Below are 53,320 nucleotides of genomic sequence, written 5' to 3' on the forward strand. Positions count from 1 at the left end.
AAAACGCAGTCTTTTTTTTCATATCTTAGTGGGGACATCTAATTGACACAATGCTGAAGACTTCTGAAGATTTTCTTAAAAAGATTAAAACATTTTTTGTTGTTTTTTTGTGCTTGTTGCATTCAAATTCTTAACATGTCCCAGCTCTGACCATCTGTATCGCCTTTGAAAATCTGAATATTGTGCTTAATCTGTGTCTGTCAGTCTGTTTGCTTTCCCCAACAACCCTTAATCAGATCATTTTTAAACTTGCTGTATCTGCAGCCCAATAAATGTAGTGCTGAGCTTGAAGTTGCTTGGGTAAGTTCTGTAACAGTCAGTGTTGGTTTATTTACATACAATATTACAAGGAGATCATCATGAGGTCACAGATGATACTAATAACAATGATTAATAATATCTGAACTGTGGCATTATCATAATTTTCCTATAATGAAGATATTTAGCAGCAAAGGTGAGTGGCTCCATCTACTGAATGAATATGAGAAAAAGACCCCAAAAAGTATGACCACAAACTGAGCACTGCACTTACTCTGGTAGTCACATATAGATGAATGAGTTATTTGTAGGAACTTGCTTTTATGTTCTAACAAAGTGAAACAGGTATACACAGATGTTTATTTCTACACAGACAAATGCTGTACACATTTCTGCCGCACTTGATCTTTGCTCCTCCGTCTTTACACATTATCAGAAGCAGACAGAATTGTAACCCTGTCTGAGCGGCTAGAGTTTCAAACGGTGCTCCGTCTTTTCTTTTTCTCACGTCAGTCAGACGAAAACAAAAGGAAAATCAGTGTGAGCCTCTTAGACTGAAGTATCATGTTCAAGGTCAATAGTCATGTTGTGACTGTGTGTCAGCGGAGTGAGAAAGCTCACTCTGCTGCTAACTTTTTCCACTCCAGCATGGGTGGCCCTTGAACTGATATTTGAGCCCCAAAGGGTATAATGGCCAATTTGTTTTAATCTCTCACTCCCTCCCTCACACGCTCCCCTTTCTCTTTTTATTCCTCTGTTGTAAGTTTGAGCTAAATTTGAAAGATTTTTGCTCCTCAGATCTGGCCAGAATCTTTGCAGCTTGTTTGCCCTGCAGTTCTTTTGTGCTTCAGAAGATTAAAATATCAAATGACTGAACCGCTATATTATTGATGAGTTTTGGATTTTTTTTTTCATCAGACCATTTTAAAGTTGGACTGACTTGGAAAAAGTTTGTATCCTCTCAAAGCTGCTATGAGGCCATCAGGTTATGTGATTTTTTCATTTAAAGTGCTGGTGATAGCATAAGTGAAGTGGGGTGATGCTATTAGACTACTGACTTTGTGTTTCCCTTTGAAGTCTGTGTGAGATTGGATTTCCTTTGCTGTATCCCCCTCCTTCCTTTATGACCATTTTTTAAAACCCTTAAAACAACAAACACATTAAGATTAAACCCCCAGGCCTCGGTAGTCGAGGCTTTTTCCTCTTATTAATTCAATATTTTTGCACCCAGTGAAATTATGCAGACTTTAATTATGGGCTCAACAACGGCTGAGAAAACAAAAACAACACCAAACACAGTCAAGAAGAGAACACACACACACACACACGCACGAGCCGAGACAAACAAGCCCCAACATTTTTGTAAACACACGGATGCTGACAATGTGCTCTCTCCTCACTTTGCGTCTTCACCATCTCACTTTCTCACTCTCACACACATACATCAACTAACACATACATATGCAAGCACGTTGCACAGCTGCCCACAGTCATCTGGGAAGAGACCAGCAGGTTTCAAGCCCGTGAGAATTTATGTTTCTGAATGATTAGAGGCGAGGCGGATGGGTCGATCTCGGAGGCAGCAGCTGCCCGCCCCACAGCTCCAAGTGGAGCAGAAAATCAGGATAATTTCATTGTGATAATCAGCCTCCCGTTATCCCAGCCACTTCAACCCAGGAGAAGCAGGAAAGGAAACACAAGGGAGCGGGAGTGTGAGATAAACACATATATAAGTATATGTGTGTGTGTGTGTGTGTGTGCATATGTATACTAGAAAGAGAGGAGGGAGGTGAAAAGGAGGAGGAAATAAAAATACTGAGAGTTCCTGTCTGCTTAGAGTATACCTGGATGAGTTGTGGAGACTTCTTTATATCTATGGAGCTTGTACCATTGATAACACCCTTTCGATGGCCTGACAACATTCAAAGCAAGTATCCAAATCCCTGAATTTTAGCATACAAATAATAGCTTTATATACCGGTATGCTGATATTTTAAGATGATTGTTGCCTGGTTTCTGCCTGAGTTAACAGCGATTTTAAAACTTTAAAGCATCTGTGTGTTTGTACATAACTAAGCAATACTAATTTGTTTGTATCAGATGCTGATTTCACACCTCAACTAAGCATTTCTACAAGCTCCCAGATGTCAGCTGGTATAGGGCAGTACTGATTTCGCATCACACATTTCTTTTCATCTAAAGTGTTGTTGTTCTCAGCTATGAGTTGTAAAGCATGTCTGCCATCTCACCACCAGCCTTGTCTTTGACTGCAGGGATGATAATAAGTTTATGTTGCTCTTGGCTCTCCTTTTCTCACTCCTATTCTATTGTTTTTGCTTCTAAGTGTCTTTCTTTGTGTGTGAGTTATGCCTTATGTTCAGCTGTTTTTGTCCTGTATGCCATGAGTTTGGGTTTCCTTTCCTTTTCATGACCACCATCAGTGTTTTTGTTCAGTTGCATGTAAGGGCATGCCTCATAACATGAAAATAGTGTTTCTGTGTCTGTGTCTTACATGTATGCAATCATGTGTTTGAATTACGTAGCTGTGACCCAGCCTGTACCCCCCCCAAAATTTTCTGTCTTTGGCACTTAAGCAGCTGATGACTTCATCGTGATTAAATATTCACACTGATGTTTGCAAACACACTTGAACTCTGTAAAATACACATCACAATCAACTTTAACTACATATTTTTGTATATCTGTGTATAGTTGGTATTAGGTAGAGGAAACTAACAGACAAACTCATGCCAGGGTGAGTCTCAGCAAGCTTGAAACTAGCCAAACTAATCCCATTGGGCAGTGGCGGTCCTAGCCTGTTTGGCGCCCTGGGCGAACACTCCCTCTGCTCTCCTCCCCCCCCACACACACACACACACACACATATGAAGAGAGAGAGAGCATCCATAGTATGCAAACGGCTACTAAACAGACATCATAATTCGTCATACAATGAGAACAGGACAAAACAACAATTGACACTGACAAATTAATATTATATTAATGTATATATTGTTTGGAGTTTAGTCTCTTACTGTTACTATTTTTACCATTTCTTCTTGGAGCAACTGTAATTTCCTTAGGGATTAAGAAAGTATTCTGATTCTTATACATGACCTGCCATTATCCAGTGACACATGTGCTTACCTGGATCTTTTGCTCGTTTCTCCTTGTAGGAGTCATAATTAAATGTATTGAGTTTTAATGATCACTGGGTTTTTGTTTGTTTGGTTGCTATGGTGATGTGTAACGGGAGTCACGTGGGTGCTAGCGGTGACATTAAGAGGGCGTTGTCAGTCTGTCTTTCACTAAAACTTTAAAAACGGGTTGTGTGTGAGACTTTAAATCAACAAAATATAAAATATACATTTAAATTGTTATTGATCCCTTTACCCCTAGTCCTAAAGTGTATATTTATTTTTTTACTCTTAAATATTTATTGTTCGTTTACTTGCACTGCTGTAAGTGGAGCCTCGTCGTCTCGTCTCTCTGGACTGTATGTAGCGGAGATGACAATAAAGTTTACTTTGACTTCAGCAGCGAACAGGCGTAGCGAGGGCTCTCGCGCTCACTTTTCCCGTATAGAATTTTGAAAAAACATCGGCGCACATTATAAGTCTGTATCATAATGTCTGGTGTTTTCGTGTTTGTTGGTTTGTTTTTATTTTGTTTTATTTTATTTCCCTTCTTAAATAAAAAAAAAAAAAAAAAAAAAAAAAATTCCACTTGACAAAGAATATTGGTTATTAGATGCTGCTCCAGCCAGCCAGAGAATCCCCCGCAGCCCCCTTCCTCTCCTCCCTTTGCCACAAGCAGCAGGAGGGCGCCCTTACTCCAAGCAAATGGGCGACAGAAAACCGATCGGTGCCTATGCCATTCCCAATATGCACTGGCATGATGTCGGGGCAGCATGACTACGAGCGTTTTTTTTTTTTGCCGATGCCCGTGATGCCGCCCCCCACCACGATGCCGCCCCGGGCAACCGCCCGTGTCGCCCGTATCTAAAACCGCTACTGCCATTGGGACATACTCAATAAGCTTTGACTGATTGCATAGTGATAATGTAATGATAAACCTGGAGCTCGGAGACAGAAAGGTTCCTGCCGCATTACAGATTTGCTTTGAAATGTCTCACAATCCGATTTGAATCTTTCAGCTTCCTGTTTATGTCAATAAAACTTTTTTTTTTTGTATAACTTTAATTTGATGTATGAGTTTATTTGTTGCAAAAATAAAACGTTTCAAAAAAACTTTCAAACAAGCCTGCCCTTCACATACACTATAGGAAGCACTTTTAAACAACTTTATTCAATAATTTAAAGTTAAATATAACAGTGTTTGTACCTCAGATTCTTGATCCTGGGGAGAATGGTGCAATAAAGTGTAATAGAGCTTTTCCAAAACATAACAACAGGTAAAACGGATGTTATTAATGAAGGTAGGCTAGTCTCCTGCTTAAGTACATAGTATTCATTCACGTGATGTTTTCATGCACACATATAGGGGCTTTCTGCATTAAATGACGGGCTTAATTGCTTTGTGCTTTGGACTAAAAGGTGACGCTGGAGGAGGGGCAACCATTCTCACTGCACTATATTCCCTATATTATATTTCTAAAAAGAAAACTATAGACAATAAAATAAACTGCAACAAAAGTCATTAGAGGCGGGTATTTGTTTGTCCCAAGTCTTTTGTAAAATGTGCAAACTCTACACACAATTTAAAGTGAAAGCTCAAGACTTACATTCCGAGCAGGACTTTTCTGACTCGCTGTACTTTTAAACATCGGCTAGTAATAACCCAGTCCATCCCGAGGAAGTCGATAGCAGCAGTGAGCTAAACACAGTGATTTAGAGCATCTTTAAAACTTCACCTATTTGTCCGACCTGGGAATCCCTCCACCACCTCCTTCATCCTCCCCGCTCCCTCCCTCCTCCTGCGAGCCACCCCGTCCACCGACAGCGGCGCTTCCCGTGACGCCTCGAACGGAATCAGATTCGGACACATGCGCTCTCACATCAGGTCCCTGCCCCCTGATACACGGCAGCAGCAGCGGGGTTACTTTCCGTATACCGTCGAGCTCCAGCGCTGATGGGAACCTCGGGGCATAGCCTACTTATCCAGCTGAGCAGCAGTTATTAACAGGAGGCTGTCAGAGCTCTTCCCGGACAATACCATGAAGTTAGAAGTCCTTCTTCTCCTCCTGTTGGGTTTTTGCAAGCTGTCCCCCGCCAAGATTGCCGGTGAGAAAACTCTTGACATATGTATATATAAATGTAATATTTCTTTAGAGTACATACTCTATGCGCAATAATGTCTCCACCGATTTGTTCCATTTTGTGCAACATCCGCTGATAGCTTTGATTAAACTCTGCATAAACTCCGATGACCTTGTCAAACGGAAAAGCACAAACTACCAACTGCTCACCACTGGTCTTATAAAGCAAAGGATTATGTTTCGTTTCCCACGTTTCTTTTTGGATTTAAAGATTCAGTAACTTGGAGAAAGCGATGCAGACTTCTAATTGTGTTGACAACAACAAAACAGCAAAAGCTGCCATTTCTGTGGGATGAATTAAGGTTTTTTAGTGCAACAAGATAATCCTTTTAGCAGTGTAACGCAGTAATGCGATGGCCCTAGCTCTGCTTCTCTTGGAGCTGACTGGTCATCAGGCAAACAAGAACACAGGTGTCATATATCAGCATCTCTGCACCTGTCCTTGAAAGTACAGCCAGAGCTTGTGGGATTCAATCATCTGTAATGTGGCTTTCATGTTTGCTTGGTGGATCCTTTATACGTATTTACCCTGTCAGATGATGTTAGACAGATGTGAAGCCAGAGTGGAAAAAAACTAAAACACTGCAGGTTAAAGGTGGACACTCTTCCTCACCGTCCCTCAGCTCACACACATTAGTCCTTGCACATGATGTCCCTTGTGTCTGATATTTTAGATGTCTCTCTGCATCAATATTACAGTTTCTGTTTCTCTGGTGACTTTATTTCACTGCAGACTGACTGATGGGCTGACTGCCCAGCTTCTGTGCACAGCCATATTAACCATTTATCCTATCTTGTTATCTCGTTATGCAGTGTGTTTTTTTAGAGGAAGAATAAATGCTTTACTTTCTATCCCTGACACTTAAAATCAGGCTAGTGATGGTGAAAAGCAGCTGCAGTAGGAGCACAGTTGTTATTATTGTTGATCCACCTTCCCTCTTCTTGTTCCAGCTCCAAATGAGTTCGTGTCCTTGGCGGAGATGGAGGATGCTTTATTGAAGAACCTTTTCCAAGGCTATCAGCGCTGGGTTAGGCCAATCCAGCGTGCCAATGACACTGTTAAAGTACGCTTTGGACTCAAGATCTCTCAGCTGGTCGATGTGGTGAGACGACACACACACACACACACACACACACACACACACACACACACACACACACACACAAACAGACTGACATCAGTTTGCAACTCCTGTTAAAAGTGGCTTCCTTAGTTTGAATGAAACTAAGTTTGAATTTTACACGTTTTGGTCTTTCGGTCTTCCTGTGAGATTTGTTGGCAACATCCAAAGTAAAGCATATTGCAAGCATTGCCCTTTAACAGCAAAAACAAATGCAAGCATGAACATGCTTGGAAAATGCAATTACTGAAAAAGTATCAAGACACATAGTTAGATAAAACACGTGTAACACATATAAAAGAAATATAAAGAGTCTTGTTCCTGTTTCATCAGTGTCACTATGTGTGGTGCTGAAATAGAGCTCAAGCTATCTCTTCATATTTGTGACTACACAGTCTCTCTTTGGAGTGTTTCTTTAATATTTCAGAGGGTGACTGTGATAGGTTGAGATGGTTTAGGTGCTCCAGAGGAGAAAACTGAGCACGCTAATGGAGGAACCATGCTTCTTGGCTTGAAATATTCATCTCAGCCAGTTCATATTTAACTTTTCTTCTCTTCCTTCCAACAAACACAGCCAGAAATGAATTACATAAAGCTGTTTGTGGCAAATAGGAAAGGTTTAGGTTGATCTGTTGGATTCTGGGAAAGAGAAAGGGCGATGGAGCTAAACATAAAAACAGCAGCCTGCCTATGCTGTGTATGTCCCCTGAGTCTCTCTAGGCTGCTGCTCAGCTCTGTATTAGATTATGGTTCACCTCTGGTCTATGTGATCACCAAAACATTCAACTGAGTCTGACAGCTGAGGCCTGCGCTGGATACGCTGAACATCTTTGAATATGTCTCTCTCACGTCTGCTGAGGTTGTTGAACTCTGTTTTTGTTATGAGCACAGCTTCCTGCACCCACTTTTGGTACTATGTTTTCTTTGTGTTTACTAAGAAAGTGGCAGATAAATCAGATTCTGTCAGATACAGTGGAAAACGAAATGATGATTTGGTTCACCTCAGTTGAGGGTTTTTATTCACTAAAACAGTAGCAGACAATAAAATATTTGAATGAAATAAGTGATCTTGGATTTCTTTGTAAACCTTGACTGCTGACATGTGCAGACCTTTGTTTATGAATCACTTAAGCATGAACCAGTGTTGAGTCTACACTGAGCAGGCGCCTTAGGGAAGAACCAATTTTAAAGTGTATCTTTAGGTACTTTGTTATTAGAACTCTGTTACAAAAGCAAGTTCCCATTTCTTTAGTTAAATCTTTTTAAAAATGCCAAAGATATAAAAATTTATTGGCATAAAATAGTATTTTTGGACCAATAGAATCATGACATGAGGCGGATAAGGCTGAGGTATGCCAGTGACACGAGAATTTGACTCAAAATCAGTGGCGGTAGGTTTTATGGAGTGATGAAACCAAATCTTGAATTTCTGGTTGACATTTTTGTCAGTATGTCCAGAGGAAGTCAAGAGAGCGGTATAACAATGAGTGCCATGTTTTACAGCCATCTGTAGAACACAGTGCAGGCTCTGTCAGTGTTTAAGGCTGAACTTCAGCCTGTGGTTTTGGAAACTTTGTCAAAATGGATGAAATTATGAACCCAGGAAAGTATCATCAGGTTTTGATCCACTGTGCAGTAACATTTGGGAAGCTTCTGATTGGCAGTGCCTTCATCTTTTAATATGACAGTGACCACACTGCCACTGCAGTAAAAGCATACTTGGATAGAAAAACACACAGTGGAACACCATCAGTCATGGATTGGCCTCCCCAGAGCTCAAACTTCAACATTACTGAAGCAGTGTAGGATCATGTAGATAGAGGGCACAACAAAGGGCAGCCAGTATCCAGAGAAGAGCTTTGTACATCCTTCAAGAAGCCTGGAGAACTGCTCCTGAAGAATACTGAATGACAATGAAAGAAAGGTTGCAGCTAACACAGTTGAAGAATAAAAGTGTCCGTGCCAAATGTTGACTTTCAAGCTTTCAAGAATTCTACAAACTCTGTTTTTGCCTTATTTTATTTCTATGTATACAATCGCTGCACCTATTTCCCATTTTCCCTGAAAAAATGCAAAGACATCAGAGGTGCCTTGAGTCTTTTCCACAGTACTAAACAACCCAACCAAAATCAGCCAAACAAGCAAATATATTTCATTTTCATAGTTGCATTTTAATGTGAAAATCTGACAAATAATAAAACAATGGGTTCCAAAGATGATTTCTTTTTACATTTTTGGAAAGTATTTTTACATAACATATTTTCCCAATTTTAAATAATAATATTTTTTCTATTTTTTATGTTTTTGTCTTTTAGGATGAGAAAAATCAGCTAATGACAACTAATGTTTGGCTGTGGCAGGTAAGACAAAACGAACACAGGGTTTTTGGGCAGGAGCATGAAAAATAGTACAGGATCATCCAAGAGACCATTTATAAACATTTTCTCATAAATGTTAATCAGTTTATTTTACATGATGCATTAACAAATAACACGTGGTTTGCAGAGTAAAATGAGACTGACTTTTTGAATGTAATGTATTTTAAAACTAATATATAGACCCCGGATTTGCTTAAATAAGCTGTATGTATGAGCAGTTGGTTTAAATATAATATTTAGTTGTTATTTGAATAGCTGCTGATAGGTGACAGAATTCATAAAGGAGTCTCTTATAGAGGGTATAGAGGTATTGGGCTTTTTAATAAGTTTCATCAAGTTTAATTCCAGCAAATACGAGCAAATCATAGTATTGTTGAGTGTTGTTTATCAGTCTGTTGATGTGGCTTCCTGTGCTTTCCCTTGACCAGGAATGGATTGATTACAAGCTGCGATGGAATCCAGATAAATACGGAGGAATCACCTCCATCAGAGTTCCTTCAGAAAATATCTGGCTCCCAGACATCGTCCTGTATGAGAAGTAAGGTCACTCTGAAATTTCACCAATCCAGTGACTGATGATTACGTCATGTGAAACATGAGTCTGTCTGTATGAAAAACACTAACACAACGTGATGCTATCTATCTTAATTGCTTTTAAAAAAAAAACTTCCTTTGAGTGTAACCAGCATGTTGTAATATAAATATTATAAATATTTAATCTTACACCTCATCTAAAAAACTAAAATAAAACTCAGGCAACACTGAGCTGTGCTCAGAAAGGCCACTCTGTTCATTGTACATTCACCCAATCAGCCATACATTTACTTGACCACTTATTAGGTTTGAGTCTGGCTTAGTTTCCGTTGGTCAAGAAGCAGGGAACGACATGGACACATTTCATAATGCTTTCAAAGAGTCCATAAATGTTCAATTTTCATGTGATTATCAGTTGAACTACAACATGTGCATAAAAAGGAGATGGATGATTGCAAATAGTAGTATTAATTTAACAGTTTCATATAAATGGACTTATGATGAGAACTGACTTGTGTTTCATATTTCTTCAGTGCTGATGGGCGGTTTGAGGGTTCCCTGATGACCAAAGCTATTGTGAAGTACAACGGGGCCATCACATGGACACCACCTGCCAGTTACAAGTCTGCCTGCACCATGGATGTCACTTTTTTCCCTTTTGATCGCCAGAACTGCTCCATGAAGTTTGGGTCCTGGACCTATGATGGCAGCATGGTGGACTTGGTTCTCATGGACAACCAGGTTGATCGGAAAGACTTCTTTGATAACGGGGAGTGGGAGATACTCAGTGCTACTGGTGCCAAAGGAAACAGAAAAGATGGCTTGTTATCCTATCCCTTCATCACATACTCCTTCATCCTGAAGAGGCTGCCCTTGTTCTACACGCTGTTCCTAATCATCCCTTGTTTGGGTTTGTCCTTTCTGACCGTCCTGGTCTTTTACCTCCCCTCAGATGAAGGAGAGAAGCTTTCACTCTCTACCTCCGTCCTAGTGTCACTTACTGTGTTCCTGCTGGTCATTGAAGAAATTATTCCCTCCTCCTCCAAAGTCATACCCCTGATCGGAGAGTACCTCCTCTTCATCATGATTTTTGTCACCCTCTCCATCATCGTCACTGTCTTTGTCATCAATGTCCACCATCGCTCCTCAGCCACTTACCACCCAATGTCGCCGTGGGTTCGAAACCTCTTTCTTCAAAAACTGCCCAGATTGCTGTGCATGCGAGGGCACACTGACCGCTACCACTACCCAGAGCTGGCTCCCGAAAGCCCTGAGCTGAAGTCTCGCTCTGCAGGTCGGAGAGGCCAGAAGACAAACAGTGGTTCGCACGGACCGACGACTTCTGATGGGAAGGACGAAGAAGCCTGGGGCGCTATGTTGGAGAAAGCCATCTATTCGGTGCGCTACATCAGCAGACATATCCGTAAAGAGCACTTCATCCGTGAGGTGTGTAAAGTATTTCTCAATAAACATTAAATTCTTTTGACAGATTAATGTTTATATTGCACATACTGTTTCTGTAATCCCATGTCTTATTTTTGCCTTTTCACAGGTGGTACAAGACTGGAAGTTTGTGGCCCAGGTGTTAGACAGAATCTTCCTTTGGGCTTTCCTCACTGTCTCAGTATTAGGCACCATCCTTATCTTCACTCCAGCTCTGCAGATGTTCATGAAAATCCCTCCTCCAACTCCAAGTGAGGAACAAGCTTCGGAGCAGTTACACTGACGAGGCAACTGATCATCTGCCTTCAAAGAAAACATTTTTTAAACATGGTACCACTGAGCAAGAAAAGCCCACTGCAGGCACTTTTTACAGGGTTTTGTTGACTATGTGACTCTTTCTGTTAAACCACTGTGTAAAATATACATGCAAATAAGTCATCAAGTCACTGTGTCTGTTTAGTCAATATCATAACGTTTCATCTGATTATATTGGCATTTTATTCTGGTTTAAGATACATACGACAACCTCAGTAAACAGTAGTGTCACCTGTGTTCATTTTCAGCTCGCAAATTGCCAAAATAAAAAAAACAACAACAAAGAAATGCTTCATAAACTCTACACCAAATGGTATTTAGCTATCAATATACAAGATTAAGGTAAAACCCCATAATTGCCTTATTTTTTATGTTTTTAACCAACATCATATTTAATTTTATATTTTTTTCTTGAAATACTTTTTTTTCAAATTCAAAACAAATTTCTACTCTGGGAATTGTAATTAAATAAAACATCTATGAGGGCATTGTCAAAGCTATTATTTAACAGTAGGCTACTTTTTGTAGTAAACTACAAGAAAAATAATTTCTGCATACAGTCTTTAAAGTACCTTAAACAGAGATCCCACCACCTTGCAAAACGTTTGACTTTTGATTTCACACATTAGGGGAAATAAAGTATTAAAGGAAATATACTTAACTTACTCTTCCCTGAGTGTTTTTTTTCATGTGACAAGGCATGAATAAACCTGAAATAAAAGTAATAAACAGTAAAAGTTAACGTTAGCAATAAGTCAGATGAACTGACTTATTGCTGAAAATGATGGCCCTGATTTGGCCCTCAGGCTGTATGTTGAGTATCACCACACTGAATCTTAAAAATTGTGCTGTTCTGTTTCAGTAGCATTTACTGATTTGTCATTTGTGTCGTCCTCATCAGATACATTTTTCTCACAGCAGACAAAGAATACATTTAAAGTAACAAAGCGTACTGGATTAATGAAAACAACCCAATAAAAGTTTGTTGTTTTTATTGTTTCGATGTACCTAATTAAACCAATAAAGCTGGTTTAAATACACAAGCCTGTTTAAGATAATGCTGTTTTTAGACTCGCTTAGAATTCAGCAAAAAATGTATTTGCTCATCATGTTGTTTGCAAAATTTAAGTCACTGCAGTGTCACAAATGGTATGACTTATCCCCCCAAACAGGATCATTTTAATGATGTAGTTTTGGCTGAAATCTGAGAAGTAAAATCTGCATCTTGCAGCACCACCTGGTGGTAAATCTCATTTCGTTTGATTCTTCGAATACTGTTGAATACGTTTTAATTAATGGCATAAAATCATTTTATTTCCATTAATAGACAATCCCAAAACACTAAAGAAGCAAAATGTTCAGTTCAATTTACTTTGATTTTATTGTATGAAATTCTTGCATCATTTTTCTACAATAATCCAATAAATTTGACACAATTGCTGAAAACAACATTTTTCCCCATGCTGATATAGGAAATATTGGTCACGCTTCGTAACCAATGAGGCTTAACTTGAGTAAAAAAGCTGACCAATTAATGAGATTCTAAGACTTTCTGTCCAAATGTTCCATTCCTGTCAGGTAGTGTGTTTGATCGCTAAACCTAGTATAGTTCAGGCAGGCTCTGAATGGAGAACATTTTCAAAAACATCCCATATCAAGTAAGTCTTTATATACTTTTCTAACTATATATTTTGTATATATGCTTTTGTAAATCACTTTTTATGAAATGTTTTCCATTTCCCAGTCTTCTTTTTTCTTTTCTACCCATTACGACCGGTCAGGCTGTCCAGGTGGGCGCGTGCATTGCGCAGCATCTCCATATACATCCTGTTGTTTTCGCTGCAAAGTAAAATAAAATGATAAAACATATATACATGATGAATATTGACTTTAAGTTTGTGTGATCAAAAGTATCATAACTATATTAAAAGGAAGTTACAGTGCTCATTGAAGTTGGGCACGCTGACCATTAAAACAGTAACCATTGTTGTTTCCTTTGCAAACGTGTTTGATTTAAAGTTATGTAAGTAATGTACTCGATAAACATACATATCAAATGATAATGCGTTACCTCGATAAAGTTGGAAGAATATGACAATGAAACATTCAAATGTAATTTAATAGCGACAAACAGTTACGTCACTCACGTGGCCACAGAGCGGTCAAACATCAGGTTGCTCATGTCCATGTAATACTGCGCATCTGTTCGAATGGCTGTCCAGTACTCATTAGCCTAATGAACAAACAATTACGATTCTTAAAGTGACTCACTCTATATGCTTAGAACATTTCACTAACATTTACCTGCTCCTGAACGGTGTAACCCCACTGGTTCTGAGAGTAGTTTGGATCCCAATATCCTGCCTGTCTCTTCAGCCTGATGAATCGCTTAGCCTCCTCCTCCTTCAGGAAAGGGGCAGCAAAAACCCTTAAAAACATTAACATTGATGGATATAATAATACTTGTGGGCGCATATATTAAATACAAAATCCTAACAAAATTTACACAAATAGGCATCATGGGCGAATCCTGGATGTTAAATAAGTCTAGTAGATCTGTTTCTTCACAATGGATGTTAAAATTTTAAAACTATAATTTTCAAAACTATGTTTCATGACTTTAAATCTACAACACCAGCACATTTACTTGCAGTAACAACAGAGGAGAAAGCTTACCACTCAAAACAGCCAAGAGGATCAAAAACTTCATGTCTGTGAAATTATGAGTAAAGAAAATGTTTTAGAAGAAAGAGAGAAATATGTAGACATCTAACTGCTTGAGCTGTCAGGCGTAAATACTGTAAAGTTTCATTAAAACGTGACAGAAAGGGAGATTTACCTGCAAAGGTGTCATTCGTCTGAATGTGTGAGTGTTTCGGTTTCAGCACAAAATCCATCATGAAAAGTGAACAACACTTTCCTTCATAGATTTTTTCTTTAATACCAGAAACCAGAAGGGAATGAAAGAACTCAAGCATCAGGCCAGGCCAGTCACTCTGAGTCAACATTTACATTTATCTGTTGCCAGCAGACCAAACAGCAGGCCTCCCCCCACAGAAGCCAGGCTGTGAGATTCAGCATAGAGATGTTACTGGCTGTATTTTTAGGTCAAGACAGTCACTAAAAGGTTTATTCTGTAAGACGTGTTTTGTTTAAATAAATTAAAATTATTGAAGAAAAGATGCTTACAAATGCTTTTTTCTAGACACAACTATTCTTTGCTTTTTGGCTGCATTTTAAAACCCTTAAAAAAAAAGTTATGTTGAACTTTAAAGGCATTATTGCATCAACTTTTTCCACAAAAGATTCTCCACTCATGTTACTTTGAACTCTTATTGCATTATATTGCAATAGATATCCTTTTCTGTTTCAAATGGTATTACTAAATTCCTCATGTTTTATGTTATATAAATAACCATATATTATTGAACGCATGACCTATTTTTATAATTTGGAAGTAAAGCTTGTGTGTGTACGTCTACATTTCTACCACTAGGTGTAGTCCTATCCACACTGACTTTTGGTTAGAGCGTTCACTCCCTGTGTACCATTTACTCATTGTGTGACACAAATGGCAGAACAATTACCATTTTTCCAAAATAAATTTTGTAATCTGTGTCGGCATATTAAGAAAATACGTTTAAAAAAATGGACCGTGAAAAAAAAACACCTAAAGAATAAAACAAAACAAACGTAAATGTGGCCAGATGTTGGTGCAGTAAACTATTAACATAAAATCAGGAGTAAAACTGACAAAAAGAAGCACATTAAAAACTCCAGCTTATGTGATGGATTTAATGAAAGGGAAATATTAACACATAAAGCAGCCTTTTCTGAGGGAAGGTAATTTAAAGCTTGCTTTTGAATCAGCTCAGACTTCCAAAAAAAAAAAAAAAAAAATCAAAGCAGGTCCCAGGAGGATTAATTTTCATTTTTACTTGTTGAGGTGCTGCATTAGGTCTCATCCTTTTAAGTATGAGGAGGAGCCTACCAGTGAATTTCTTTGTGTGATGTAATATTTAGGCCTACAATCTCGCTCAAACACTGATGTAGCCACATGAAAATGACTATATAAAAGCTGAATTGAGGGTGACGGTTAATTCAAAGTGATAATACCGAGAATAATTTAAACTATTTATGAACATAAGACTTTCTAATGATTGGTTCATACACATGTGACAGTATTTTTGTGCATAATTGTATAATTTTTGAGTTGTTTTTCTTTAACTGTGTAACATTTTCACTCGCCCCCACACAACGCACAAAACCTTTTAGCTCTTTTTGTTTGGGTTCGTCTGACACGCTCTGTCTGTCCCTTACCCTTGACTCACTGCTGACCTTTTTCTACAGTAAACTACTAAGTGTGTATGAGAGGTCTGACCTTTCTGTCACGTCCCATAATAAACTGTCACCACCTGAACATTTTAACAGAGACAAATGGCAAGCTGGCAGCTAGCGAGACAGAAAAGGACGAGCTGTGTTGAGCGGACCAAGATGATCTTCATCATGTGGGCTAGATATTCACACGTACCTCAAACCAGCAAATATTAGAGTGCAGAAAAGATGCATATGAACTGCTGTTTTCTTTTTTTTTTGTTGAAAACATTTCAGATGTGCACACATTTCTGAAAAGATTATAAATGACACAATGCAGATTCACGAATGCGTGCACACCTCCCACATCAAAGGTAGTGATTTAGATACAAACTAAAGCTCATCTGACCTCATTCTATCACGCACATGCACACATATGCGCCCTGCTGGGACTATGGGGAATATTTCAAATATTTAAGTTAGAAACAGGGCAAAGGACAAGATGGATGTTGAACAAAATATGTTACGATACTGAAAATTTCATGCATACTTTCTCATCATTGAGAGAATATTGAGATAGTAACGTCATAACATTAAGTAATTAAACAGAACAGTTTCCATTTATAAAAAAATTGATAATTAACAGCTCCCTACAGTCTTCACACTCATTTCTGTGGTTATCGTTTTCTTTTGTTCACCTCCTGGACTGGAGACATTTTAAACCTCAGCACTGAAGCTCACAATCAACTCAAAAAGGTGAAATATAAATAAATAAGAATTGCACTGTGACATCTTTCATGTTCATTCATATTACATTTGCCAAACAAAAGTGTTGGGATTACACCTGTACACGTCCTTAGGGTGGAAAATCTGAATGGTCTGTCTGAAAAAGGACTGTGGTATTTGGGTGAAAGAGTCCAGAGTATCATCAGCTGCCAGTTTGCTGGAGGATTGATTTTAAGAACTTTGAGCATAGAGATGTTTTTTTTAAAAAAATGTGTGTGTAGTTTGTGCAGTTGTAATGTGCACTGTGCATTGTTAAGTGGGGCAAACAGCTATACAGAGTGTAGGAGGAGGCAAAACAGTGGAAAGAAAAACATAAAGTAAAAAGAAAATACTCCTGGTGCAACAGAGCCACAGAATCACTTTATAGACACAAACACACACAGAGACAGTACTGCATGCATAATTATGTACTTAATATTTACACTCAACAAACACTTTGTTAGATGCACCTTAGTAATGTTTTGGACCCTTTTTGCCTTCAGAAATGCCTAAATTCTTTGTTGTACAAGTTTCTGCAAATACTCCAGAGATTTTGGTCCATATTGAATTGATGGCAATTTGAACAACTGCTGCAGATTTATCAGCTGCACATCAATGATGCAAATCTCCAATTACACCACATCACAAAGGAGCCCTATTGGATTGAGATCTGGGGATTTTGGAAGACATTTGATTACAGTGAACTCGCATTCTTGTTCAAGAAACCAGTTTGAGATGATTCAAGCTTTGTGACATGGTGTGTCACTGTGTGTGATTTGTTTACTTTTACTTCCTTCTCACTCCCTAGATGTTTTTTTTCTTTTACAGTGAGATTATTTGAAAGGATGAAATTGGGATCAGAGGTTTCACACAGCCCGCTGTGGCTTTCGGGACCACCTATTGAACAGATATGGGATGCTGTACCAAATCAGATCTAACAGCATAAATCTCCTCAGATGGAGCTCCATGTGGGGTATGAAAAATAACTAATACCAATGGCGCAGGCCTGCCTCTTAGATAATATGCCCCTGTTCCACTGAGAGAAGAAGAAGAAGAGAGAAAGAGACAGGGAGCAAAGGCGGCGAGAACATTTGGAGAAATATGCAATGTTCCCCCTCATTGCCTGTTGGATTCTATTTCCGACTGAAATTATTTATGGACTGGAATAAATAGGTCATTTGATTATAAGCCAGTCTGGCACAAAAAGGAGACAAATATGACAAAAATGCAGTTGATGAACCTCTTTGTAAAGCTGGGAAGGGGGAAATTGCAGTGAGATGCGTGGCACTTCAATAAATGATGATCTACAGCTGTGGGAGATGGAGGGTATGCACTGGTGATCTGTACCTGCTTCTTGGGCCGGAGTAGGTTTTCCTGTCCAGCACAAACAGTGAGATAAAAAAACTGACAAATGACAAATGTGTTTATCTGGTATTTGGATAGCTAGCTCTGTGACCTTGTGTTTGATTTAAATGTGCACTTACCTATTTTATTTGGCCTCTTTTGTACAGCTCAACAAATCTTTCACCTTATGCAACAGTTACACTTAGAAAAAAAATTATTGCAACTATCTTGCTGCCGTTGAAATGGCTGCTTTGAAGAAAGGGATCAGGTTTAATTTAATTGCGACACATTTCCTGCGTTTAAATTAAACAGTGATTATTTCAGGAAATTCACCAGCATGTCTCAAAATAGTCTCATTGCACTTGGTCTGACTCAGACTGTTTGGAGACAGGTTGCTTCCTGCTAAACCACCTATGCAACAGCCTTACTGTCGAAAGTAGTTGCCCAGAGGTTGGAGTGGTGCATGCTCAACCAAATGTTATAGCAAAAGAAAAAAGATATATATCAGTCACTGGGCAACTACCAATTTTACTAGTTGCTCAGAAAAGGCTATGCACAGAATCAAGCATGTAGTGATTTGACTGATTGGACTGAGCAGATTGGTTTAAATCATGCAGGATGTTACTCTCAGGCTACAATACTACTCCCCTGCTTAAGCAGCTTGTTTCTCTGAGGCTGATAAGAGTATTGATACAACTTTTATTACACTTAATAGTGTAATACGGCTACCAACTGATAACCTTATCCTAAGTTCACTAATGAACACATTTATTTACACTGTCAGAGCACTTATGCCATTTGGAGTTTTACTTAGGGTTACATATTCCTTATTTACTTTTAGATCTGTACTTTATGTAACAGTGCACAAATGGAATCAATCTTCATACCTTACTCTGTGCAAGAAAGATAAGATTTTTTTTCCATGAACATCTAAAAAAAGTTCCTGTTTAATTCTACTGTTTACTGTAATAGACTGCAGCGCATACAGGCATGACTGGGGCAGCACACACACAGCCATGTTTCCATTACTTCAGGGAACTTTACATTCAGGGTTTCGTTACATCATTGCCTGAGGTCAAACACTAACATTATCACCCCCAGAATGTGAGCAATATAAGTGGGCGGCACGCACACGCGCATTTATTTGATTGGACTAGTTGAGTTTAAGTAGACACTAATGTAATCTTTAGTCAGTGTCTCGTGAGCATGTTGTACGATTTAACATTCAAATGTGAGCTAGTTTTCAGGGTTAGCAAACAATTACTGGGTTACAAACATCTCATCAGCCTCATCTGTGCTCACAGTCCCGTGACAGAGGCTATTACAGCACTTTACTGTATCCTGTTGTGTTACCTGTGATGCGCACTCAGGCTGGGAAGGGGGTGCACTGTGCAGCGTTGTGTTGTGTGCGTGTGCGTGTGAGGGAGACTGAAGCAGCGTGAACGCGCCAATCTGAACTCCGCACTCCTGTCTGTCAGTCTTTTTTTTCTTTTTTCTTTTTGCAAATCTCTCACACCGTCCCGGTCCCCTTCGTTTTCCCCAGCCTCATGTTCATTCCACCGCCGAGCCGGATCAGAGTCCCCGTCTAGCCGACACAACCGTTGGAGTTCACTGGACGGTGCCAGCATGCGGTGCCACAAGTTTTGGAAACCGTGTTCGCTTGGATTTTATATTTGGATCGCAATGCTTTTCAGAGGTAGGTTTTGGGGCAAAGTTGTTCTTTCCCTCCAGTTAATATGATCTAATGAAGGGTACCGACTGGAAAACGATTTTTGTTTTTGTTGTTTTGAGGGGTATGATAATTTAGACCTGAGTTTACGTCCTCAAACGACTAGTAGGAAATATTTTCGGCATTTTCGGAAGTTTTCTGACATTAAAAAATCAAAATTAATTGCACAATTTTAAATCGTCTGGCATAAACAAACCAGAGTACGTTTAGATAATTTCATATCTGGATATAATGTGGAATTTTTTACTTAGGACCTCACAGTACAGGACTTGGTCACGGATCTTTGTTTAGCAGTCACCATATACCTACTGAATAACACTGGCTGCTGAATCTTTCACAGGCTAATTAGCTATAAATCTTTGAATTTTCTACCCAGAATCCAGACTAAAAAACAAGTCAAAGACGCAAAGGGTTATTTTTAAACACTGAGCATATGTATGCATTACTCTCTACATTAATGTTTGCTTCATTGAATGATGATGATGTGCATGCCTGGCTTTATAATGCATTGCTAAGCCCCATCCCATCATCAGCATCAGCATCATCATCTAACATCTGGGTTGATTACTTAACTCAGTGGTTTTGCTGAATCTGCTTTCCAAAGCACTCCTTTATGCATAGACATATGTCCACCGCAAACCCCAACCTGCCACCTTCCACTTCATCAGTCAGGAGGGAGGCAAGACCAGGAGGCAAGGTCAAATCAGGTGATAAGACATTCTAACACATGTCACATATGGCTGTTGGCATGTATTGGTAATAGCATCCTATTTATCCTTGAACAGTTCATAGTTTGTGTCCAGTTTTTATCCTGTCTACTGTCTAAGAGATACACAGAGCATCACAAGTCATGTAATGACTTCTCAGAATTGTGTGGTTTACCTCTTTCTTTTTTGTTGTTTTACAAGAAGCAAGAGTAAAAACTTAACTGTCTTGCAAACTTACTTTTGCTTTATTGAGGTTGAGGTTGAAATTTTGAGATACATATGTGGACATGAAACAAAAAATGAAGGGAATCGCAACAGAATGGATACGGTTTGTTTCACCCATTGTTGTTTTTCTTTTACTATCTTTTAAGTGGCTACCAAAAATCAAGCACAGACACGACTCCACAGCATGCTGTTCAAACAGGGCATCATAACTGATGAAGCAAAAGCGATGAGCCCCATGCCAAGTAAAGGGTATTACCTCTCTCCATGTTAAAGGGGACAGAGGGAAATCAATTAATCCATTAAAGTACTTCAGGAAGGAAACTGGCACATCCAGAAAACATGCTTAGACTCACAGGAGTCCAATATAAAGACTGTAACCTCTCCCCAACCACCCACCCACACACACACACACACTACTCTGACTACACTAATGGCATCCTACTGAGACAACAGCCTCACTGCATACGTCTGACTCAGAATCAGATGTTTTTATTTAAAATAGCAGGGAGAAAACAAGACAAAGCAAAAGAAGAATAACCTGAACTAGTCTTCTACCAAGTGTTTCTAGTCTTCTAGTGTTTTAAAAATCAAATACTGGTTGACCATAGAGTTGTATTTGTTGCATCCATCCATCCATCTCTTCTTTTCTGTTTTGGCAGCAGGGTACACCTTGGATAGGTCACCAATCTATCGCAGGGCTAACACAACCATTCACACTCACATTCACACCTATGGACAATTTAGAATCATCAATTAACCTTACCCCGCTAATTGCATGCCTTTGGATCGTGGGAAGAAGCCTGAGTATCTGGAGAGAACCCATGTAAACACGGGAACAACATGCAAAGTCCACACTCTTAAATTGTTAATGTCTAGAACGGCTAGCTAGGGTGGCAGTGGTGGGAGAAATTTCTGTGTGTACTTGTATGTGTGTGCAGAATATTTACAAATGTTAATATTCTATAAAAACTGTTTATATGTTTAGTAAAATAATATAGTAGAGTTTTATACTTAATGAGAAAATATTAATGATTACTTTAGATTAAGATTGATTTCAATTTAAAGCAGGGATGTAGAGGTTCTTATGTAACTTTCCTCCACTCTACTGAGTCAAACAAAACAGAGCAGTGACCCAAAAAAACTGATGTTGTAGAGATCTTTAACAATTTCTAGTTTTTGTTATCTTTATTTGTAGCCCACACTCAGCCAGCACGTGAATAAGGATTTAACGCTGTCCTCAAATTATTTTCCCATCCTTTACCATCCTTGGATGCCTGTGATTACTCGAACCTTTATAACACAGCATGTGGCGTAGAAATGGTTAACAGGTTGTTCTGCTATTAAGTTAACTCAAATGTTTAAAAGTATACCTAAAACATTTTTATTTTGCATTAACCATGTAAGTGTTGAAGGATTTTTGTTTCTAAATCTGTAAAAGCATGTGGGTTGTGTTCAGTGTAGACGAGATGTGGTGGTCACAGACTCGGTGCAGCACTTCAGAGGTCTTAGCTCCTGGATTAGGATTACAGCGGTGTTAGGAAGCCGTAGATTGTAAATCTCTCCTCTATAAATTCATCTATCTAGAGGTCCATTAACAAACTGCATCATACACGATTATGCTCGCTACTGTAGCCAGTCACACAATGCTGGAAATGATGTGTTAATGGATGAGTTCATGGTTCATCAGTTGATTTAAACATCCCACACACAGAATGGTTACAGTGTGTGTGCTTGCTCTTTGGAAGCCCAGAGTTGCACAGAGAAGTGACAAGCATTACTAGTTAGCAACAGAATATGTGGATGGTTAAATCTATTATATTAATTATAGTTTTCTGTTTTATCTCCATCCTAACGGTCTCCTTTACTTAGCTCTAGATCACTTCTCTAGTTTCACCCTATTATTAGGGATTTTTTTTACACTATTTTATGTCATAGGCTTACTGCCTCACTAAAATATTTTGTCTTTTATTAATGTTTACAGGTTCAGAGACCCTAATTTAAGTCATTTAAGCATGATCGGGAATATGATGAAATGTAAAGGAATCCAGGATTTTAAAGGCTCTGTGATGGACTGGTTTTCATCCATCTTTTACACCTCCATCTAGCACAAATTATTTTTTCTTTCCTGGATTCTTTTTGTACCTCCTGCTTAACTCAAATCAACTAATTTTCCAGAGTCTCATGTTCTTCCAGTTTCCCCAGCTGCATTTTGAATCAGGTTAGGTAATAGGCTAGTCACCTGGGTTCAAATGTAGGTTTAGAGCTGCTGAACATCTGGATGCTTCACTGCTGACCTCCCCTGACTGATATGTTTTCTTTGCCAAAGGACTGATAGTAAAATAATGAGCTGCTAGACCATGCCAGTGTAGATATGCCCTCAATTTACATGAATGCACACTTGCCTGGTGTTGGAGGCAGAGCGCAACACACTTTTTATAAGAATCATGCAGATTCTTATAAACAGAATCACACAGATAAAGCACTGTGCAAAAGTCTCGAGCTGCCCCTCATTCTTTAATGTTTTGTTAGAAAATGGGAAAGATGTCAAGCGTCTAGTTGAAACATGGAGAATCATTTGGTGTGATTATCTTCATTCTTCAACACAGTCTGAATGCTTTAGGTAATTTCTCTAAGTAGTCCAATAGTTCTCCAGGCCTCTTCAATGACATAGAAAAGCTCTTTGGATGTTGGTTTCCTTTTGCTCTGTCCTCTGTCAAGATGATCCCACGCTGCTTCATGACACAGTTGGTTAAACAGGTCAGATGCTTGATTGGTTCATATCATATCTGGTGGGTGGAAGTTTTTGTTTTAAATAGCAGTTTTCGATCTGCATGCCTAAAACTTAAATCAGGGGTTCCTCAAGGCACTGCCCTTGGTCCATTACTCTTTAAACTTTGCATGATCCCACTTGGTACTGTCATAAACAATCACAGTATGCAGAAATCTGACCATATTACCACAGTACTGAAGTCACTTCACTGACTCTCAGTGCAATATAGAATTACTTTAAAGCATTAATCCTATTAGTTCACAAAGTTCTCAAGGTTTAGATCTCTGACTTGCTCCATGTTTATTAATCAGTCAGAACTCTCAGGTCATCAGACTGAGATGACAGGATCAGTCTCACTGTGCTGAGGGTACTTTCAGTTATTGTGGTCCTGTTCTTTGGAAGCAGCTGTCTGCTGACCTGAGATATTATTATATGTGTGCGTAAATTCTAATACAACCTCTAAACCTTTTTATTCAGACAGCCTTACACTCAATAGGTGTTTTTTGTTTGTCTTGTTTTATTTGAATTTGCTATTTTTACTGCCTTATTGTAAACCTACACCATACACGTTTTTATGTTTTTATCTTCTGGGTTAAGCAATTTGAATTAGCATATAATGAAATGTGCCATTCAATACTGTTTAACACTGTTTCATTCCTGGAGTATGTTGCTATTTATTTCTTGTTTCTGTCACTATAGTGTCTGGATTCTGTTATTTCTCCACACTGTCACTGTACAGTGTTGGCCACGGTCTACAAAAGAGATACATATCTATGCTGTTCACCTTTCTATTATTGTTTTATTTAGAGTAAAAAAGAAGATTTTAAGTACTGTATAAGTACTTTAAAATTGACAAACTGGTAATTGTAGGAGTTTGTGGTGTAAAACAAGGTGTGTTGTCCTGATCTAATTCCATCTCCTAGAAGCAGACTGTATATTCTTGAACTTTATTTGTTTGAACCTGTGAAAATCTGTTTCCCCTGCAATGATTTGCATATAGTGCAGCTGTTATCATTTTTTAAAAATAACTGTGTGAGGCGATAATGTCTTGTTTTACTAGTATGTTGACCATTTTCCTGAAACCCTCATTACTCACTGTATTTTTTGGTCACTTATCTTGGACATCTGAAGTGACATTGGACAATTCACATTAGCAACCGCTGCATTGTTTTTCTTTGCATTCCTGCATTCAATATACTGCCATTTGCTGTGGTTTCAGGTGGTAGAAGAGGTTAGTTGTGTTGTTTTGTGACACAGACACAACTCTACAGCATTCTTTGCATATGATTTGTTCTAGGTTGACATCACTGGCCCTAAATCTGAATTATATCCAAACTACAGGTAATGATCTGCCTCTAGGATCAAAATCTTTGCCTTTGGCTGTGCCAGACATTTGATTTTTGTTTTTGACGTTCTGTTATATGTAGTATATCACTGCAGTCAAGTGAATTCAGGAAATTTCAGGCTCTGCGGTGTAGGGAACAGCTGTGATTGGCACATGCAGGCACGCTGTCAGGGAGAGCTTGATTTGCTTTTACTTCATGTCTAGCTGTAGCACACATTTTCATTATCAGTCAATCACGTTCATTTAAAACTGCAGGAAGTTGAAATTGTGATTGAGATTAAAATTTGATTAATTGTGCAGTCACCTTCCATCTTTTAGTCTTGACTTCTGGATTCAAAAAGCTAATTAACCTTTAAAATGGACAAACCAATGGGTAAGATCATACAAGGTATGCCTATCATCCTGCCTATAGTGATGTTACGCATTCATTACCAATGCTGCAGCAGTATAATTTTGTGTCACACATATAATTTGTTGATATCTGCAGGACGGATTGCATTTTAACAATATCAGTATGTTTCATAGCTGAGAAGTCCGTCTACACCGTTACCTCCCAGTCTATTTAAGCAAAATATACAGTATTTGTTAAATGTTTATATGTTATGCCTAACTGCAAACCAGGAATGTGTTATAGTTTGCACTCTAGCCTGTGTTTACATTTTGATTTGGTATGTTTATTTTTCCAGCTGCCAGCAGATTTGATCTATATTCAGCAAATGTATCATCTTTGGACTAAAAACATGCATGGTGTGAGTTTAGCATCAGATATATTGCACATTCATTCAATAGTGGAAATCTTTCCATATTTGTTTCTTCCGCACACACTCATAAATACAGTGCACTAATGCGATATATTTGCATGAGAAAGGGTCTAGATGTGTAGCATTTGTTGTGATGTCGACTCTCCGGGCCCTCAGGGAGTGGCATTCTGTTAGCGGTTCCTTTGTGCAGCATAGTCCTTGCCAGATTCATCACTCTGGTCCCAGGGCACTGTGGGTTCAGAGCCTTTTTGTGTTCCAGACTGGATAATAGATCGGGCTTTTTTGAGATTTGCCAAGATTGTTGTGTGAAACAAAATTACGGTAAATAATAATAGATCTGTTTCTTGTGTAGAGTGATTTTATGTGGATGTTTTATGCTTTTTTCTTAGGGATAAACTTCAAAAGAAAGAACCTGGCTGCATGTAAATTAATGTTGAGTCACACTAAAGTGAATGTCTTTAAAGCCTTTTACTTGTATTTTAATCTTCCCGAGCCTTTTGTTACTACTGCTTTGTAGTGTTGCCGTTTATTCACCAGGATTAATGTTACATCATTTAGAACCTCAAGGGTCTCAGCTATACCAGTCCCCGGGTTAACTGTGAACAATGTCTGTCTAGAAGCAAGATCACTGATGTGAATAACAGTTTATGAAGACTGTTACACTCCAGCTGCAGGAGTCTATAGCAATTGCTGCATCACTTATGGATTATAATATTATACTGAAGACATTTTTAACCTTAGGAGATAATGCCTTTTGAGTCCTTTTAAATTGATTAATGTTCTTGAGATGCAGTTTGGCTGCATCATCTCACTACTGTCATACATTTGAAGGCTGATGATGGGTGTCACTGTCTCAGGCCATAGGCAGAGGTATGTGCAGATGAGGAAGGGATGGAGTGGCACAAGTATTTCAACCTTTTGCTTAAGTAAAAGGTCTAAAAGTCCTGAACGTCTGAGGTATGGATAGAAAACATAAATGGAGACAGCACAGTGGAGTGCCACAGGGGACTGCATGCTCCACTATGCAGCCCCTCGATGGGGTTAAACTCTCTGCAGCATGGATATGATTGCACCATTGCACCCAGATCTGGGAACCAGTCTTTCCAGTGCTACAGTAACTGGTCAATAGTCAATATGCTCTGATGGTGTCATCTGTTTTGTATAAGAACCAGATGTGATGTTTTCCACAGCACCAGTATCGCCTTCAGTTTCAGATTCAGGTTGTAAATGTGACAGCCGGCTAGCACATGTCCTCAGAACCTCGGGGCTGATACAGTGATATAGCACAGGCACACCAAGAATACTAAACACACCATTTCTGTCCCATTTGTTACCACTTATCTGTTAAATATCAACATTCCCATTGATTAGTTTTCACTCAACTAATCACTCCAATAAATTCAAGTTAGCTAGCAATTTTCAGACATGAATTTCAAACAGGCCTGAAGTCCTTTATTCATGTGCAGTAAATAGCAGGTGATAGTCTGCTGTAGATGTGTTTTCACTGCAGGAAACACTCAGTTTGGTTTTGGTAAGGGTGCTGTCTTAGTTCTTTCTGCTATGGAGATGGCAGGTTAAATACAATTTAATGCGTGATCCAATGTCTGATATTTGCTTTCTTACCTGCAGCTGAGCTGGAAAAAGGTCAAGGGCTGCTGTGCATGTGTAAAAATGACTGAAGTTACTCAGCCCTGTGTCAATATTGCAAGTTTAGTGACATAATATTTTGGATTTGCCCAAAGCATAAGAGTAATTAAATCACTTTTAACTGTATAGGTAATCTACACAATAGATTAACTAATATTCATGACTGCGGCAGATTATCTTGACAAAGGGAAAAAAATGGACTGAGAAACAAAGCCATTATCATCGCTGCACAATGGAAAGCAGCTCAGCGTGGATAGGTTTACCTGACCACAACAGGGGCCCTGATTTAAGAGCTGGTCATTTAATACTCTGCTTAAAATAGCAATCCTGTTGTTTGGGTGTTTGTCTAAGGGGTATGTGTGACAGCGAGAAAGAGAATGTGTCCCTCAGGCTGTTTGTGTGTGAATAGCCTGTCTGATGAGGCTGTTTAGAAGCCTCATCTGAACACACTGACCTAGTAAAAATATTCAAATGGGACAGAATCAAATAGCTGAATTTCTCAGTATATATTAATTTGTGAGCATGAGTGTGTTACAGAAAGAGAGAAGATTAATGTGCTTAAATGCCACCCCAAAATCACAATCACTTCACGATGGTCACCTTCTGCCTGTTTGTTTGGCCTCAAACGACTCTGCTATTTGTTTGCAGCTGATTGGAAATAAATTGCATAGGTGACAGTGCTGATTTGGACGGTTTTGTTCATATTTTTGTGTGCGCCATCTCATTCTCTGTAAATAAGAGTAAAAGGATAGAAAGGGGAGAATGTACTTCTCATTTTCTTTTAAAGATTTGCTCTTGACATTCAAAAGTGCTTCAGATAATTTGTATTTGTGGAATTAATCAACATCAATCCATCCATCCATCCGTCCGTCCGCCCGTTAATCCATCCATCCATTTTCAGCTAAGTCAGTGTCATTTGTTTGCAACACCTAATTTAGATATCATAGATATTTTGTACTAAAACTACTAATTTGAGCTTCACTGATCACATGGGAACAAATATCTGTTATATTTAAGCCCTCAGACAAGTTCTCATAACGTTGATTAAGTCTTTTATAATTAATGATATTAGGAAAGTTGCCTGTATTACCCAGTTTCATACTTTTTAGTTTATCGAGCAATGTGTAATTTGAAAAAAAATCATTGCACTGGAAAAGGAGCAAGCTACAGCTAGGTGGAGGTGGTGGAAAGACCAAGGAAAGTTTTGAGCAGCGTCTGATTCCAAAGCTAAAAAATAACCAGAACCAGAAGTCAGAAAGATAAGATTTGCACTGCAGATTTAAGGTGTTTCTTTCGACTATGTATAAAAGAGTCCAACCCACAAAGCACCAATATCATTATTAATTTCTTTAGTATTTGAAGAGCTCTAAATTTTTGCGCGCATACAACATCAACACAGACTGGTTGAGAGACAAGCGACACATTTCTGGACAGGTTGTCTTATCAGCACAGAGCTAAAAACATTAAAAGCATGATGATATTCAGACCAAATTCACATCTCCATGGGTCTCACATTTTTAATTTCCTCTCCATTCAGTTCCACAGTCATCTGTGAGCTAGAGCTCACATCCAATATTCTTCTAATAAATTTTGATGTCAAGGAAATCCACACAAATAAAATTGGCGTGGTCTGTAGTAGTAGACCATCTGAATATGTGAAATGCATTAAACTTTCCCCCTGCGGGTGCTGGTGCCCTGAAGTGACCAAGAGCAGACTGGCTCTCCTTATTAGAACTAAATGCATGCAGACGCCTCGAGGTAACCTCAGAGTGCCAAATCATTATGAATCGTAACGTGGACACATCATTGTGAGTGTGTGAGTGCACTGAGTTAAAAACAAAATCACCTGTTTCTGTGGAATCTGTGTCTAATGTGGAAATGAGGATGAGACTTGTAGTGACATCAACAACACATTGCCTGGTGTTTGTACTTGACTCAGAGGTAGCTGATTTTTTTAATGGAATTTAGCCTCTTTTTCCTAAAATGTACAGTCGCATATTCTTTTAGTGTTGTTGTTTGTATAACGTGAGTCAGCAGCAATCTCCTGCTGGATGCCTCAGTGTTTCACCGGTGATAAAGATACTGACACAGGGTAAGCAGGTCATCAGAGCCATGGGATGAAACCGAACGTCATTAAGTGGGAGGGAGAAAGGCAAAATATAGAACTACAATGGGCTGCAGCGGGCTCAATGGGGCTGAGCATGACAACACAGCTTTTCTCCCACTTTCGTTCTTGTTCTCACTCACTTCTGTAATTGCCCTCTGGGAAAAGTCCAGGTCCTTCTGATATGGTAGGGTCCCCTTTCTTCATACTAGCTGCAGTTAGCTCACCAAATAAAATGGAGTTTTATGTTTAATTGAGAAGTATTAACAGCAGAAGTCTGCTGAAAAGAGGATTTGGTTAAACTCGAAGAAAATGTTTCTTTGTTCAAAACTTGGCTGCTTAAATATTTTGTTTGAAGTAAAGTAGACGTCCTTCTGACAACAATGAATTTAACTCAAACAGAACCCTGAAAAATGCTTTCATCCACAGTGATCCACAATTAAGTGACTTTTTTTGCAACAGTGTGTGGTCTACCAGTGTTTGTGAGCTTGCTGAAGGAGGCAGAGATAGTCACTACTTGTTTCAGTGGCAGTATAGACTCAAAGTTTGGTTCCTGAGACTGAGACAATTGTCTCCTGACCTTCTCTGCTAATATCTATAAATGGTCTGACCTTCACATTTTAAATGTACATATAAATAATGAACAGATTCTCTGTTGTAAAGTTTTGCTAATAATCAATAATTTTGTGACCTTTTCATAGGCTGATCATTTCCTGCAGTGATCTTTATGGGGTTAGAGTGACTGAGCATTGCAGGCAGTTGTTGTATAACATTAGCCTGCCTGAGTTTAGCAGGGATAACATGAATAGTATAAAAGACACAATATGTTAAAATTAAATATGTTAATGATGTTGCTTAGTTTCAACAAATCCTCCCTTGGTAAAAAAGTAAACACATTAATAAAAATTTTATTTTTTAACTGGCAAGTAATTCATTTACTGTAGTTAGGGAAAGTACTCTCAACCTCTGAGAGCAGATGTTTGTGGCTCTTCTATTAATAACACCAGCATTCAACCCTTAAGTCCCCCCTAAAAAAACCCAGCAGAGATTTTTGGGGGCCTTAAGTAACATACTAGTGAAGTGGAGTAGAACAAGGATTTTCTCTTCCCAACAACCACAAACTGCCTACTGGTCTTCTGCTGGTGCAATGGTGGTTAGCGCTGACATGTCACAGCAAGATGGCTGTGAGATCATTTCTCTGTGGAGCTTATATGTTCTCCCTGTTACTGTGTGGGTTTTCCCACTAGGTTAATTGGTGATTCTAAACCAGCTGCATGCAAGATAGATATGTGAATGCTATACACACACAGTGATGCTCTTTTATATATACATTTTCAGAAAGAGAGTAAGGAAGTAAATACTATGAACCTAAATGTTGTTTTGATTAAGACTCTAACACATGTAAAAATCTGTAAGTATTTGCATATATTTGTACAGTGCAGCCGATAGAACTTCATTATTAAAGCAGGACCCCATTCAGTAATAGTATTTAGTAGTCTTAGTAATTAGTAGTATTTTGCAGTATTGCAATTATTTCTACATATCAAACGCACGTAGAACGCACCTATCTCCCTGCAACAGCTCTATATCAGTTGACCTATCGTGGATCAACATTAAAACATTTTTCTTATTTTTTCCCAACTTTGCAAACTGCTAAGAAGACTTGTAGAACAAGATATATGTGTTAAAAGTAATTTGTTTTTCATCTTTTTCCTTGGTTTAGTTTAGTGGTGTAAATGGACTCATATGGAATTAAAATGAACCTTGTGTTTATATCTCAGTCACTTAACCTCAAAAGTCAAACCAAAACTATCCATCCATCCATCCATCCATCCATCCATCCATCCATCCATCCATCCATCCATCTTCTTCCGGCTCTACTCTGAGCTCCTCCCGGATGGCTGAACTTCTCACCCTATCTCTAAGGGAGAGGCCGGCCACCCTTCGGAGGAAGCTCATTTCCGCCGCTTGTATCCGCGATCTCGTTCTTTCGGTCGCTACCCACAGTTCGTGGCCATAGGTGAGGGTAGGGACGTAGATCGACCGGTAAATTGAGAGCTTCGCTTTTACGCTCAGCTCTCTCTTCACCACGACGGACCGGTGCACCAATCCGTCTGTCAATCTCCGGCTCCCTTCTCCCATCACTCGCAAACAAGACCCCGAGATACTTGAACTCCTCCACTTGGAGCAGGAACTCATCCCCGACCCGGAGTGGGCACTCCACCCTTTTCCGGCTGAGAACCATGGCCTCAGATTTGGAGGTGCTGATCCTCATTCCCACTGCTTCACACTCGGCTACAAAGCTTTCCAGTGCGAGCTGGAGGCCATCACCCGATGAAGCCAACGGAACCACATCATCCGCGAAAAGCAGAGATGAGATTCTGAGGTCACCTAAGTGAAAGTCCTCTGCCACTTGGCTGTGCCTAGAAATCCTGTCTATAAAAATTATGAACAGAATTGGTGACACTGGGCAGCCCTGGCGGAGCCCATCATCCACCGGGAATGAGTCCGACTTATTGTCAGCAATGCTCTTGCAACGGTTGTATAGGGATCGAATGGCCTGTAGCAATGGGCCAGACACCCCATACTCCCGTAGCACCTCCCACAGAATACTCCTAGGGACACGGTCGAATGCCTTCTCCAAGTCCACAAAACACATGTAGACTGGTTGGGCAAACTCCCATGCACCCTCAAGTATCCTTGAGAGGATAAAGAGCTGGTCCAGTGTTCCGCGACCAGGACGAAAACTGCATTGTTCCTCCTGTATCCGAGGTTCGACTAGTGCATGAACTCTCCTTTCCAGCACCCTGGCATAAACTTTCCCAGGGAGGCTGAGGAGTGTGAACCCCCTGTAGTTGGAACACACCCTCTGGTCCCCCTTCTTGAAAATGGGGACCACCACCCCAGTCTGCCAGTCCAGGGGTACTGCCCCTGATCTCCACGCAACATTGTAGAGGGGTGTCAGCCAAGACAGCCCTACAACGTCCAGAGCCTTCAGGAACTCGGGGCGGACCTCATCCGCACCAGGGGCTCTGCCACCAAGGAGTTGTTTAACTGCCTCAGTGACCTCACCCCCGGAAATTGGCGGGTCATCCCCCTCATCCCCAGACTCTGCTTCCTCCTCGGAAGACGTGTCAGTGGGATTAACGAGGTCCTCGAAGTATTCCTTCCACCGCCCAACAGTTTTCTCAGTCGAAGTCAGCAGCACTCCACCAGCACTATACACAGTGCAAGTAGAGCACCAAAACTATTTATATAATATTTTTAGTACTGAAAATATTTGATTGACCTCTCTTGTTTGACCAGCAAGGTCTGCACATATTCTAATATGATGATGCTTTTCCTTTAATACTTTCTAAAACTGCCTTATGTACAGTAATCTTTTGTATTTCCCCCTCAGAGTCATATCACCACATGGAAATCACAAACTAATGCAATAAATATATGTCATATATTTTCTACATATTTTTTCTCTCTTTAATATATTCACCTATAGTGTACTGACCTTGGTAAGACTTGAGTGAGAAACCAAATCCATCATAATCTGAGAAAATAATTAGCATCAGTGTTAGTAAGCCACACTCATACAAATTCCTAATTAAAAGTGTGTTACCCTCACTTTCATATTTCAAAAAGAAAGCAACATTGAAAATAATCTAAATCAATCTAATTCAAATTCAAACAAACCAAAAAAAAAAAACTAAGAAAAGATATTTGATTAAAAAAACAAAACAAAAAAATTATTATTTCTTTGAGGATTATCTTTCTAGACAGTTTTCTATTATACTTATTTAAACAATAGAGCAGATTTGGAAAATACTGAGATAAACAGTGAAGGTGATTAAGAAACATAGCTCCCATTGCTCCCTTCACTTCCTTCTTTCATTCCCTCTGCTGGACGTTTTATTTTTGTTTTGTTTTGATGACGCCTCTTGCTGTGTTGGTGGAAAATGATGCCTTCATTGCATCTACTCATATAATCTTCATTAGTGAGATGATTAAAAAGAAAAAAACAAAACAAAAGGTATGAATCTACCCCTTCCTCCCTAATGTACGCTGCACAAAGTTGTTTGTGAATTCAAGTTGGCACAGTGGTTTATTTCATTTGATTATTCAATTCCTTATAAACTTGGTTTTATGAGACAAGCAGCAACAGAGACTGAGGTTTCAAATCTTTTTGATTGGTTTAGTTATGTTTGTTTGGCCCTCTGTTCACATTTCACAGTAATAACACATAAAAGTGTCACAGGAGGGAGATTGGCGGGATAACAGCTGCAGACGAGGCTGTGTTCAAGTCGTTGTGAATGTGTGCATGCAAATTTTATTGCGCGTATATCGACATATTTATACTTTGTTGTGCTCTGATTTTTTTTAAATGTCTTTTTGTCCTTGCAGAAGAAACCAACTTTTAACATACTCGTAGTCCATTCCAACACGTTTTTAAAAAGAAAGAAAAACTAATGGTACAAATGGTGAATAATGGTTCATCATGCATGTCTGTGGCTTTTAATGAGTTTAAATGTTTATGTGGGGAAAACATTTATTTATGAATCCCACTTGAGCAGAAGGTACTGGGCCTCGGGTGGACGGGTGCATAAAGTCTGAGAGTGTGAGGCGTCTTAGGAGCAGTCAGAGGGAATCTGCTGTGCTGAGCAGCTTCTTGTCTTTGACCTAAAGCTCTGTCCTCCTATAATTCTTCTCATTACAGTCCTAATGGGCCAATCAGCACCATGCTAAGCCAAAGGCATGCTTCTATCATCTTCACAGCTTTGCAGGGCTGTGTCAGTAATCCCCTCTCCTTTTCCCCATTCATACTACATGCCTGTCTCTGATGTATTTCTGTTTCACTGGATTACTCCATCCAGCAATTCTCTGTTGACTGCCCTCTGAATGTTAATATGAGGGAGTCCTTTTACTGTTTACATTATAGTGGTGTAGCAATTTTGTATCTAGAAACCTTAGAAAAAAATGTGTGGATTTAATGATCTGTGTGCTGTTGACCATGTTTTGAGATTGTTGTGATTCCAAACATATTGATTCAATGAAATCTTTTAAATTGTTGTGTTTTTATCCAAAACCCCCCAAACAAACAAAACAAACTATCAAAAAATAACAAAGATACAACATATATGGGATTTAGTATTAACAGGTGTTTTTTACATTTTTGTCTTAGACACTGACTGCATACAATGGTAAATGCACAATACTTAACCTGTATATAAAACCACACTAATTGACAACTTTATTAGGTACACTTGTTCAGCTGCTACTTAATGCATATATCTATTTAGCCGATCACATGGTAATAACTTTCAATATCCATTTTTCAGTTTTATAGAGAATAGTGTGAAAAAGAGAAAATATCCAGAGAGGTGGAGTTCATTGGAAGAAAATGCCTTGTTGATGACATAGGCTCATCAAAACTGGGCATTAGAAGAAAACTATTGTCTGGTGTTATGAGTCATGTTTTCTTCTATGACATTCACATGGTAGGGTGAGAATTTGACATGAACAACATAAAAGCATGGATTCATCTTGGTTTGTCTCAATGGATCAGGTGGTGCTGGTGATGTCATGGTGTGGAGCATATTTTTCTGGAACACTTCGGACCCTTTAGTATCATTTGAGCATCATTGTTTAAACACCAGGGTATGCAGTATACCTATCTTCCAATGGTTCCTGCAGGATAATGCACCGCGGCATAAAACTCAGATAATCTCAAACTGCTTTCTTGAACATAAAAATTAGTTTGCTGTACTCGAACGGCCTCTACAGCCACCAAATTTGAATCCAATAGCCAGTAAATCTGCCACAGCTGTGCCATGCTATCACGTCAATGTGGATGAAAGTCTCCAGCAACTTGTTGAATCTATGTCACAAATAATTAATGCAACTCTGAAGGCAACAGGGGGTCCAACTTCACAGCAAGATATAACTAATGAAGCAACCAGTATTATCACTGCGACTGCTAATTCACAACTTCAGCTTATGATTTTCATTGTAGCTGGAATCCAATATCAGTATGAAATTCATCTACACCAACCCTCAGATGTTCACATTTGTAGAGAATTAATGCTATATTGAATCAAGTTACTGGACATGCATATGATGTTATTTTAAGTCATTTTTGATACTCTAATTCCAGCTGTTTAATAATAAAGGCAGAAAATCTGATTTATTTATTTATTTATTTTTACATTTTAATGCCAAATAGAGTATCTTCCTGCAGCCAGTCAGAACAGTGACTTCAAGGTTAACAGAGTTTCCTGATGTGAAAAGTGAGGTTGTTCTTGTGCTAAACATGTATGGGACGTTTGGATCAATAATGGTGACGAAAGCTGGGCCAACAAACACATCAACCTAATCACCTTAATCCTCGGGACCCCCCAAACTCCCAGTTCTGCCACCCTCTCTTTGTGTTACAGTCAGCATCTGTTGTATATGCAGATGTCAGCACTTGTTTATTTATTCATTATTCATCAAAACTTATGGCTCAACATACACACCTTCTTCTTATACATTTAAAATAAGTTCACAAGAGAAACTATCAAAAGCCTCTAGAATGAGGCAGTAAGGCTGTGGTGCCAGCAAATGAAGGGTAAAAGGTTCTCAAGACCTTTAAAGATACTTTTTGGATTAGGAATTCAGCCCAAATGCACCACAGAATATGTTCCAAGAAATGGGATAGTCCAAGCCAAAATAGTGATGGGGTTTTTACAAATAGTCTTTCTCCATAACATTGTTATTCTACCGCTAGATTTATGGCTTAAAATGCAAAACGCACCCTATCAATCACATGGTGACCTTCAGAAACTATTTGTAGAGAGTGGAGGGCATGTAAGCAGTGGAGCAGGTCTGGCATTTGTGCAAACTATTGGTGCTTAGGTGTAAAAAACATCTGATAGACCTCCTTATTTGCTTTCCTTCTCACACAGCCTCCATGCTTATATGTTGTTGTTTTCTTGTTTTGAGTATTTTGTAAATGCAGCAGACGACGCTTTGGGTTTAATATGTATTCAACACAAACCCCTTTTCCTGTTGCCTTTGTCCTCCAGGGTCCTTGCAGGGCGAGTACCAGAGAAGACTGTACAAGGAGCTGCTGGCTAACTACAATCGATTAGAGAGACCTGTGGTCAATGACTCAGCTCCCATCCTGGTGGAGCTGGGCCTCACACTTCTGCAGATCATAGATGTGGTGAGAAAACTAGATTCATTTGTATGTCATATATATATATATGTGTGTGTGTGTGTGTGTCTAGTTTTGGCATTTTAAAATGAAGAATATGTGGAAAAATATGAAGTTTTCAGTGTAATTTTAGGAAAACCTGAAGTGGAATTTAGTTACTTTAACTTTAACTTTGACATTTTTGTATTTAGCTGAGTGTCACATTCATGGAGACTTTTCCGTGAGAGGGGAGCATAATGCACTTTAAACATTTGCAGTTTATGAACATTATAGTTTACTCCTCTTTTTTCTGTGACCAAAAAATCAGTCTAGGTTTCTGCTAACTTTAATGACTTTTTAAATAGTAAATTATAGTAGCAGCAGGTTGTCAAATGAAGCCTCATTAACCATCAGAAAGAATCAAAAACGTAACAGACCCGACAGAGGCTGTGTGTACATTTATCAGTCAGCTCATCCACAGAGAGGAGACAGTTTAGGGAAGTGTTAGCATGTTACATGCACTGATTCTGACAGCCATGTCTGATGTATTTGTCAAGAATGAAAGATGCAACTTGTTTGAGAGCGTGCAGTTTCAAAAGGACTTCTTGCTTTTTACTGAGACAAAGTGTTTAGATTGTTTTTGATGCATTTCCAGTTCTAATTTAATCTGTTTGATATTAAGGAGCTACCAATTTTACATGATTTCTGATGATCTACAGCTTCTGACAGACTGAGGAAGACTTTCAAACAGACAATTCAGAATTTTACTGTTCTTACAGTAGCTTACTGCAGTAGTACTGTAGTTTAAAACAACAACAACAACAAAAAAAATTCAGTCCTCTTAAAATCATCTTTCAGTCTGTCTTTCCACTAATTTTTGTTTTTCTTGTCATGAGGTGATGCTTCCTAAATCACTGAAAAAGTTTTATGGAAAAACTGAGAACTCAGATACTTACACGTCATTTGTTTTGTCAATTAACTTCTCCGCACCGCCGTGCGTTTCTTTTCTGACAAAGATTTTTGACTGTTCCAGCCAACTTTCAGAGAAAAGCTAATCCTATCTTTTCCTCCTATCTCTAACAGTCTGATTTCCACTCTTTTCTACTATCCATGTTGTTACTGATATACTTTGACATGTGTCACCATCTTCTCCTCTTAGTTCAGTGGTGTCTTTCGCTAATAGATACTCACATTTAGTCAAAAGTGTGTCTTTGAGCCTGGGCCAAGCCCATTTCATCCATCCTACAGCTTCCAAGCAAAGTCAGCAAACTGAAGTGCAGTTTTTGTCTGCTGAACTGCTTCATATGGACATAATGTCTATCCTGCTGCTTCAAAAGTTATCAGTTTCCTAAAAAGTCATTCCTGAGAGAGGCTGTTCCAAGGCATTTTTTTTTTTTTTTGTATAAGTAGAAGCTGCTTAAAGCTCTTGGCAGTCTCTGATGCTTTTTCAATAATGAATATGACCATCCTCTAGTTTTTTAACTTGAGTGACGTGGACTTCATCTGTAATCAACAACCAAGGGAGCATCCCTGACAGCAGGGTTTTGCCGATGGTCTTAAGGAACTTTGTGATTTTGTGATCTTGGCTTCTGGACAAGTTCGCGCCACTGAGACCTGCATTGCTCCAGTTCTCCAACATCTTAGCTGGTGCTTCAAACAGCAACTGGCATATTGTGTTCATTGAAGCTTTGGTCTGATTTTTACATGATGTGAAAATGCAACTGAACACTTATTGATAGAAACACCGAGATATTACTAGGAAATGTATACTACACTATTACTGTAACATACAGTAGAAGCCCCCAAAGCTTGATTTTTGCTGGAATAATAATAATAGACCATGAAATACTTTATTTTGATTAAATATTGCCATTCTGTACATTATGGCCCTGTTTACTGTGCTGCAAGAATTTTGTCTGACATCAAATAGATATGCAAATTCAGCTTTTCAGGATATACATCTTTATTTTGATTGTTTCATTAAATTGTTTATAGACAAGGTTTTTTACCTTTTATCTGACAAACTCAAAAAGAGGACAAAAAGCTAAAAAGATGCAGGATAACTTTTATCCCCTTTTCTTTAAAGTAAGGGAGCACAGGGAGCAGGAATAGTGATGCTTGCAGAAATGCTAATTTTCACCCTGCAGCTAGAATATGAGCAACATCATTTCCAGAAATGCTATATGTACACTTTAAAAACATTTCCAAAGTTCATTATTTTATAATGTTCGTCATTCTTTGATTTCATCATGACATGCAGCATTTTACAAGAGCTAGCATGATATTTTACATTACATCAGCCCTGTTTAACACACAGCGTTATATAAAAAAGCTTGGAAAAGTTCTAAACAGTCCTGTGCCACCATGAAGCTCTTTAACTGAGCTACACTTTATTGCAAAGAATGACTTCTAGAAAGTTTCACATAGCGTGGTTGGTTCTTCTTTGGAAATGCAAAACAGCTGCAGCGACTTGCTGATCACAAAGGCATTTTCCAGTTTATTAAATATGAATTGCTTTGGTTCTTCGCTCTTATATAAAAGAAAATCTCACTCTCTTTTTGTCTTTCTTCTACTTCTGTTTTTAGGACGAGAAGAACCAAGTGCTCATAACGAATGCCTGGCTGCAGCTGGTGAGTTAAAGTTTGAATGGGGCACATGACCATCGACTTAATGTGCTGTAATACTTGCTTAATTGTTGTCTCTGAAAATAACATAGCACACGCTCTAAAAGTTGGAATAGTCTGACTCATTTCGGCAACTCTATTATCAGCATTATAGGTGTTTTTCAGTTACACATAACAATTTGTCTTTGGAAAAAACAACCTGATGTTTAGGTTTCTGATGGCACATAACACATAGGTTGTTAACACATAAGGCTCAAGCAGCCAGATTCAGCATCTCTGTGTCATTGTCCTGTTGCCTTTCCCGCATATACTGTTTATATGACACAGTCGACACCCAAGTCCAAAGTCCAGGTGTATTTAAAGAAATAGAGCAGCTTTCAAAAAGCTAAGGGAAGAATTATCACTAGTTTACTGTCCCATGCTTTTTCTATTTTAAGATACAGACTTTTAATGTAGCTTGTCTGCTCCATTTACATTTTTGCTATTCTATTTCTTACATTGTGACAGGTTACAGGTTTAGCAGTGCATGAGGGTAATTATGCCATTTTATAAAAATGCCACCTAATCTATAACTGAATGAATTAGTCTATAAATATGTATGTTTCTGTCTCAGTACTGGACAGACATCTACCTGACCTGGAATCCAGAAAACTATCCCGGTGTCCAAAACCTGCGATTTCCTTCGGACCAGGTCTGGACGCCTGACATCCTTCTTTACAACAGGTCAGTTCTGACTTTGTCCACTCATTACAGCCTTATATTAGAAGAATATGACCTTCGCGTTTTTCAAAAAAAATGTTTTTCTGTTTTTCTTGTGGAGCAGTTGAACACTGTCTGCCCTTTGCTACAAATAAACTCACCTCTCAGAGCCATCTTTCCTTGCACTATGTATTTTTGACAGGAGTGAATTAAACGTCTGTATAATTCTTTAGATATGCCACCATTTTTAAATTAAATTCCACCTTTAATCTCCACAAAACTGTGCAGATTAGTTTGAGCCAAAGTGATAAATATTCAATCAAAATCCAGCACAAACACAATAATACACAAAACAGGAGGAGACGGGTTATTTTAAAAACTCTGAGGCAGTCAAGTCAATGACGATGAACGAAAGCTGATAAAAAGCAACTGATGTCATTAAAACTGATTTTCACTATATTAAAAAATATTAAAATGTTAAAAAATAGCAGTTTTCAATGAATTAGGAGCCACACGAGAGCTAAGGTCAAAATCCTTGTTTTCATAAACGATGTTCAACGAGCTCATTGCATTTTTGATTCAGGTCAGGCTGATGATGTTGGCTTATCCACTTCGTGCTTCTGTGTAAGGCTTTCTCAGTCCAATTAGAGATGTAGGCCAGTTGTTTTCCTCCAAAACAACTAATTGCAATGCTTGAGTGAGAGATGGATGTTCAGTTTGAGACTAAAAGGAAAGGAGAAGATGAAGGGATGGATAATTTTAGTCCCTCCAGCACACACATCACATGGAACATTAGGACAAAACAAAGGTCTAGGAGTATTAACCCAAATTTTAAAAGCTTAGCTTTTAGACCTGCCAGGATTACCCAACCTAATCTCTTCACTCTCACCCCTCTCTTTCCCCATGTCTGCCTTTTACCCTCCCCTACCCCTTCACCGCCGTCCCGTCTCACCATCCCTCTTTTCATTTCATTTCATTTGTGTCTCCCTCCACGTCTCTTTCATAACTCACTGTCTTACTATAATTCATTCCATTCAATCAACTCTTTCTCTCCATATTTTATTGTTCCCATCTTTCATCGAGTGCTCTTTATAAATCACTCCATCTGCTCTGTCAAAGTGTCAGCATGTTTCCTCACCCTCCTCTCTTTGCCTGCTTGTCTTGTTTTTGAACTGGCTACACACTCCCCTAAAACACTTAGATGCTACAAATCTTCTTTACCAAACACTTTAAGTGTTTTGTCTTCATATTTTTTTGTTTGACTTTTTTTTTCAAATCTAATCGAATCATAGTGAAACGTATCAGTCTGTACAAAACAGGCAGAAGGTTCTGTCCTCTTTGTTTCATGTTAAGGGTTTTCTATACATTTGCATACTTTGTCAAAGTAAAGTCTCCCTGTTATATTTTACAAAATATATCGATAGTAACATTACAGCACTACTGTTAATATATTATGGCCTAAATATTATTTTTTTTACAGTTTTTTCGGAGCAATGGCTGAAGCAAAGCCCAAAACAGATCCTGTTAAGAAATCAAAAAATCTGTTGAACTCGGTAATGAATGAAGCAACATAAAGCTAAATATGAAGATCCAGTCAACAGTTGAGCATAAGGGTTTATGTACCTAATGAGGAAATATCTAAATTTACAGTTTTCAGAAATATTAATAATATAGTTACTATTATGGTTATTATTGGTAGGGTTGCTATGGTTACACTGCATGAGTCTGAGCTTTCATCACACTAATGCACAACAAACATCTGTATAAAAATTCCCACGACCTCTTCTCTTAGGGAGAAGACTACCAAGACTGCGTACGATGTATGGTAAATATAATAATTACACACTAAATAGTACTTATTCCACTTATTCCATAACATTTTAACTCATAATCTTAAAGTTTGCCAAATAACATTGTGAGGGACCAAGCAGCCAAGGCATAGAGGACACAGGAAAAAATGTCTTCAAAAGTGGTTCTCTTTATTTTAACCCTCAAAAAAAGTTAAAAAAGACAAAATTCAAAAATATAATTAGTGGGCCCATAAAAGAGGTCAACTAAATATAACTCTACAAAAATCATTTCCAGAAACTTATATAGACAAAGTGGACACAACTTAACTAACAAACTGACCTAATCACAAAGACACAAGAGGGTATCTTTTATAGTGGTTTGACCAAACCATTTACACACAATAGGGGGGAAACAAAAACAAAGACCAACACTAACTAAGCACAGAAGAATTTTAAGTAAGGCTAAAACACCCCTGTTTCTGATAGCACGTGGTTGGTCCTGCTGAGCAGGCATTTTGTTCTCAAAGTCCTCAGCCATACCTTTTGCAAAGAGAGGAGACAGCCAACCCCCCAAACCAGGTAACTCAAAGAAAGAGAAACATAATTAATATAACAGAAAACATTTTTAGAAAAACCACACAATGCTATTATGCGCGCGCCTCATAATCCCAGTGTTAGGTATAATTAAAATGATTAATGAGTCATATTAGTGAATAAGCAACTGCAAACCAAACTAATAAAGTGAACGAATGGACTTGTTTTACCTATGTGTGGCTGATGCCATCACAAACATATTTAACATATATATACATAATATATATACATGTATATAATGAATCTAAAAATATATGATAAAGAAAGAGATCTCGTCATCCGGTTTTGGCTAATTTATCTGTAATTTATAATTTAAATAACTTTAAATAACTCTAAGAACAAAATTTATTGCACTTAATCTCATTTTTATGTGAACACTGTGAAAGACGCACTTTGTGTTTTCTTTTAATGAATAATTCCATGTTACCATTGTTGGATGCTTGGTGTAGGTGTCCTCCCTACAAGTTGTAAGCTGAAGAATGAAAATAAGAAGTACTTACTAGACAAACGCTTACCATAAATTTTTTTTATTCATTTCAATTGTTTTAATATGACCTTAATGATGTTTAGAGGTGCTGAGATCAGATTCTGTCTAAATATGGAATGAACTGAATGGAAAGACAAAAAATGAGATAAGCCAGCTCATTTTTTTCCCAGTGTGAAATCTCATATTTCTCTGATATTGCTTTTGTTATTGTCAGCCTGTTTTGTTCACACTGCCTCACAATTATATTTTACGCATGGGTAATCTATACAGCGAGTCATGGATTTATCATCCAGAAGATATCTGTGCATTCCTGCCTGGGGAAAATAGTTTTTTATCCTCCATCTTTGCAATAGTTTCAGTCTTTAATTAGAAGATTTCATCTTCCAGTTCAATAATTACAGTGGGTCTAATGACTAGCTTTTTGTCAACTGGCCTCATGAAAATACAAACCAAACTTTAATTAACAGATGAGACCGTTAAGATATTGACTTAGATTTGCATTTCTCTTCTACTGAGACTTCTACTTTACTTCTACTATGGCTTCTCTGAAAAAAACTGAAACTTCTCTGTTAATTCACAAAATACTAAGTTTTAAAAAGACACTTTATTTTCTGTTTCATGCTTTGTCTTTTACTTGTTTCGTTGTAGTACGCCAGGTTTTGGATGAAGCCTTTATAAATGCTGAAACACTGACAATGATTCAGACCTTTGATGGTGCAGATAAAATAATAGTTATACCATTGTGACATTTTTCCAAAGCCACCTAGTGGCAGGGCTGTTCTGGTTGCTGAGCATATGTTTGACATCTCTGATATAAAGTAAATAGATCTATAACATGTCGAATATTTGAGCGGTTGACCTCTCTCTCATTAGAGGAAACAGAAAACTGCAGCGATGAACATAACAGACGTCAAATTCAGGTAGGACACAGACTGAATCATAGTTATGGCAGAAAACGTAAACATACAGCACACACCATTGTGACAGACCATATGGATTAATAGAGAAGTAATCAAATAGATGGATGTGGACTTTTTTTTCCTGGATGGATAGCTGAGTTGAATGAATAGACAGATAGCTGGATTTGATGATGTTTCTCTGATCCATTAAAATTAATGAAGTTTTGAATGAAAGAAAACCTTGTCTTTAGTGCCCATGAGCATGTTTTTAAAATTCATGATGGTTTATAATAAGGTTTATAAAAAACCTAAAAAAAACAATTCTCTCATCTATATAATATTATTTTTTCACAAATCGCTGAACTGGTGACAGGATGAGTAACAATAAGGTGCGGTGTTATTAGTATATGTATTAATGCCTATGAAGCTGTGCAGGGAGTGAAGTTCTTGATCTAAAATGCTTATGATTTGTGTAAGTGTCAAAACAACACATTTAAACTTACATTACAGACAACATATTATATGCAAAACCAAAAAAATAATCAGATACAACTGTGTAACATTACGAGTCTTCTGCCGTCCTGTTTGCTTCTGTATTTGATGATTTGAAGCTGAATTAAGTTTATAAGTAATCCATTTAACATCACTTTGCTCTCTGCTTCTATTCTGTCCATTTGTTAACCACGGAGCCTCGAGCGCTGTCAAACAGAAAGCCTCAAGTCATGATGCCCCGAGGCTGCTTAGTGGAGGGCTGTATCTCTGGGATATGACATAATGGACATGGACAGATTGGTCTGTTCTTCATGCAGTCATTCTGAGTCTGAGGCACTGACCTTGTGTAATTCTCAACTATGCTTGACTAAAAGCTTCAGAAAAGCTTCGGGGAAGGTGTTAGCTGTTTCCTCTGGAGAAATAAACATTCTGTATCTCTGTTTTATTCTTTTAAAAAGCTTCAGAGTAATCATTTAAGGTACAGAAGATTATATTTTACATAGTTTTATATAAATATATTTACCGTTTGCACATTTCTTGTGCTGTATTTAGAATTTGTTCACTCTGTATGGCCTTTTTTCTGCCTCACATCCAAAAGACTTCCTACTTTTTATTATTGAGAGTCAGGTGTTGAGTTAGTGAGAATAAAGCTGGGTGAGTCATGTCCCATGGTGCAGAGACCTGTCACTGCCACCATTGTCACTGTCGGTCAGTCTCTGTTTCCCCCTTGCTGCACTCTGACACATCCACAGCGCCCTTTTGCCAGCCTGTATGTGTGTATGTGAGCGTGACAGCTTCTCTTCTCCCAGGGATATCACTTGTCCAACTGTATGCTGTTTTAATAATTCTAATCTTTACATGGCAAAATGTTGGTTACTCCATTATTAAGGGTTTCAGAAACTTCAAATATGCTCACAAATGTTTAACTGTAAGGTCTGGTAGATCTTTGATGTTACTTGTGCATCGTGTAAGAGCCACATGTAATGATGCTTTAAATTAATAATTCCATGTGACCATTGATGGAAGCACTGTGGAGGTATAAGACAAAGAAATGCAACAAAAACTGTAATCAAGCTGAAGGGGTAGGCAAGTGTCTTAAGTAAAAATTGAAAAATTGCGATTAGACAAGTGTGTACCCTGTGGCATCTACTCACACACACACACACTTCAGGACATTGTCTACTGCGATGTGTGTAAGCGCTGATTGCAAGAAAGCTCGCACATCCAGATAAAGTAAGGCCAAAGCTTGAATAATTCATTGCGTGTCTCCACCTTGGCCAACCCCACACATCCCTCCCTCAGTACCTGCAGGATCCACAGCTAATAGCGACGCACACAGCAGAGACATAAAATATAACACTTGACCCTCCAGAGAAAAGGTCAATCACTCAATCTGAGAAGAAGCAGGTACAAAGAAAAAGGAGCCATCTACAAACTTTGGTTAAAATGCAGGCCACGTTTTTTTGTCAAGTCTCAATACTGCTGTGGGATATTTCAGACACGCTGATGTTATCTCTCTCATTGGGGATTGAAGTGTGTGTGTGTGTGTGTGTGTGTGTGTGTGTGTGTGTGTGTGTGTGTGTGCCTATTGCTTTATTTTTTGTGTGCATTTTACGGCATTGTGTGTGCCTTTGTACTGTGCATTTATGTAGAGATCTATATGTGGCTTTTTAAGCAGTTTGAAGTGTGAACTAAAACAATATAGCTTACAACAATAAATACACAATGTGTCTAATAGTTTGCACATGTGTATTTTCATGTAATAAATACATTTTTTAATCAAAATGTGTTATTATTTAAAAACTACAGTACAATAAAGCATTTACATTTGCTCCTTTGCCAGGCATATTGTCCACAGCATCAGTGGTCTCTTCCTTTTTGTCTGCAGTGTCTTTTGCAGGGCTTATTTTTTGGGGCTATTGCTGTTTACTTTTTACCAGCACTGTCTACTTCTTCAGGTTTAGTCCTCTGATCAAAACTTCTGTTTTGTATTCACACTCTTGCAGACCTTTCTTTCAGGAAGCTGAAATTTGAAGCAATATGAGAAACTCTCACTCTTTTTGTTGCATACTTTTGTGTGTTTTGTATTGTCTTGTTAATTTTTTAGTGTTTTGGTAGCTCATGAAAGAAAATTTCTTCCCCTTTATTTGATAGAGCAGCAAGAGCGAACAGGGAAAGACTCAACCTTTATTGATATATTTTACTGAATTTTTTGTATTCACTGGTCTAAGCTGACTCATTTTTTCACTTCTATCCAAATGCCGTATTGAAGAAGGATATAAATTGCTTTCTTCCAGCTAGCTGCTACACTCAGAATTTAGTTTGCTTTATGACTTTTGCCATATACTGTTAATTCTCTAAAAGTTCAGGTTTTGCCTCTGGCACTTTATTAAGGACTTCACATTCTAACCAATACCAGAGGAGCTTCTCTTTAATATTTAATTAGAGTTCAAGTGGAGTACCAGAGCTGTAGTACAATCAAGGTTATGCGCATGCATTTTCTTTACTGTAAGCATCTATCCCCAAGTGCTAGCACTTTTAGACTTGCAGATGTAACATCAAATTATTTGTTTTTGGTACATTACAGCGAATATTGTCAGTGAAACAGATCCAATCATTTTTATGTGTTTCAAGTTTTGCTTATTCGAAGACTTTCTCAAACTGGCGTTTAATCATTGCAAAAACACAATAAGGATCACCTACTCTGTTTTGGTTTTGCAATTACATATTTAGCATTAAACAGTTTTCATCAAGGTGTGTAGTTGCAGGCAGGTTGAAGGCTGAGTAGAAATATCACTCAACAGCTGCTGCCACTGCTGCCACTGCAGTCAATACATGAAATACGTCATCTCCCCATTTTGAAGCTTCAGTGTTAGCATCTTGGCTGCTATCATGCTATCATGGGGCATGATAATTGCATTAAAATGCTCAGCCCAAACATAGGTGGTAGCTCTTGGCTACATCACCACCTATCTGTGCATCCACCTGTCCCTTAAAGCAGCCTTGCCTCAACTTAAAGCGTTGATAAATTGTAACGGGTTAGTTTTATATAAGCTATATACCCTTGTAAAATTATTAGCTATAAAGATCAGTTGCTAATCATGATCGTTTCTGTGCCAAAGATTGTTATTTTATTATTTAGTCTATAAGGATTGACTCACTAGCTAGTCTCAAAAAGTCACTATTGCAGTTTTTGGCACTTGGCTTCAGTTTTCAGACTGCAAATACTGGCACAAAATGCAAACAATATTAACTGTATCAGGTGTTAGCCCGATGGTAGACTGGTGGTCTGTCTCAGGTGTAAACCTTTCTTTTGAACAGTGACAGGCATTGTGCAATTTGCTATTTCTGAGTGCACAGCAAAGCTTCAGGGCCACTGTGAAGAGTAGGAACTGCTACAAGAATAAAAACGCACAAATAAAGGCACATTGGGACCACTTTTGCTGCAAATAAACAGATGTGACAGAAATACCTTCTTGTTACTTTTTCCATCAGCGCTTGCATTCCCCATCAAGATTATTTTATCATGTGGCAATGAATGAATGCTTTAAAAGTACCGTCCTCTGCTTTCTTCCCAGTGCGGATGAAAGGTTTGATGCCACGTTTCACACCAACGTGCTGGTGAATGCGTCGGGTAACTGCCAGTATATTCCCCCTGGCATCCTGAAGAGCACCTGTTACATCGACGTGCGTTGGTTTCCCTTCGATGTGCAGAAGTGCGATTTGAAGTTTGGCTCATGGACACACAACGGCTGGCTTCTGGATCTCCAGATGCTCGATGTGGACACATCCACTTATATACCAAATGGAGAGTGGGATCTTGTGGGTAAGAGGGCTTCTTTAATCAGAACATTGCAGAACCTTGCACTAAAAAATGCAGCTTAATTCAGTCTGTCACCAAAGAGTGAGGTGTTACATCAGGTTTTCTTAAATCAATATTTTGAATCTCGTTTAAGTAAATGAAAAGCTAAAATACTCAGACATAAGCAGATGTTATACATTATATACATTTACACTGCCCGTTAATAGACTGACATGAGGCCAACAAAATAAACTATAATGAATAGACTGGAAATGGAAGAAGATTTGGAAGACCTCTCGAGTGTTTCCAGCTGGGACATAGTAGAAGGAGATCCCAGTTCCACGGCTCTGGGGTTTAGGTTAGTTTGAAATGGGTGTGAGACAGAACCAGATGGCATGCGAGAGAAACAGTTTGACATTTTGACATGAGTGTAGCCAAGCCATATGTGAGTGCAGCTAATCACTTCCCTAGAGCTGAACCTTAAGGTGAGAAAATTCTAAAATTCAGGAAAACCATGGCTACTTTCTACTTTTTTATTTTGCTAAACATTTAAATACAGAGTGAAAATAATGAGGTTGAAAGCTGATTTGACTGAGACTGATTCCAGTGGAAGGTTCTCAGGGTTGAATTAATACAGTTTTATTTGAGAAGGGACTGTATAAAATATTAACATAAATGCTAATAGCTTTTGTGTTAATAATTAGCTTAAGCTAATTTGCAATCCCATTGGCCGGTCGTATGGTCACATGGTGCTTGGGTTTACATGGTAACACATATTTAAATGAAGTTCGCTCTTTAGTCCACAGAAACATATCTGCATTTGTGTCCTTCAGGTGTGCCGGCCAAGCGTAATGAGTTGTACTATGACTGCTGTAAGGAGCCCTATCCTGATGTGACGTTTACAGTCACCATGCGCCGCAGGACTTTGTATTATGGACTAAATCTGCTCATCCCCTGTGTGCTGATCTCTGGCTTGGCCCTGCTGGTCTTCCTTTTACCTGCAGACTCAGGAGAAAAGATTTCTCTGGGTGAGAGGGACATGCTGAACACACATGTTAGCTTACTGCAGATATGTATTGGTGCATATGTGAATAAGTAACAAAAAAGAAGAATTGATATTGAATATTGGTCGAGTAAAATAAAACAGAAACAACAATTCTTTAAGTTTTTAAATAAAGGAGAGTGTTCAAACTAATAAGAATGCAAACACCCTGCACAGTACATCAAAACTTCAAGGTGCCCTCACATGCATTACAAGCATATTTGTCCACAATGAATGTTGTCATGAATTCATGCATTTAAAGACACTTTAAAAAAAACACTGAATGCATTCTGTCAGTGCAGAGCATTGATGAATAGCGACCTGTCTGTGAGCAATCAGCAGCTACAAAGTAGGGGAGTTTTGAAGCTGTAACCTACCTTGAACATGTCAGAGAGGGCACCATCTGACAAATGGTTGTAGTCACGAGAACATAACTGATTACATACATAAGTAATTACAAGAATAATTTCATACACCAGTGACCCTGATTGCATCATTATGTATATGCTCATGTTCTCTCTCACTGTGTCTCTCTTGGTATCTGTCTCAAGGCATCACTGTGCTGCTTTCGCTAACTGTCTTCATGCTTCTGGTAGCTGAGATCATGCCTGCCACGTCAGACTCTGTTCCCCTCATTGGTGGGTTATATTTCTGTGTCTGTGTGAGTACATGTAACATGTTTAAGCGTGCGTGAATGTTGAATCAGGGGGAGCAAATGAGATTGGTATGCCTTAGAAGAAAAAGCTTACCGATGATTTTGTTTAGCTTCACCTGATACTTACTGATTATACCTCTTTGTCAAAACTTTATTATGGCTTCTGAAAAATGAGTGACAGCAGCAATAACAGGATAACTTACATTCACCTGCCACTTTATTAGTTACAACTTGTTGGTGCTACTTCCGACTCATCTCAAAGGCACTCTATTGGACTGAGATCTGGTGGCCGTGGAGTACATTGTCATGTTAAAGAAACCAGTTTCAGATTGTTTCATCTTTGTGTGCTGGAAGCAGGCAGAAGATGATTTTGTTCATAAAAGGAATGGACTCTATGTTCAATTGGTACTAAAGGGCCCACAGTGTGCCACCACCATCACCACCACCTAGAACAGGATGAATCCATACTTTCATGGTATTTATGCAAAATTCTTGCCCTGCTGTCCAAATGTTATAACAAACATCGAGACCCATCAGACCAGGCAACATTTCTTTTATTGTTCTGTTGTTATATACGTGTGTGTGTGTGTGTGTGTGTGTGTGTGTGTGTGTGTGTGTGTGTGTGTGTGTGTGTGTGTGTGTGTGTGTGTGTGTGTGTGTGCGTGTATGCCTGAGTTACTGTAGCTGTCAGGGCATGAGTCTTTTATTATTCGCCAGCCGTTAATCACAAGATAAGTGTGCTAATTTCTTACTTTATTTTACTTCTTATCTTCTTTGGCTTAGTTCATTTTAATTGTGTTCTGATTAATTCATAATTTGGTTTGTTCTGTCACAAATAACAATGTGGTTTGGGTCCACTTACCATATTTCTGGAATTACTGTACATCTTGTATTTTTCTACTGACTCTACCTCCGTATAGATAGATATACACTTTCTAATACCAGCCTAATTTCGTGCTCCACTTCTACTATAACCTTCTTTTCTTTTCTTTTCTTTTCTTTTCTTTTCTTTTCTTTTCTTTTCTTTTCTTTTCTTTTCTTTTCTTTAAGGCCCTAACCTTAACCTCTTTTATCTTTTTTTTTTAAATATCCTAACAAATAATAATAAACCTCCACCTACACACTTATCCTACCCCCTCCTTTACTGTTTCCTGATAAGACTCTCTCTCTCTCTCCTCCGTTTTTGGGTTTATTCACCTTTGTTCTCTGTTTTGTTGCACTGTTTTACACTGCTTTTATTCACCCAGCTTCAGTTCAAATGTGCATCTCTTCCCTTTAGCAAAATAGCATGTTGTAGATTGAGGAGAATTGCGCTCCTTTCATGATAGAGTGTGAAATCAGCCTAGTTTATTCAGTCTTGTCTGTTTCTAAATGCTAATAATTATGAGCATCTAATAATAAAATGAGGAGTAACGGGGAAAAAACATGCCACAAGTAATAAAATGATTGATCTCATACATAATTCTGGGGAAAAAACAATTAAGCCTTGTTGATTTTTTTGTGTGTATGTGTGTGTGTTTGTGTGTACTAAACAGCTCAGTACTTTGCCAGCACCATGATGATTGTGGGAATGTCTGTGGTGGTTACAGTTATAGTCCTACAATTTCACCACCATGACCCTCACGGCGGGAAGATGCCTAAGTGGGTGAGTGACTGAAGCTTTTATTAAACGATAATCATCATGTTCGTGTTTGAATGAATACGTTAACGGTGCCTGTGTGTTGATTTTCCCCTTTCTTCTTTCAGATCCGTGTGGTTCTGTTAAATTGGTGCGCCTGGTTTCTCCGTATGAAGCAACCTGGCGATGAGCGCAAGCGGCCGGGTTACAAATACCGTCACACCTCCCACCACCACTCCAGCACCAGCTCCATAGAGATGGGAACAGTACCAAGCCTTACTGTGCCAATGTCACAGACGTCCTGCCCACCCTCAGGCACCTCCAATGGTTCCATGAGCCTCTACTTTGGCAGTTACCATCCCATAGAAAGCCCACACTGTCCACCTTCTAGTGACTCTGGGGTAACGCTTGGGGGACGTGCCCACAGCTCCCCCAGTGATGAGGCAGAGCCACATGTCAGCAGTGGTGTTGTAGGCCTGGGGATGGGAGTGGGCCTCCCCCCACCAGAGATCCAGCGTATTTTGGAGGAGGTGTCATACATAGCTCAGAGGTTCCGGGACCAGGATGAGGCTGAGGCGATCTGCAGCGAGTGGAAGTTTGCAGCGGCAGTAGTGGACCGGCTGTGTCTGGTGGCCTTTTCTCTCTTCTCAATCATTTGTACCTTCACAATCCTGTTGTCTGCACCCAACTTCATAGAGGCTGTTTCTAAGGACTTCACATAACTGGTTACAGCAGGAGAGAAGGAATGAAGAAGGTGTAACAGGGAGAGAGAGAGTGTAAGAGTAAGGACAGTGGAGAGGGCATAAATGTACGTGGTCCCAAACCAACCAAATCTACTGAATAGCAGGCCAGCTTTGCAGGGTTTAATGAGAAAAAATAACTTCAAAATGTGGTGTAAATAAATGCAAAGCACCTGCGTCATGCTACATCATACAGGTCAGGAAAAAAATGTTTTTATTCTTTCTGTCTTGATGTAAGAAATAGATTGATCCTATCTTTAAAAGGAAAAAAATATAACCACAAAAAAAAAAAAAAACACAGAACACAGAAAATCAGTGAGAAGACAGCATTGTATAAGTTTTTTTTTACATTAAGATATAAGTAAGGGGAAGACACTACTAACTGTCTTTACTCTGAAACTAGTGTAAATATCATTGCTGTCCATTAAAATCACCTCTCCAATGACACAAACACCACCACAGTCCTCTTTGTTAAATATTGTTCTCCTGTCCACTTGCAACACCTCAGTCTGAGTTCATACACCCACTGTTTACCTTTCAAGCTAATAAGGAAGTCACACATTACTTCTGATAATGTAACAACCTTGTAAAAAATGTTTAGCCTAGTTACTGAAATGAGATGTTTCACTGTGAATCGTTTTCTTGTTCGCGTAGATCAACAGAGCACTGAACAAAACTGTATTGCTTTATTGTTCTTTATTCATCAGTTTAGGAACTTCTCACTTTGTCTTGCCTCTTCATTTCGAACTGTAGAATCTGTAACTCAATAAGAGCTGTTTGGGACAGTGAAAAATAATGTTTATGAAATATCTGGTGTATTGTATTGAGAGCAATGTGTTGACTGGTATTTATGGTTGTTGACCAGTAAAAACAAGACAAACTGGTGTCTTTTCTTTTTTGAGTACTGTAAAATATCACATGTTGACCTGTACAGTAAATCATTTAACCAAGTGCACTGACGTGACATGCGCTTAATATTCATTTAACTGTTGAAAACAGGTCACGTAGTTGCACCAGTTTAAAAAACAAGCAATCACTTGAAAGCTGTTAAAGAGTTTGCACTTGTTGGAAATCATACGTGGTTTCTAAGGATGAAGAACAAAGTGACTTTTGAATCCTTGACACTGCTGACACTTGCTGGAGGCTCAATCGCAAACAGAAAATGACATAACCTCATTTGCCACCATATCACCAAAGAATATAGTGTTGATTCAGGCCACGATCCCAGTATGAGTTTTCCTGAAAGAGCTGAGGAACTGAAAGTGACTGAAAGCTGTAAATGTTTACTTCCACCTCCACCTCCACCTCCACCCATGGAACAGTTGCCACCATTCTGTGGTAGTTAGAGTCTTTATCGCTTTCATTCTGTGAGTTTTTTGCTCTCTGTGTTAATAAAAGACTATTTATTCTCCGTATAACAGGCTCTGCATAAATCTGTGGGGATATAATGTGGAAGGAGGCAAACGTGTGGCTTTGTTGCCATGTGAGACAGTCACTATAGAGTCTACACATAAAACACAATCATCTAATCCTTATTGGTCTATTGTTGTGAATATTGCATTTATTGAATACTTTTAATCACAGAATGATCCCAAACAACAAATAATAGTTGAGATTATCCACACATATCCAATATAGTTTTCTGCTGCTTTACTGCCAGCTGCCAAATTAAGGC

The 53,320-nt window shown here is 38.6% G+C and overlaps 3 protein-coding genes across 3 annotated transcripts; 2 read left to right on the forward strand and 1 right to left on the reverse strand.

Moving 5' to 3' along the window:
* Positions 1 to 5,189: 5,189 nt before the first annotated feature.
* On the forward strand, positions 5,190 to 12,485 carry LOC116318386 (neuronal acetylcholine receptor subunit non-alpha-2-like). Its single transcript, XM_031737417.2, has 6 exons — positions 5,190 to 5,501; positions 6,488 to 6,639; positions 8,973 to 9,017; positions 9,464 to 9,573; positions 10,103 to 11,015; positions 11,122 to 12,485. Exons 1-6 carry the CDS (start codon positions 5,435 to 5,437, stop codon positions 11,293 to 11,295), a joined length of 1,461 nt encoding a protein of 486 aa, XP_031593277.1. The 5' UTR covers positions 5,190 to 5,434; the 3' UTR covers positions 11,296 to 12,485.
* Positions 12,486 to 13,087: 602 nt separating this feature from the next.
* LOC120432828 (uncharacterized protein C3orf85-like) lies at positions 13,088 to 16,055 on the reverse strand. Its single transcript, XM_039598061.1, has 5 exons — positions 16,051 to 16,055; positions 14,004 to 14,039; positions 13,632 to 13,755; positions 13,475 to 13,560; positions 13,088 to 13,166 (listed from the first exon to the last, which is right to left on the reverse strand). Exons 1-5 carry the CDS (start codon positions 16,053 to 16,055, stop codon positions 13,088 to 13,090), a joined length of 330 nt encoding a protein of 109 aa, XP_039453995.1.
* Positions 16,056 to 19,096: 3,041 nt separating this feature from the next.
* LOC116320848 (neuronal acetylcholine receptor subunit alpha-7-like) lies at positions 19,097 to 52,522 on the forward strand. Its single transcript, XM_039618863.1, has 9 exons — positions 19,097 to 19,446; positions 36,094 to 36,233; positions 38,789 to 38,833; positions 39,441 to 39,550; positions 47,367 to 47,614; positions 48,424 to 48,618; positions 49,184 to 49,270; positions 50,823 to 50,932; positions 51,034 to 52,522. Exons 1-9 carry the CDS (start codon positions 19,377 to 19,379, stop codon positions 51,625 to 51,627), a joined length of 1,599 nt encoding a protein of 532 aa, XP_039474797.1. The 5' UTR covers positions 19,097 to 19,376; the 3' UTR covers positions 51,628 to 52,522.
* Positions 52,523 to 53,320: the final 798 nt, after the last annotated feature.

Source organism: Oreochromis aureus, linkage group 2, assembly GCF_013358895.1.
Source record: "Oreochromis aureus strain Israel breed Guangdong linkage group 2, ZZ_aureus, whole genome shotgun sequence".
Lineage (NCBI taxonomy): Eukaryota > Metazoa > Chordata > Actinopteri > Cichliformes > Cichlidae > Oreochromis > Oreochromis aureus.

What these genes read in the sequence shown, in the direction of transcription:
- LOC116318386 (XM_031737417.2), top strand. Translation starts at nt 5,435, where the DNA reads ATGAAGTTAGAAGTCCTTCTTCTCCTCCTGTTGGGTTTTTGCAAGCTG. An exon ending in GTCCCCCGCCAAGATTGCCG is followed by an intron (nt 5,502 to 6,487) that starts GTGAGAAAACTC and finishes TTCTTGTTCCAG; the next exon opens with CTCCAAATGAGTTCGTGTCC. An exon ending in GACATCGTCCTGTATGAGAA is followed by an intron (nt 9,574 to 10,102) that starts GTAAGGTCACTC and finishes ATATTTCTTCAG; the next exon opens with TGCTGATGGGCGGTTTGAGG.
- LOC116320848 (XM_039618863.1), top strand. Translation starts at nt 19,377, where the DNA reads ATGCGGTGCCACAAGTTTTGGAAACCGTGTTCGCTTGGATTTTATATT. An exon ending in TGGAGAGTGGGATCTTGTGG is followed by an intron (nt 47,615 to 48,423) that starts GTAAGAGGGCTT and finishes TGTGTCCTTCAG; the next exon opens with GTGTGCCGGCCAAGCGTAAT. An exon ending in AGGAGAAAAGATTTCTCTGG is followed by an intron (nt 48,619 to 49,183) that starts GTGAGAGGGACA and finishes ATCTGTCTCAAG; the next exon opens with GCATCACTGTGCTGCTTTCG.
- LOC120432828 (XM_039598061.1), bottom strand. An exon ending in CCTCTTGGCTGTTTTGAGTG is followed by an intron (nt 13,756 to 14,003) that starts GTAAGCTTTCTC and finishes AATGTTTTTAAG; the next exon opens with GGTTTTTGCTGCCCCTTTCC. An exon ending in GTTACACCGTTCAGGAGCAG is followed by an intron (nt 13,561 to 13,631) that starts GTAAATGTTAGT and finishes TTTGTTCATTAG; the next exon opens with GCTAATGAGTACTGGACAGC.